Here is a 72,089-nt window from a genome sequence, read left to right as displayed (position 1 = left end):
TTTATTGTGTCAATTTCTGTTTTAATTTCCCTCTTCCATTCCTTTATTTCTTTGGTTCTTTTTTTGTCTCGTTCTTTGAGTTCTTTGAGTGTTTTTCTTGTTTCTTCTTTAAAAGCTTCTGAATCTTTTTGCTTTTCCTCCCTTTCTTGTTTAAGTAACTCTATCAGCGTCTTGAGGCATGATTTCAGGTCTGTGTCTTCTTTCTCTGGAGTGTTTGGAATTCCGATGTTTGCTACTATCAGAGAGCTGGGTTCTGGTGTTGCTAGATTGTCTTGGTTTCCTTGGGATATACTCTTTCTCTTTCCTCTTGCCATTTTGTTGTCAGTGATATGTTCTTGCCTTTCCCTTGTATCTGGTCTGTGTCCCTGGTACACTTTCCGTGTGCACTTCGCAGAGATATCTCTACTCCCCGGCAGCCCAGGTTCCGGGTGGCAGTTGGGCCAGGCTCCGCTCTGCGTCCTGAAGTCGTCTCCGGGTGGGAACAGAAGTTCCTAAGATCTGTTCCAGGTCGCAGTTGCTCAGCCTGTACCGTATCTTCTAATTTTAATTGAAGTTTTATTTTGTTAGGTATGATAATGTATTGCTTGTCTCTAGTGCAATTTGTTTGAATGACCTTTTGTCATCTTTCACCCTAAGACTGTAGCTCATGTTGTAGGTTCCTTTTTTAATCTAGTTTTCTAGTTTGTGTCCTTTTATGTATTTATTTTTATGACAGCGTCCCACTGGGTAGCCCTGTCTTATCTAGAACTTTAATATGTAGATCAATAAGGATCATCTTGTTCCTCTCTGTGCAGTACTGCTATTGAGGCCATGCACCTAAGCTGTGTCATTTGATCAGTAGTTAAGATCATTAATATTCAAGAAACAACTCACAGACCATATGAAACTCAAAAATAAGGAAAGCTAAAATGTGGAAAAGAAATAAATATGTATATAACACCCTCTCAGAGTGTGGTGCACCTAGACCTTAAATCATTAATAGTTCCAAGAGCTAAGAATGCAGCCTTGTGGCAGTCCTTGGTATTTAAAAATCATTATGTTTAATCTTTACACACCAAGAAAACTGACTGTTTCCATGTTACGTTGTGTTTTATATGTACTTTATGCTCACTGTAACTAGTAAGTTTTCAATACATACTATCAAACCTTTAAAAAAAAAAGGTACATTGAAACTATTAGAAGAGAAAGGAGGGAAAACCTTAGAACAAATAGGTGCAGAGGAAAATTTCCTGAACAGAACAACAATGGCTTGTTTTCTAAGGTCACAGATAAAGAAATGGGACTTAATGAGATTGCAAAGTTTCTGTAAGGTTAAGGACACTGTCAAGAAAACAAAAGAACAGCCAGCAGATTGGGAAAAATCTCTACCAACCCCACATCTAGTAGAGGTCTAATATCCAATGAATACAAAGAACTCAAGAAGATAGACTCCAGAGAATCAAACAATCCTATGAAAAATGGGGTACAGAGCTAAACAAAAAATTCTCAATTGAGGAATATCAAATGGCTGAGAAGCATCTAAGGAAGTGTTCGACATTCCTAGTCATCAGAGAAATGCAAATCAAAACAACCCTAAGATTCCACCTCACACCAGTCAGAATGGCTAAGATCAAAAACTCAGATGACAGAAGATGCATGTGAAGATGCAGAGAAAAGGGAACACTCCTCCACTGTTGGTGGAGTTGTAAACTGGTACAACCACTCTGGAAATCAGTCTGGCGGTTCCTCAGAAAACTGGACATTGTTCTACCTGAAGACCCAGTTATTCCACTTCTGGGCATATACCCCAGATAAGCTCTAACATACAATAAAGAAATATGAACCACAATGTTCATAGTAGCCCTATTTATAATAGCCAGAAGCTGGAAAGAACCCAGATGTCCTTCAGTAGATTAATGCAAAAATTCTGGTACATTTATACAATAGAGTACTACTCAGCTATCAGAAACAATGACTTTATGAAATTCCTAAGAAAATAGATGCATTTAGAGAATATCATCCTGAGTGAGGTAACCCAGTCACAAAAAAACAGACATAATATGCAGTCACTGATAATTGGATACTAACCCCAGAAACCTCTGAACACCTCAGAAACAACTCACAGGGTATATGAAGCTCAAGAAAAACAAAGGCCAAAAAATTAAAGCCTCAGTTTTTCTTTAGGAAAAAAATAAATGTATAGCACCCTCTCAGAGTATGGTACACCTGGACCTTAAATCATTAATAATCCAAGCGCTAAGATTATAGCCTTCTGGCAATTTTTGGTATTCACAGATCATTATGCTTAATCTATACTCACCAAGAAATCTGTTTCCATGTTATTTTCTGTCCTACATGTACATTCTGTTTATGATAACTAGTGGGATTTCAATGTATACTATCAAACCTCTAAAAGAATTAAGTACTGACAAAAATATTCATATAGTATTATGCCAAAGGGCGTTTAAAAATCTGTATATATACCCATCTTCTTTTAAATAAAGTTGTAAAAAAAAGAATCAAGTACTGACAAAAATATATTCATATAGTTTATGCAACAATGCTTTTAAAATCTGTACATTTATTTCTGTTTTTTAAAATAAAGTTGTTTAATTTTAAAATGATTACTGGTATTTAGAATATTATTAAACTATTTTTTCAGCTATTATTTTTTTATTTTATAATATTTAGTATTTCCTTATTTCTGGTTTGTTTAACTAGCATAGATTTTTAGATACCTCAGTCTTTTTCTTTATATGAAGGATTTTTTCAAGTATATTATATTGAGAAGCCTTATGGGTGATAAATTATTTCATCCTGTTTTATCATGAAGAGTTTTCACTCTCCTTCAATTATTGAAGCTTTTAATACATTTATTCTATATATTTGGTCAGTTACCTATAATATGATTAGAAAAGTTCTTTTCTGATCTGGTATAATTAGCTTGATGATATAAATGCCTATTATATTTGTATGATTATCTCTTTCCCTATAACTGGGGAGGTCTCTGCTTTGATTTTGTTGAAAATATTTTTATGTCTTAAACTTAAAATTCTTATTCTCCTTCTCCTCTTCATTCTCTTCCACCTCCTCCTCCACCTCCTTTTCCTTATTCTTCTATATCCATGATTCATAGATTTATTTTCTTACCATTACAGAGATCTAAAATGTGTTGTTCATACATATTTATTTTTGTTTCTCATGTTCTGAATTTTCCAATTCTTCTATCTTGCCTATGAACTCTGATAATCCCATAATCTCTTAGGTTTATGAACATTTCTTTAGAGCTTTTTATTTGATGTTTATGGCCCTCATATAATATACTCTTTCTTCCACAATGTGAATTCTGCCCAAGGAATGCCACAGGCAAATTGTATCTTTTCCCTAATTTATAACATTCATTTTTCAAACAGCCCTCACTTAACTGAGACTTTCTATCTCTGAGCACAAAGTCATGAGTCAACAGTATCAACCAACCAGACCCCCTGAGAACTCCCAGGGACTAAACCACCAACCAAAGAGTACAGTACTCTCCAGAACACAGTCCATCTTTGTGGTTCAGTCTCTACGCTAGCATTTCTTCCCAAGCTCTAGGATGCTCAGATAACACAAATGTTCATCAGCATTACAATGTCACTTACAAATGCACTGGAATAACCCTAAATCATAAAGGGAAACAACATAGAAAAAATTATAAAACCTCATCCCAGTATGATGAAAACAAGGCTGATGTATTCATTTCATACAGCATAAATATCAACTCTGTTTATTTTAGTGACTAAGTAGAGTTACTCTCAAATTTATGTGGTAAATAGAGAATGCACAATTAGCATATCAAAAGTAGTTAGGTTGAAACTCTTCAATACATTTTAAACTATAGGAGTTATTGGCAGTTGATATGTGCTGAGAGAACAATCAGTTTTGTTGTTGTCGTGTCTTTGTTGTTGCTACTGATGCTGATGTTGATGCTGTTGTTGTTTATTTATGAGAATATCTCTGGTAATGCTAATAGGCTCCAGTGGATGGCTACCTATCCCAAGAGTATGTGAGCAGTACAAGTAAGACTCAGTAGGTTTAATTTTTAAAAGAGATACAAAAATGGGTGAGTAGGGAAGAGAAGTTGGGTCTGCAAGGACTTGGAGAATGAAGGATAATTATGGTAAAAATTCATTCTATGAAATTCTCAAAAACTAATAAGCATGAGGGAAAAAGGGTTTTAAATGAACCTAAAGTTTCCTCTAAAAATTGTCTGACTTGGTGCTTGTGAGATAACTCAGCAGCTAAACGAACCTACTACAAATCTAACAGCCTAAGTTCAATTCCTGAGGCCAGTATAGTTGATACCAAAAATTGTCCTATGGCTCAACTCACTGAGGCACATGAGAGTGTATACACACACACAAACACACACACACACACACACACACACACACACACATAAATGTAATTTTTAACTGTCCTAATATAAATTATCCCTATTAACAAAAAAAACTTGTCTTTAAGTACAATAAAAGTATAAAATTTTAATAAAAAAGACATTTCTGTAAAATTAATTCTCTTTTTTTCTAAAATGGACTACACATTTGTCTAGAGCCTGATCTTATGTAGGCATTTTTAATATGTGTGAGTACACCCTTCAGACACACCAGAAGAAGGCACTGGATTCCATTACAAATGGTGGTGAGCCACATGTGTTTGCTGGTAATTGACTCAGGATCTCTGAAGAAGCATTCAGTGCTATTAACCACTGAGATGAAGAGGTGGTTCAGCCAATGAATTCATTTAATATAAGTGCAAGTAAAAAAATAATCCATATGATGTATTTCTTTACCTTTGCTAGTGCCCAATAACCACAAGAAAAAAAACAAGACTTATTTCAAGCTGTACTTCAAATAACAGGCAATTACTGATTCTTAATACTTTAAAACAATGTGGATACCTCCCAGCCATGATACTATAATCCTTAGATATTGTTGTTTATCTGACCCTTTGGGCTTCATATTTTTTTTCTCATGGAGTCTACTGAGACACTCTACTCCTCTTGAAAGACCTGAAATCTCCCCTCCGACTTCTCACTCCCTCCCTCCTCTCTATCTATCTATCTATCTATCTCTATCTCTATCTCTATTTCTCTCTGGTTAATAGAAGTTTATGCCAAATTGTTTCTTCTGCACACACATTGGGTGATCAGCAGCTATTAAGAAGGAAGAAAATAAATAGCTTACACAAATTTGACACAGGAAATTTTAGAATTGCACGTTACAATGTTGTGTCTGGATTTAAACAAGATACGAGGAAAGAGAAGTCAGCAACTAAATAACACAAGGAAAACATTATACAGTACACAAAACCTTAATCCTACACAATGGAAAAACACAATGCCATTTTGATATTAGGACAGTTTTAAGAAAATTCAATTCTTATTTTAGATGGTCTTCTGTGGTCTTTAGGTGTCAAAACCTGCAAAAAAAAAAAAAAAAAAAAAAAAAACTGAATGAAAAGTGTGAACTCAAAAATTAAGTTACATTCCTCAACGGTAAAACCAAAACTCAGATGAGCCAAGGTGTGCTCACCTTAGTTCACTTACTACATTAATAAAATCAGGAGTCAGATGACTGTGAAAGCCAAAACATATTAACTTCTGATGCAATTTTGAGTAAATCTATGCAAGACTTGAAAAAAAAAGACAAATACATTGGCAAATTTTGCCTGTGATTTTAGTTACAACAAAGTGTCCCAAGGTAAGGCTGTGAAGGACAGAACAATAGTAACATTGAGGATTCTCAACCCTCCAGGGAATCCACTGTTTACAGAAACCATAGAAATTCACCTAGAAATAGTTCCTCAAAGGAAAATAGATAGAAGCAAGACCTAGGAGACTTGGAGTTTGTATTTACTTAGTGAAGTAAAATATGAAGGCATAATTAGAATACTTCTAAGACTCTTATGATCAGTATGGGCTTTGAGACCATTTTTCAAGAAGCCAGTGCTAACTTTAAGTCTCTCCCTCATGCAAGATCCTAGGTTCCTTCATGAAGGACACCTCCAACACTGTTTCTGCTCCATGTCTGCACTGAGGTAATTGGGAGGAAGCTGCTAATAGGTCTCATCTGCATACTTATGTAGGGTTGACTAGAGATGGGGTGGAAGAAAGAGGATGTGTTATTGAGCCTCCTATTCATTCATAATTGTACTTATTAGGATGCCAGGACATTTTTTTCCATTCTTCTCCAAATCTCAGCCTGAAAACTGGAATCCAAACTTTCCCTTTAAGATGAGCACATCCTATAGGAATCACAAAGGCACTGAGGGCACAGAGACCATGCTTTTCAGTATTGCTCTCCCTTTGGAGTGGAAGGCTGCTCTGCCTGGCTCTCTCCTTGCTCATATCAGCCTTCAGCTTTTCATTGCTTCCTTAAATATGTATACATTCTACCATCTCCCTGATGAATGGGAAGGAGTTGCAAGAACACTAAGTATATTGGTTTGGGGAGCTCATTGGAAATGTGCTTCTTACTCCTAAGCATTGTTGTCTGTGTAGGAGTTATGAAAGAATCAACACTGCTGGTTCCAATCTCCTGATGACACTATGAAGAAGAGAGTCCAATTGCAACCAAGATGTCTGTCCTAGTGCAGAAGAGGTAACAACCCTGCTGCTTATGCATCACACTTGAACTTGATGTTTAAATATTCTTTTCATACACAACAGGCCTGACTAGTTGTTGCATGGCTCAACTTCGGTAAGTACTTACTCTGTTGTGATGAAAGAGTTGGCTGATGCTATATAATAGACTATGAGCTTCTTGTTTGAGTGCTGATATGTTGTAAGTGTGTGTGTGTGTGTGTGTGTGTGTGTGTGTGTGTGTGTGTGTGTGTTTGTGTGTGAGTGTGTGTGTGCAGAAGATTATAAACAAATTATACTGATGTGTGAGCATATGTATAGAGAACTCTCATGTGAGCAGCTGTGTGGCTATGTGAGAGTCATTAAGACACACATGTATGACCTTATCAAAGAGCAAACCAACCAGTAACAAAACAAAGATGTCTAGATCCAGGTATGGTGACATAAGACTATAATCCCATCACCAGGGAACAAAGGAGAGTCATGAGTTTGAGGCTGATCACATCTACTGAGTTATATGAGAAAAATTAAAGGACATGTGGAAAGAGGTTTTATGACAGAGTTACTAGGGCACAAAAGATATAATGACTTACTGCATTTCCCTTCAGAGGCAGCTTCCAGACTTGCAGAATACTCCGGGTTCTCTTTCTCCTGCCTTTTCTCTACATATCAGGATTCTTGTCATCTTTGGCCCTTCTCTATCTCTTATAGCTTTTCTTTTCCTTCTTCTGTTTTCCTTACTCCTACTGGTTCTTCTTCGGGTTCTTTCCACAACAGACAGAGATGTCATTGTTTATTCCTTCAGGAAAGTTGATAGCCCTGTAGATTCTTTAGCATGTGAGGAAACATATCTGTTCTTGCATAAAACATAAATGGCCCTGTCGTTCATACCCTGTCCTCTATCAATTATTTATTACTCTACTTTCCTCTTTTCTGTTTTGATATTAGACTGCATTTCTCCATATGTCTGTGTATATACAAATATTTATTTCTTCAGTAGCCTGCACTCCTAATGCAACAATCTCACCATATTCAGGATTTCACTATCCCTGATCTTAGTCACACGTTGTTAAGCACAATTGATAAATATATTAATTTTTGTCTTCAATGTTTCAAAAGAGAAGGATCATACGCATTTAATGTTCATCATACTTTGTTTTCATGACTGTTCTTATTCCTTTCTTTTTGTCAGTGTTGTGCTTAACATATAATCTTTTTATATTATGTATGTGTAGGAAATAATAGACTTAAAAGTTGATACCACAGCTTGAAGTATCTACTGGGGGCTTCAGAAAAACATTCCCAGGAGATAAAGGGGAGTTCTGTATGTACTGCAGGCTCTACTAGAATATTAAGTGCCTGTTCTGTGCTTGGCACTGAAGTCATCACTGTTATAGGGTATCATTATCACATGTGTACTATAGATACAAAATTAAAACTATATATGTTTATATAAATACCTCAGCATGCTTTTTATTCCAATATTTTTATTTAATTTGTTATTTGTGTAAATATATGTGTGTATGTGGTTGTCTTTGATGTGTGTATGGGTGTGGGTGTGGGTGTGTATGTGTCTCTGTGTAGGTGTGTAGGTGTGGGTGTGTATGTGTGCCAGCAGTCTTTCATGGAAAATACAATGTACTTAATAATTGGTTAATTTGTTTAATTAAGATCATCTTATCATCATTATCTTTATAACTATGGCCATTTCTACAACATAGTTTTCAAATAATTTTAATATTGTAATATACAATTTTATCCTTCCATTATCTTTCTGAAAACCTATTCATGTATAACTAACTACCACCTTGATATCTTCCAAATTCATGGCATCTTCTCTATCTATCTATCTATCTATCTATCTATCTATCTATCTATATCTATATCTATATATATATCTACCTACCTACCTATCTATCTGTCCATCTATCTATCTATCTATCTATCTATCTATCTATCTATCCATCTATCTATCTACCTATTTATCTACCTATCTATCTACCTATCTAGCTAGCCATCCATCTATCTATCTACCTATCTGTCTATCTATCCATCTATCTATGTATGTATCTAAATACCTATTTATCTATGCATATATCTATCAACCTATATATCCATATATCTATGTACCTATCTATCTATCCATGTATCTATGTATCTAATATATCTATCTCTCTGTGTGATCAGTCCATATAGTCTTACTTATAATATACATGTTTTAGAACTAATTTCGAGTTGGATAACTATTATATGTGCTCTTCCCTGGAGAAGACTAGTTCTCTCACTGGCAGCATTTCCTAATTAGCTATAGTTTATTAAATTAGAACTGAGGTCTCATGAGTTTTCCCCAACCATGATATCAGGACGATTAGTGATCCACCTTGTTCAGGTAATGTTTAGACATCCATGTTGTTCCTCTTGTTGAGCAGGTCTTACATCCGAGTAGAGAACTGATGATTACTGCTAAGCTATGTGGACCACAACTGCAGCCTTTGTATTACAGCACCATGCTGGCTGTTGTTGTAGGTCATTGTCATTACAGCTACCTAGGACTGTTGATTGTTTCTGTGATTTGAAGGCTTGAACAGCACCTCTGCAACCATGAAAGCTAGTCTTTGAGGGAAAGGCTCAAAGGTTGGATCTAATTCTAGGCTTCTGGGCCCTGTGTCCAAATAATAGAGTGTCTTTTGCAATTGGGATTTACCTACTATCTCCAGGAAATTTGGGGTAAGAGAGTAGGGCAACAACAATAGTTTTTTTTTTTTTTTTTTTTTTAAGAATTTTTTTTGGACAATCCTGATCAACAGCTCACATGTCTTGCTTGGAGTCTTTGTTAGGTGGTCTTGGTCTCTTAAGAGCATTGTCATTCAAGTAGGGATGCTTTTATTTCAAATGGGCATGTACATTTATACATTGACTTACATATGTTATATTTTAGGGAAATAGTAGTAGTATGAATGCTTAAGAAGTTTTTAGACATACTGTTATTTTACGCACCTTTTTCTGTATTAACACACAGCTCCTAATTAATTAGGGCTACACTGTTTTTCAAGTTTCCCTTCAGATCACTGGTGCTCTGCTATTATTTTGCTCTCTGTTGCTCCTACACCCATATCTGAAATGGTCCCTTTTTTCTTTTTGAGTTTCTGCAGTTATTGCAGGTTATGTGCTTACATCTAAACATGAAGTTGTAAGTTCAACTGAGAGAGAATATTCAACAGATGTCTTTCTAGTTCTGGATTACCTCACTCTATATAATCTTTACTAGAGGACCAAGTAGGGAAAATACACCAGCCAATAAAGTGCTTGCCATGGAAGCATAAAGTCTTGAGTTCAATCCCTAGAACACACTAAAATCCATGCCAGGAGTGGTGACACAGACTTGTTCTCCCAGCCCTGTGGAGGAAGAAACCAAAGAATCCCTGGTATATACTAGGTGGAACTGGCCAAGAAGTAGATAAGGCTGAGTGGCAAGTGAGTTCCACCAATCTGCCTTGTTCTGCAGCCAAAATGCTGGGGTCACAAGTGTGTGCCACCATGAACTATTTATGTGCACTCTGCAAATGTAACTCAGGCACTTGTAATTTAAAAGCAAACACTCTACTTACTGGACTTATTTTTCATTATGTCTAATGAAGAGCTCTTTTATTTTTAATTTTTCAAATCCCTTGAATATAATAACTAGATTTTCTATCTAGTCTTTAATCATTCACTGTTAGTTGCTATGTGGTACTACATAAAAATCTTAATTTAATGGTTGTGCTTTATAACACCCTAAAAAGCTTCTTTCATATTCAAACATTACAAAAAAATGTTTTTGATCAATTATAGGGTGTATTATTCTGCTTTATTTTACATCCATCTAAGTTTTGGAGAAGAGTCGATTTTGAGAAATTTTTGGTTTTAATCAAATAGATGTATTTAACATGTTGTTTTCCTATTGATTTAATTATCCCTTATTATTTGTTTATTGTATCACTATTCCCAAACAATTTTTTCCTGATAATTTATTATAATTCACTTTCCATCCCTCTTACACTCTTAAAAATTTCTTCCCCCCCCCCATTGCCTCCTCTCTTTCTTCTTTCAGAAGAGGAAGCCCCTCCATTTGGGTACCACCCCAACTTGGGACATCTAGTTCCTGCAGGACTAGGTACATTCTCTTCCACTGAGGCCCTACCAGGCAGTTTAGATAGGGATAAGGGTCTTGAATGGCAGGGAACAGAGACTGAGGCAGCCCTGCTCCACTTGTTATGGGTCCCAAATGAAGACCAAGCTTCTCATTTGCAACAAAAGTGTAGGGAGCCATTTGCATGCTCCTGCGTTGGTGGCCCAGCTTCTGTCAGCCCCCATGCTCCTAGGTTAGTTCACTCTGTGGATCTTCTTAAGGTGTGCTTGACCCATTTGGCTTGCTCAATTCTATTCCCCACCCTTAAAATAGAATCTCTACTCACCGCTTTTTATTTGGCTCTGGATCCCTGTATCTGCTTCCATCTGAAGCTTGATGTAGCCTATCAGGAGACAGATATACGAGGTTCCTATATGCAAGCATAGCAGAGAATCATTAGTAGTGTAAGGGGTTGTATCTCTCACATGGCATGGGTCTAAAGTTGGGGCAGTCATTAGTTAGCTGTTCCCTCAGTCTCTGCTTTGTCTTTATACCTATACATCTTGTAGGCAAGAACAATTTTGGGTTAAGGTGTTGTGGGTAAATTGATTTCTTCCTCCTGCCTCTGGAAGTCTTGTCTGCCTATAAGAGGTCACCATTTTCGTCTCTAGATCCTCCTATAGTATGAATCTTAACTAGGCTCATTCCCATAGTCTCATTATACAGAACCCCCAATCCCAGGCCTACAGATACTCCCAGAGATACCCACCACTGATTTCCATTCGTAATCTAAACCCTACATTCTACACCTGATCACATCCCCATTCCTCTCCTCACACCCTCTCCTACAATGTTCCCTCCATATATCTACCTCTGAGGACTATCTTATTTACACTTATGAAATTATTCTTCCTTATTGTTTATTTTCTTTGGGTCTGTAGATTGTACCATGGTTATCCTGCATTTTATTGGCTAATATCCACTTATCAGTAAGAACAGACCATGCAAGTCTTTTTGAGTCTGGGCTACCTCACTCAGGATGATATTTTCCAGTTATATCCATTTGCCGACAAATTTCATGATGACCTTATTTTCAATAGCTGGGTAGAATTTCATTGAATAAATAAATTACATTTTCTACTTTTGAGTGACATCTGGGTTCTTTCTGGTTTCTGTCTATTATGAATGTTACAAACAAAGTTGAGCAAGGGTCCCTGATTTATAACTAGAAATCTTTTGGGTATATACCCAAGAGCTGTATAGCTGAGTCTTGAGGTAAAAGAATTCCCAGGCTTTTGAGACGGCACCAAATGATTTTTCACAGTGTTTGTACAAGTTCAAAGTCCCCCCAGCAATGGAGTAGTGTTCCCCATGCTCCCCATTCTTGCCAGCATGTGCTGATGGGTGCAAGGTGGAATCTCAGAGTCAATTTGTCCTGCATTTTCCTTATGACTAATGATGCTGAATATTTCTTTAAGTGTTCAAGTTTTCCCTGTTGAGAATTCTGTTTAGCTCTGTACCCCATTTTTAATTGGGTTATTTGGTTTGTTGGTGTCAAACTTCTTGTGTTCTTTATGTTCCTTACACATCTTCATTTGCATGGGCTCCCATTTGTCAGTTATTGATCTTAGAGTCTGCGCCATTAAGAAGTTCAGAAATTTTTCTCCTGTATCAATGTCTTCAAGGCTGTTCCACACTTCCTTTTCTATTAAATAGTGTATACAGGTTTAGTTTGAGATCTTTGATTCTATTGGACTGAGTTTTGTGCAGGATGATGAATATGGATTTATTCACATTCTTCTAAATGGAGACATCTAGTTAAAACAGCACAATTTCTTGAAGATTTTTGTTCATTGTACGGTTTTGGCTTCCTTATCAAAAATAATCATACGTCCATATGTGTGTGAGTTTATTTCAGGATCTTCAATTCGATTCTACTAGAAAATATGTCTCTTTCTGTACCAATACCATACAGATTTTATTATTACTATTGCTTGTAACATCAGAGATAATGAATTCTCCAGAAGTTTTTTTATTGTATAAGATTGTTTTGATGATCCTAGGGTTTTTATTTTTATGAGGTTGAGAATTATTATTTCAATGTCTGTAAAAATTTGTGTTGGAATTTCATCAAATCAGTATATTACATTTGGCAAGATGGACATTTGCACTGTGTTAATCCTACATAACTATTATTCCCAGACTATTTTTTGTTTCACATGTAGTCCTAAAAATGCATTATAACAATTTAAATAGTTTCTTCTTTTGTTTTTATGTATGAATTATAACCCTTTTCTAAAAACTAGCTGTGGAGATTTAACGAATTTTTTTCTTAATATCTATGAATTGTTTTGTCTGCATTTATATCGATGTAACAGGTGTGTGCCTAATGCTTTCAAAGACGGAAATAGGACATCATATTATCTCAAAATACAGTTAACAGCCTTCACAAGCTGCCATGTTGGTGCTGAGAATTGATTCTGGATTTTCAAAGCCATATTTCCAAGAATCCCAGGGGGCTTTAAATTACATTTATATAGATAATTTTTTTAAAAAACAGTGGTCTTATTTTAAAACAAGAGCAGTTGTCAGAAGAAAATATTGACCAATGAGGGATAAGGTTATTATACAACTAAAACAAAATATAGAATAAAATAATTATATATATTAAATAGAACATATTAAAAAGAAAATATATAAAATCCAAGAACAACCCAAATACATAAAAATTTTAACATGAGCCTCTCCTATACTACTGTAGGTCATGACTTCAATTATATTGTATTGTTATTGTTTCTAACAAATAGTTAACTACAAAAACATTTCAATGGGAAGAGAAAACCAGACCATTGTAGATGAGTTTTTGTTGCTGGGCCTTTCACAAGATGCACAGACTCAGATCCTCCTGTTTGTTCTTTTCTTCATCATTTATGTGCTGACTGTACTTGGAAACCTGCTCATCATTATCCTTGTCTTCATGGATTCTCGACTCCACACCCCCATGTACTTTTTTCTTAGAAACCTCTCTTTTGCTGATCTCTGTCTCTCAAGCATCATTGTTCCTCAAGTGCTGTCCCACTTCCTGGCTAAAAGGAAATCCATTTCCTTTTGGGGCTGTGTGACACAGGTAATTGTCTCCCTTCAGATTGGGGGTACAGAGTGTGCACTATTAGCAGTGATGTCCTATGACCGGTACGTGGCTGTGTGCAAGCCACTGTACTACTCTACCATCATGACCCACCAACTATATCTACAGTTGGCCATAGGGTCCTGGGCCAGTGGACTAGTAGTATCTGTGGTAGATACTGCTGTTGCCTTCCATCTTCCCTACCAAGGGTCAAGCACACTCAGTCATTATTTTTGTGAACTCCCTGCCCTCCTGAAGGTGGCTTCAGCAGATACTTACAGCACAGAGATGGCCATCTTTGCAATGGGTGTGGTAATCCTCCTAGCACCTGTCTCCCTCATCCTCATCTCCTACTGGAACATCATCTCCACTGTGATCCAGATGCAGTCTGGAGAAGGGAGACTCAAGGTTTTCTCCACCTGTGGATCGCACCTCATTGTTGTTGTCCTCTTCTATGGGTGTGCAATTTTTAACTACATGCAGCCAAACACCAAAACCACGAAGAAACAGGATAAGATAATGTCTGTGTTCTATACAGTGGTGACTCCAATGTTAAACCCCATCATTTATAGTCTGAGGAACAAGGATGTCAAGAGTGCCTTCAGAAGACTAGCTGCTAGAGTGGCCTTTTTTAAGAAGCACTGATCTGTGGGTCTGGATTTTAGAACCATAGTAGCATCTATGAACATTGAATACAATTTTGAGGGAGTTATTAAGTCACTCTACAAAGAACTGTGAAATAGAAGAACACATTGTGACCACTCTAAGCCAGAGCACAAACAAAATTGACAAAGGTATAAAACTGGGTTTTCTGTTGGTTACAAGACTTGAGATTTACTATTTCGATGAGTGGATAGTTAATTAACCTACCTTCAACCCAGTTTATGCATGAGAATAGTCAAATCTGCTGGAACATGCCTCCAATTCCAGTGTGCTGGCTAGTTTCATGTTAACTTCAACATGGCATGGTCTTTTCATCTGCACGGAGAAGTAAACCTAATTGAGAAATTGCCTCTGTAAGAACCGGATGTAGGCAAACATATAGTGAATACTCTTAATTAGTAAAATGGATAGCCCGTCTCATTGTGTTAACACTTTTTAGGTTGGTGATCCTAGGATCTATAAAGAAGCAGGTTGAGCATGCCATAAAAAAAAAAGTCAGTAAGCAACACCCCTCCATATCTCTGCATCATCTTCTGCCTATTTCAAGATGCACAAAACTGGAATGTGAGTTCTTCTGTGCTCATTTACCTTCCACAGTTTATATATATATATAATTTCAAAGAACATTGAAACCACATGCAGTTGACACACAACTGAGAGGGCAGTATAGGCAAAAGGCAATATATACAATCTAACCTAATGACACTCTCTATCTGTGTCTATCAGAAATGACAGAAGGCCTGATCTTGAGGGTTGCTTGCAAGTAGTCAAAGCTACTTTACTGCAATTTACAATTTTCTATGACTATAATGCTGGAAATTGTCATTCTACAAATAAATAGAAAAGTAGATCTTTTGATAAAATGTTTTCTAAAAAATTTCAGTGTCTAGCCCAATTCCTGCTAAGAATTATAGTCTCAAAAAATGTGAATAAGTTTGAGGTCTGAGTAAAACTGTTCGTTTAAATCAAGTTCTTCTTTTCTATGAGTTTATCTAAATACATACTGACAGGTCAGTCCTGAAAAGATGAATTTCTTTTTTGCTTTAATTTCTTTTTTTAAAACAACTTTATTTTACAAAACAAAGATAAATGTACAGATTTTAAACATTTTTGCTTAAAATTATACATTTTTTGTCAGTACTTTGTTTTCAGATTTTAACATAATTTTTACATAATACTATATGAATATATTTTTTAGTCAGTACTTGATTTATTATAAGGTTTGATTCTATGCCTCGAAAACTTAATAGTTACAATGAGCTAAAGTACATGTAAAACAAAATGTAACATGGAAATAGTTAAAGTTATCTTGTTTTGTAAATATTTTTTGTTTTGTTTTGTTTTCTTTATTTCTTGGACTTCATACAGTCTGTGAGTTGTTTCTGGGGGAGTGCAAGCCTCTGGGGTTAGCATCCCACTATCAATGACTGCGTATTATGTCTGTTCTTTTGTGAGTGGGTTATCTCAATCAGGATGATATTCTCTAGATGCAGCCATTTTCTTGAGAATTTGGTTAAGTCATGGTTTCTGGTGGCTGAGTAGTATTTCATTGTGTATATGTACCACAATTTTTGTATCTATTCATCTTCTGAAGAACATCTGGGTTCCTTCCAGCTTCTGGCTATTATAAATAGAGCCTCTATGAACATTGTGGTGCATATATCTGTGCAGTGTATTAAAGTGTCTCTGGGGTATATGCCCAGAAATGGAATAGCTGGGTCTTCAGGTAGTACTATATCCAAATTTCTGAGGTATCGCCAGACAGCTTTCAAGAGTGGTTGTATTAGCTTGCAACCCCAGCAACAGTGGAGAAGTGTTCCTCTTTCTCTGCAGCCTTGCCAGCATCTGCTGTCATCTGAGATTTGGATCTTGGCCAATCTGACTGGTGTGAGGTGGAATCTCAGGGTTGTTTTGATTTGCATTTCCCTGATGGCTAAGGATGTCAAGCACTTCCTCAGATGTTTTTCGGCCATTCGGTGTTCCTCAACTGAAAACGTTTTGTTTAGCTCTGTACCCCATTTTTTAATAGGGTTATTTGATTCTCTGTGTCTAGCTTTTTGAGTTCCTTGTACATCTTGGATATTAGGCCTCTATCTGATGTGGTGTTGGTAAAGATCTTTTCCCATTCTGTTGGTTGCCGTTTTGTTTACTTGACGATGTCCTTAGCCTTACAGAAAATTTGAAATCTCATTAAGTCCCATTTGTTAATCTTTGACCTTAGAGCTTGAGCCATTGGTGTTTTGTTCAGGAAATTTTCTCCTGTGCCTATGTGTTCTAAGGCTTTCCCTACTTTATCATCTAATAGTTTCAGTGTATCTGGTTTAATGTGAAGATTTTTGATCCACTTACACTTGAGCTTTGTACAAGGAGATAAGAAAGGGTCTATTTTCATTCTTTTGCATGCTGAGTGCCAGTTGGACCAGAACCATTTGTTGAATAGGTTGTCCTTTTTCCATTGAATGTTTACTGCTTCTTTTGTCAAAAATCAGGTGGCCATATACATGAGGGCTCATTTCTGGATCTTCTATTCTATTCCATTGATCCACATGCCTATTTGTGTACCAGTACCATGCAGTTTTCAGCAAATTGCCTTGTAATAGAGCTTGGGGTCAGGGATAGTGATTCCCGCAGATGTTTTTTTGTTGTTGAGGATGGATTTCGCTATTCTAGGTCTTTTGTTATTCCATATGAAATTGCACATATATCTTTCCAATTCCATGAAGAACTGGGTTGGAATTTTGGTGGGGATTGCATTGAATCTGTATATTGCTTTTGGTAGGATGGTCATTTTTAAGATGTTGATTTTTCCAATCCATGAGCATGGGAGATCTTTCCATTTTCTGAGATCATCCTCAATTTCCTTCTTTAGAGGTTTGAAGTTCTTGTCGTACAGGTCCTTCACTTGCTTAGTTAGAGTCACACCAAGGTATTTCATAGTTTTTGTGACAATTGTGATGGGTACCTTTTCCCTAATTTCTTTCTCCACATGTTTGTCCTTTGAGTATAGGAAGGCTACTGATTTGTTTGAGTTAATTTTGTATTCAGCCACTTTACTGAACTTATTTATCAGCTGTAGGAGTTCTCTGGTGGAATTTTTGGGGTCACTCAAGTACACTATCATGTCATCGGCAAAGAGTGATGTTTTTATCTCTTCCTTTCTGATTTTTATCCCCTTGATCTCCTTTTGCTGTCTAATTGCTCTAGGCAGGACTTCCAGTACTATGCTGAATAGGTAGGGAGAGAGTGGGCAGCCTTGTCGAGTCCCTGATTTTAGTGGGATTGCTTCAAGTTTCTCGCCATTAAGTTTGATGTTGGCTGTTGGTTTGCTGTATATTGCTTTTATTATGTTTAAGTATGGGCCTGGGTTTCCTGTTCTTTCCAGGACTTTTAACATGAAGGGGTGATGGATTTTGTCGAATGCTTTCTCAGCGTCTAGTGAGATGACCATGTGATTTTGGTCTTTCAGTTTGTTTATATGGTGGATTATGTTGATGGATTTCCTTATGTTAAACCATCCCTGCATCCCAGTGAAGAAGCCTAATTGGTCATGATGAATGATCGTTTGGATGTGTTCTTAGATTCGGTTTGCAAGGATTTTGTGGAGTATTTTTGCATCAAAGTTCATAAGTGAGATTGGTCTGAAGTTCCCTTTCTTGTATGGTCTTTGTGTGGTTTAGGTACGAGGGTTATTGTAGCCTCAAAAAATGAGTTGGGTAATATTCCATCTGATTCTATCTTTTGGAATAGTTTGGCAAGTATTGGTGTTATATCCCCAATAAAAGTCTGATAAAATTCTGCACTGAACCCATCTGGACCTGGGCATTGTGGGTTGGGAGGCTTTTGATAACTTCTTTTATTTCTTTAGGTGTTATAGGGTTATTTAGATAGTTTACTTGGTCCAGGTTTAACTTTGGGACCTTGTATCTGTCTAGGAATTCGTCCATTTCCTTCAGATTTTCCAATTTTGTGGAGTATACGTTTTTGTAGTAGGATCTGATGATTTCTTGAATATCCTCAGAGTCAGTTGTTATGTCACCACTTTCCTTTCTGATTTTGTTAATTTGGATACTCTCTCTTTGCCCTCTAGTTAGTCTGGCTAGGGGTTTATCACTCTTCTTGATTTTCTCAAAGAACCAACTCTTTGTTATGTTGATTTTTTCAATGGTTGTTTTTGTTTCTATTTGCTCTATTTCTGCCTTAATTTTGATTATTTCCTGCCATCTACTCTTTTTGGGTATATCTGCCTCCTTTTGTTCTAGGGCTTTTAGCTGTACTGTCAGGTTGCTGATGTGAGCTCTCTCCAGTTTCTTTTTGGAAGCACTTAGGGCTATGAGTTTTCCTCTCAATACTGCTTTCATTGCATCCCCTAAGTTTGGGTATGTGTGTTTTCGTTTTCGTTGAATTCTAGAAAATCCTTAATTTCTTTCTTTATTTCTTCTTTGACCCTGCTATCCTTTAACAGAGCGTTTTTTACTTCCCATGTGTATGTGGGCTTTTTTTTGTCTTTGTTGTTGTTAAAGACCAGCCGTAGACCATGGTGATCTGAGAGGATGCATGGGAGTATTTCAATCTTCTTATATCGATGGAGGCTCGTTCTGTGTCCAATTATGTGGTCAATTTGTGAGAAGGTGCCATGGGGTGCTGAGAAGAAGGTGTATTCTTTAACTTTAGGATAGTATGTTCTGTATATATCTATTAATTCTAGTTGGTTCAAAGTCTCTGCTAGTTTTGCAGTGTCCTTGTTCAGTTTCTGTTTCCCTGATCTGTCCATTGGTGAGAGTAGGGTATTAAAGTCTCCCACTATTATTTTGTGGGGTGAAATGTATTTTTTGAGCTTTAGTAGGGTTTCTTTTATGAATGTGGGTGATTTTTTATTTGGAGCATATATGTTAAAAATTGAGAGTTCCTCCTGCCAGATTTCCCCGGTAATTAGTAAAAAGTGTCCTTCCTTATCTTTTTTGATAAGTTTTGGTTGGAAATTTACTTTATTCGATATTAGAATAGCCACTCCAGCTTGCTTCTTGGAGCTGTTTGCTTGGAAGTTTTTTTCTCACCCTTTTACTCTGAGATAGTGTCTGTCTCTGTCTCTGAGATGAGTTTCCTGTATGCAGCAAAAGGCTGGATTTTGTTTATGTATCCATTCTGATAGTCTATGTCTTTTTACTGGGGAGTTGAGACCATTTATGTTAATAGATATCAAGGAATAGTTGTTTTTGCTTCCTGCCATTATTGCTTTTGTGGGTTGAGTTGTGTCTGTGTTTTTTTCTTCTTTTAGTTTTCTTGTTTAGGAGTTTTCTTGTTTTTACTAGGCTGTATTTTTCCTCATTGTATTGGGTTTTCCACCTAAAATTCGCTGTAGTGCTGGGTTTGTGGTCAGATATTGTGTGAAATTTGATTTGTCTTGAAATACCTTCGTCTCTCCGTCGATGGTGACTGATAGTTTTGCTGGGTATAGCAACTTGGGCTAGCACTTGTGCTCTCTTAAGGAGTGCATGATGTCTGTCCAGGCTCTTCTAGCTTTCATAGTCTCTGTTGAGAAATCGGGTGTGAGTCTGATTGGTCTGCATTTATATGTTCCCTGACCTTTTTCCCTTACTCCTTTTAGTATTCTTTCTTTGCTTTGAGCACTTGATGTTTTTACTATTATGTGTCAGGAGGTATTTCTTTTCTGGTCCAACCTATTTGGAGTTCTGAAGGCTTCTTTTATGCTCCTGGTCATCTCATTTTTGAGGGTAGGGAAGTTTTTCTAAGATTTTGTTGAAGATATTTACTCTGCCCCTTAGTTGATACTCTTCTTCCTCTTCTATTCCTATCATCCTTAGGTTCGGTCTTCTCATTGTGTCTTGGATTTCCTGGACATTTTCGGTTAGGAGCTTTTTGTTTTTTGCATCTTCTCTGGCTGTTTTGTCTATGTTTGCAATGTTGTCTTCTGCCCCCGAGATTCTCTCTTTGATCTCTTGTAATCTATTGGAAATGCTTGCTTCTGTGACTCCTGATTTCTTTTTTTGGTGTTCTGACTCTAGGGTTATCTCTTTTAGCGTTTTCTTTATTGTGTCAATTTCTGTTTTAATTTCTCTCTTCCATTCCTTTATTTCTTTGGTTCTGTTTTCCTCTAGTTCTTTGAGTTCTTTGAGTGTTTTTCTTGTTTCTTCTTTAAAAGCTTCTGAATATTTTTGCTTTTCCTCCCTTTCTTGTTTAAGTATCTTTATCAGCATCTTGAGGTATGATTTCAGGTCTGTGTCTTTTTTTTCTGGAGTGTTTGGAATTCCGATGTTTGCTGTTATGGGAGAGCTGGGTTCTGGTGTTGCTAGATTGTCTTGGTTTCCTTGGGATATACTCTTTCTCTTTCCTCTTGCCATTTTGTTGTCAGTGATATGTTCTTGCCTTTCCCTTGTATCTGGTCTGTGTTCCTAGTTCTCCACTACTCCAGGTGTCAGATGGGCCGAGCCCTGTTTTATGCCTCAGAGTTGTCAGGTGTGAGCAGAAGTTCCAACATTCTTTTTTCTGAAGTTGCCTCCGGGTGGAAACAGAAGTTCTAATTTTCTGTTCCAAATCGCTAGATCGGGCAAGGCAGGGCAGGGCAAGGTAGGGTGTGCACTTTCCGTGTGCACTCCGCAGAGTTCTCTCTGCTCCCCAGCAGCCCAGGTCTCCTACCCACCTGTTGCTCAGCCTCTACGAGCCGCCGTTCCGGGTGGCAGATGGGCCAGGCTCCACTCTCGAAAAGATAAATTTTATGAAGATAGAAAGGAAAAGAATTTATAGTAAAGACTCCAATGCATCTTAACATCCCTCATCCTTTACCTTGACAATTAGAGTCTTTGTTTGAGAAAAACTTCATCAAGTTTCTCCCCTAACAGCTGGACCATGAGGTACTTGAAACCTGAAAATAAGCTTCACAAACACTGCCAGGCTATCAGAGAAGGTCTTAGGCTACCTGGTAAGAAACTTCACACACACACAAGGCCCAAACCTTTCCCCATATTGTGCATTTTAATGCACTACCCAAGACTGTTTACTTACAACAATAAATAGTTGGAATTTGTAATTTTCTCCAGCTTGTTAAATACAACATTTGTAAAGATGTTTCCACTCATGGACAATTGAAGTCACTAACCCCTAATTTTATAAAATATTATTACACATTCTTTGTGTATCTTGCTAATAATATGCTAAATCTTGAATCACTGAGCAGGTGATGAGCAAGCATGAAGGAAATGAACTTGAACTCTAACTTTTCCCATTTTGTTCTCTTAATCAATTTAGAAATGTTAATCTCAAGATGCACAGGCTCTTTTTGAACTGGAACAGCAGGGAACCTGGGGAACAGCCCTAGTGAGGTCACACCATGAGTACCCAGAGCACAGAGAGTGCTTGGCAGTAATTGTGGAAAGGGGTACTTTCCATCCCACAGTGAGGGCCTGGCCTCTGTCAGCTGGAATTGAGATCTGCCTGGAAAGGCTGTGCTTGTGGACCAGACACACAGGCTCTTTTCCACCTGAACCAGAAGAGAACCTGATGAACAGGCCTGGTGATGTCGTGCCTTGAGTACCCAGAATGCAGAGAGTGCTTGGCGGTACTGGTGGAAAAAGGGTCCTTTCTGGATTACAAGGAGGGCTGAGCTTCTGTCAGTGGAAATCAAGATCTGCCTCAAAAGGCTGTGCTTGTAGACTAGACACACAGGCTCTTTTCCTCCTGATCTAGCAGAGAGCCTGGGCACAGGCTGGGTGAGGTTGTGCCAGGAGTTCTCAGGATACAGAGAGTGCTGTGCTCTCAAAGAAAGGGTCCTTTCCAGCCCACAGTGAGGACATGGACTCTGTCATCAGGTCTCAGGATCTGCCCAGGAAAGGTGGTGCTCAAAAATCAGCTTCACTGGCACTTTAAAACCTAGACTGGAGGGGAGTCTAACATATAGTCACATGGAAAGCACATCAGGAGTCCTCAGAGAGCAAAAAGTACTGTGCTATCAGGAAAAGGGTCTGTTGTGGCCTAGAGAAAGAGCAGTATTCAGGACCTGTGGGCACAGGGCTGAACTACCAGAACAGCCTCACAAGAACTCCCACACCTGAGCCCACAAAGACAGAACTGAGTCACTCACTCATTGCCCACAAAAAAATCAAACATTCAGAAGCAATTTTCTTCCTGAACCCATGGGCCCTCAGATCCACAGGAGAGACAGGTGTCAGTCACTGACAATAAGATCACCTATAATCACAGATAAAAAGATGGCAAGAGAAAAGTAAAAGAACTTAAGGAATGAAAACCAAGAAAACCTGGCTACATCAGAACCCAACTTTCCCACCACAACACATAGTGAATTGCCAAACACTCCAGAAAAAGAATACTTGGACATGAAATTATACTTCACAATGACATGGAGATTTTAAAGAAGTGCGTGTATAACTCCCTTAAACAATTACAGGAGAAATCACTCAAAGAACTACAGAAAAACACAACTAAACAGATGGTGGGATTGAAAACAGGAACAGAATCAATGAGAAAAACACAAAAAGAGACAACCCTGGAGATAGAAAACCAAAAAAGAAAACAGGCGTCACAGAAGCAAACATCACCAACAGACTACAAGAGATGGAAGAGAGAATCCCAGGGGCCAAAGACAACATAGAAAACACAAACAAAACAGTCAGAGAAGATGCAAAAACCAAAAAACTCCTAACCCAAAATGTCCAGGACATCCAGGACACAATGAAAAGGATAAACCTAAAAATAATAGCAAAAGAAGAGGGTGAAGAATATCAACTAAAATGCATAGTAAATATCTTCAACAAAATCTTAGAAGAAAACATCTCTATCCTTAAGAACAAGATGACCATAATCATTTTAAAAAGGCTATAGAACTCCAATTAGATTGGACAAAAAAAGAAATTCTTCCAGACACATAATAATCAAAACACCAAATGTCCAAAACAAAGAAAGAATACTAAAAGCAGTAAGGGAAAAAATAAATGTAACATATAAAGACAGACCAATCAGAAATACACCTGACTTCTCAACAGAGACTAGGAAAGATAGAAGATCCTGGAAACAATCATACATACTCTAAGAGTACACAAACGTCAGCCCAGGAAAACTATATCCAGGAAAACTCTCAATTACCATAGATAAAAAGACAAAGATACTCCAGGTCAAAACTAAATTTACACAATATCTGTCCATAAATTTAGCCCTACAAAGGGTAATAGTTGGAAAATCCAACACAAGGAGGGAAACTACATCCTAGAAAAAACAAGAATATAACTAAGCAAACAAAAAAAAAAACAAAAAAAAAAGAAAGACACACAGACATAATTCTACATCTAACAACAAAAATGACAGGAAACAACAATCATAATTCTTTAATATCTGTTATCATAAATGGACTCAATTCTTCAATAAAGAGACATGGACTATCAGACTGAATACATAAACAAAATCCAATATTTTGCTGCATACAATAAGCGCATCTCAGGGACAAAGACAAACACTACCTCAGAGTAAAAGGCTGGGCAAAAACCTTTCAAGTAAATGGCCCCAAAAAACAAGCTGGAATAGACATTCTAATATTGAATAAAGTCGATTTTAGCCAAAAGTTACCAAAAAATGAGGAAGGAAACTGTTTACTCATTGCAGAAAAAAATATATCAAGATGAATTCTCAATCCTAAATGTAAATGCTCCAAAAACAAGAGCACCCATATTCATAAAAAAAAAAAAAACCCTACTAAAGCTCAAAGCATACATTGCACCACACCCCACTCTCATCAATGGACAGATCATGGGAGCAGAAAATGCACAGAGACACAGTGAAATTAGCATAGGTTATGAACCAACTGAAATTAAAAGACATCTACATAACATTTCATCTTAAAACATAAGAATACACCTTCTTCTTAGCACCTCATGGCACCTTCTCCAAAATTGACCATATAATCACTAACAAAACAAGCCTCAATAATAATAGAAGACTGAAATACTCTGATGCATCTTATCAGATCACCATGGAATGAGGCTGTTCTTTAATTAAAAACAAAGATAACAAAACCCACATACACATGGAAACTGAACAATGCAGTCCTCAACAATAACATGGCAAAGAAAAAATAAAGAAAGAAATTAAAGATTTTTTTAGAATTTATTGAAAATGAAATTACAACATACACAAACCTATGGGATGCAATAAAAGCAGAACTAAGAGGAAAACACATATCTCTGAGTGCCTTTAAAAAAAAAAACCCTGAAAAAGCATACACTGCAAAGTTGACAACACAACTGAAGCTCTAGAACAAAAACAACAACAAAAGAAGCAGATACACCAAAGTGGAGTAGAAGGCAAAATATAATCAAACTCAGAGCAGAAATCAAACAAGTAGGAACAAAAAGAACCATACAAAGAATCAACAAAACCAGAAACTGGTCCTTTGACAAAATAAACAAGATAGATAAACACTTAGACAGACTAAATATAGGGTACAGAGATAGTATCCAATTTAACAAAGTCAGAAATGAAAGGGGAGATATAATAAGAGAAACTGAGGAAATTCAAAAAATCATGAAATCCAACAAGAGCCTATACTAAACACAACTGGAAAATCTGGAGGAAATAGATAATCTAGACAGAAACCAGATACCAAAGTTAAATCAGGACCAGATAAACCATCTAAACAATCCCCTAACAGCTAAAAAAATAGAAGCAGTCAGAAACAGTCATCAAGAGCATCCCAACCAAAAAAAGTCCAGGACCAAATGGTTCAATGCAGAATTCTGTCAGACATTTGTGGACGACCTAATACCAATACTCTCTAAATTACTCCACAAAATAGAATCAAATGGAACACTACCCAAGTCATTCTTTGAAGCCACAATAACCCTCATTCCTAAACCACACAAAGATCCTACAAGAAAGTGAATTTTAGACCAATCTCCCTTATGAACACTGATACAAAACTACTCAACAAAATGCTTACAAAACGAATCTAAGAACATACCAAAATGACCATTCAGCATGATCAAGTAGGCTTCATCCTTGAGATGCTTGGATGGTTCAATATAAAGAAACCCATGAATGTAATCCACCAAATAAACAAACTCAAAAAAAATATGACTTGATCATCAGACTAGATGCTGAGAAAGCACTTGACAAAATTCAAAACCTAGTCATAGAAAGAGTAGGAATCCAAGACACATACCTAAACATAAGAAAAGCAATATTCAGTAAATCAATAGCAAACATCAAACTTAATGGTGAGAAACTTGAAGCAATCCCACTAAAATCAGGGACTAGACAAGGCTGCCCACTCTCCCCCTACTTATTCAACATAGTACTGGAAGTCCTGGCCAGAGCAATTAGACAGCAAAAGGAAATGTAAGGGATACATATCAGAAAGATAGAAGTAAAAATGGTAACTATTAGGTTTTCAATGCATACTGTCAAGCCTTGAAAAAATCAAGTACTGACTAAAAATATATTCACATAGTTTTATGTAAAAATTATTTTAATATCTGAAAAAACAGTACTGACAAAAATGTATAATTTTAAGCAAAAGAATGTTTAAAATCTGTACATTTATCTTTGTTTTGTAAAATAAAGTCGTTTAAAAAAATATATCACTATTTGCAGATGATATGATATTATACTTAAGTGACCCCAAAAATTCCACCAGAGAACTTTTACAGCTGATAAACAAGTTCAGCAAAGTGACTGGATATAAAATTGACTCAAACAAATCAGTAGCCTTCCTCTACTCAAAAGACAAACATGCAGAGAAAGAAATTAGGGAAAAAATACACTTCACAATAGTCACAAACGATATGAAATACCTTGGTGTGACTCTAATTAACCAAGTGAAGGACCTGTATGACAAGAACTTCAAATTTCTGAAGAAGGAAATTGAAGAAAATTCCAGAAGATAGAAAGATTTCCCATGTTCATGGATTGGAAGAATCAACGTTATAAAAATCGACATCTTAACAAAAGCAATCTACAGATTCAATGCAATCCCCATCAAATTTCCAACTCAATTCTTCATAGAGATGGAAAGACCAATTTGAAAATTCATCTTGAATAACAAAAAACCTAGGATATGAAAATATATTTTCAACAACAAGAAATTTTCTTTGGAAATCATCATCCCTGACCTCAAGCTATATTACAAAGCAATTGTGTTAAAAGCTGCATGGTACTGGTACAAAAATATGCAGGTAGATAAATGGAACAGAATAGAAGATCCAAAAATGAACTCACATACATATGGTCTGGTCACTTGATCTTTGACAAAGGAGCTGAAACCATGAAATGGGAAAAGGACAGCATTTTTTTTTCTTTTGGGGTTAGTATCCCATTATCAGTGACTGCATATTATGTCTGTTCTTTTGTGACTGGTATATCTCACTCAGGATGATATTCTCTAGATGCATCCATTTTCTTAAGAATCTCATTAAGTCATTGTTTCTGTTAGCTGAGTAGTACTCCATTGTGTAAATGTACCACAATTATTGCATCCATTCATCTACTGAAGGACATCTAGGTTCTTTCCAGCTTGTGGCTATTATAAAAGGAGCTGCTATGAACATTGTGGTGCATGTATCTTTGTTGTATGTTGGAGTGTCTCTGGGGTAAATGCCTTGAATTGGAATAACTGGGTCTTCAGGTAGTACTAATATCCATTTTTTCTGAGGAACAACCAGACTGATTTCCAGAGTGGTTGTATCAGTTTACAACACCACCAGCAGTGGAGAAGTGTTCCTCTTTCTCCACATCCTCGCCAACATCTGTTGTCATCTGAGTTTTGGATCTTGGCGAATCTGACTGGTGTGAGGTGGAATCTCAGGGTTGTTTTGATTTGCATTTCCCTGATGGCTAAGGATGTTGAGCACTTCCTTAGATGTTTCTCAGCCATTCAATATTCCTTGATTGAGAACTTTTTATTTAAATCTGTACCCCATTTTTAATGGAATTGTTTAATTCTCTGGTGTCTATCTTTTTGAGTTCTTTGTATACCTTGGATATTCGGCCTCGATCTGATGTGGGGTTGGTAAAGATCTTTTCCCACTCTGTTGGCTGTCATTTTGTATCCTTGACAGTGTCTTTTGGCTTACAGAAACTATACATCCTCATTAAGTCCCATTTGTCAATCTTTGACCTTAGAGCTTGAGCCATTGGAAATTACAATTCATATAGATGTTATTTTAAGATAGTAAGGTTTAAACACTCACCCAAGTTTTTAATGTAATCATCTTTGTCCATCCATACTTCCTTCTCTACTTCCCTCCTTTGCTCCTTTTCTTCCTCCGGGCTTGCAAGGGAAGTACTTACTCTACCACAGAGACATATTCCAAGAGCTCTGAAAAAAAAAAACAAAAACAACCAAAAGTTCTAAATGAGTTTCCCAGGCAGACTAAACTTGAGATACCCTTGCCTGGGCCTCTCAGGTAGCTGGTAAATTGGGTTTCTGATATCTGTAATGAAACACTGTGACCTAAAGCAATTTTGGTAGGAATAATTTATTTGAATAAAAGATACTGAATCACAGTCCACTGGAAAAAGCCAAGACAGGAACTCCAAAAAGGCAGAAACCAGGAGACTGGAGTTGATGCAGAAACCATGAAGGGGTGCTGCTTACTAGCTTCCTCCCCATGACTTACTGAGTCTGCTTTCTGGCAGAACCCAGACCACCAGCCATGGTTGTCCCCACTCACAGTGGCATGGTCAATCTCATATTACTAATTCAGTGATTCCATACAGGTATGCCTACAGCCAGGCTTTACAGAGGAAATTTCTCAATCAAGGTCCCCTTCCTGCAGATGACCACAGCTCCTTCCAAATTGACATAAAACTATCCAGCACACTGAGAACTGAGGCCTATGCCAGGAAATGTGACTGTGCTTATGCCTAAAACAGGTCCATAGCAAAGTAATTAAAATTACCCCCACTTTTTTTTCTGATTTTCAGGAAATTAATTTCTCAATTTCCTCACCTGTGACTGACTTGATTACATCAACTTCCCTGTTCAAAGAAATAACTATTTACATTAAACAACTTTTCAATTTTCTCTAGTCATAAAATCCATCCAATTTCTGTCAGCTGGTTTCTGTCTGCTGGTGCTGGTTGCATTTATATAGCCAAATTCCTGCTACCTGAACTTCCCTGATTCTTCTCAGTCAAAAGCACTAACTTAACTGAACTTTTTTTTTTTTTTTTTTTTTTTTTTTTTTGAGGGTGATAGCTTCTAGTCCATCAATTTGCCTAGGAATTTCATGAAGTCATTGTTTTTGTTGTTGCAACTTATTTGGTTTTTTTATTGTTTCTGTTTTCATTTCATTTGCTTTTCTCTTTATTTACATTTCAATTATTATCCCCTTCCTCCCTGCTCCCCTCAACTAACCTCTATGAAGGTGCACCCTCTCCCAATAACCCTCTCAACCTCAGTGCCTTGGCACTCCCCTACACTGGGTAAATGGGCCTTAACTGGACCAAAGGCCTCTTCTCTCATTGTGCCAGACTGTGCTATCCTCTGCTACATGTGCAACTGGAGCCATGGGTCTCTCCATGTGTGCTCATGTGTTGGTGCTTTAGTCCATAGGAGTTCTGGAGTTTGGATGGTTGAAAATGTAGAACTTCCCATGGGTTTGCAAATACTTTCAGTTCCTTAAGTCCTCTCTCTACCTCTTACATTGGGGACCCTGTGTTCAGTCTAAAGATTAGCTGCAAACATCCTCAACTGTATCTGGATAGCTCTGACAGAGCCTATAAGGAGGATGCTATATTTGGCTCCTGGCAGTAAGCACTACTTGGCATCAGCTATAGTGCTTGGGCGGTGGCTGCCAATGGGGTCGATTCCATGATGAGGCAGTCTCTGAATGATCTTTTCCTCAATCTCTGCTCCTCTATTTGTCCCTGTATTTCCTCCCATGAGTGATTTTTTGCTCCCTTCTAAGGACTGAAGCATCAACATTCTGGCCTTCCTTCCTTTTTAGCTTCATAAGGTATGTGAATTGCTTATGGGGATTTAGAGCTATTTGGGGCTAGTATCTACTTAGCAGTGATGCATAACATGTGTGTTCTTTTGTGACTGGGTTATCTCACTTAGGATGATAGCTTCTACTTCCATTCATTTTCCTAGGAATTTCATAAAGTCATTGCTTTAATAGATGAGTAGTACTCCATTATGCATCTGGACCACAATTTCTGAATTCATTACTCTGTTGAAGAAACTCTGGGCTCTTTCCAGCTTGTGACTATTATAAAGAAAAGAGTGCTTTGAACATGTTGGAGCATGTGTCCTTGTTAAATGTTGGAGCGTCTTTTGAGTCAATGCCCAGATGTCGTATAGCTGGGTCCTCAAGTAGTACTATGTCTGATTTTCTGAGCAATAGCCACACTTATTTTCATAATGGTTGTACCAGCTTGCCATCTCACCAACATGGGAGGAGTATTTTCCTTTTCTCATAACCTCACTATATTTGATGTCATCTGAGTTTTTCATCTTAGTCACTCTGGATGGTGTGAGGTGCAGTGTCAGGGTTGTTTTGGTTTGCATTTCCATGATAGTCAAGAATGCTGGGCATTTCTTTAGGTGCTTCTCAGCCATTTGATATCTCTCAGTTGAGAATTCTTTGTTTAGCTCTGTCTCTCACTTTGAACAGGATTATTTTATTCTCTGGAGTCTAACTTCCTGAGTTCTTTGTATATATTGGTTATTAGCCCTCTATCATATGTAAGATTAGTAAGATCTCTTTCCAATCTGTTGACTGCTATTTTGAACTATTGAAAAAGTCCCTTGCCTTACAGAAGCTTTGCTATTTTATAAGGTCCCATTTGTCATTTCTTGATCTTAGAGCATAAGCCATTGGTGTTCTGTTCAGGAAATTTTTCCCTGTGTCTGTGTATTCTAAGCTCTTCCCCACTTTTTTTTATTAGTTTCAGTGTACCTGGTTTTATGTGGAGGTCTTTCATCCATTTGGATTTCAAATTTGTACAAGGAGATAAGAATGGGTCAGTACACATTCTTCTGCATGCTGACTGCCACTTGAACCTGCATCATTTCTTGAAGATTTAGCTGGAGTCTTACCTCAAGTCTCACCACCATAATGATGTCAGTTTACCTTTTCAGTTTTCATAATAAAAAAGAAAAGACAACCATTTTAGAGAACCTGAGCTATGTTTGAACTCAGGTAAACTAACAGGCTGGCACATAGCATTAGCTTCCAATTTACACACACACACACACACACACACACACATACACACACACACACACCCCAATAAAAACAGAGCCTAGCTCAAGTCTCTATGCTATTACCCAATCTGAGTCTCCAGGTTACTAAGATAGCTGGTAAAATGGAGCATGCTACCTATGTCCTGCATGTGATTAATTTCTCTGTTAAGGTTTTTGGAAGTTCCTTAGTCTTCCATCTCTGCTGCACCATTGTTGATTTTCTTTCTTGCTCAGAGTGCTATACATGTGTTTCAGATGTGTCATTTGACATGTTTAATGACAACTATATTTTATTAGGAGGTACCCTCTTTGTCACTTAGTTCCCACTGTCTAAATTAATCAGTTTGTAATTTTCATTAATTCTGTATCCTGGTTCACCTGTGTCTTTCTTGTTATCCTTTCTTTCCTATTGTTATTTTTTTATGGTTCTATTATTTTCAACATTGGGAGTGCATTTCATTTTCTGTCTCTTTAGTATGCATCTGTCCTTAAATTTTGATCTAATTTACAATAGAAAATACATTTCTGTTTTTTCTATGTTCTAAAAAAATGTATGCTATAATTTTGTTTTTGTTTTTAATATATAAATATAGGGCTTTTGTTCTTTTTTAATGTTAGTTTAAAAATATTTAGGGCCATTATTTATTTTTCTGGTATTGATTACACCTGTTTTAGGCCTCTGCACCTGTAGAATTTTAAACTCATGGATCAGATACTGTTTCATGATGCTTCTTTTTCCAATCTATTAAACTCGCTTGTAAACTGGCTTATTTTAAACATAGATCATTCCGTGAATTAATATGGCAGATGGATTTCTTCTATTTGATAGTTCCTCAATAACCACACAGAGAGTCTAAGATGTATTAAAATTTCCTAAAGACAATCACTGAGCCACATTTACTCCATTCAGTCTTTCCACCTAGCCATGCTTCCTCCAAGACAATATCCCCATGTTGCTTACACTTTTGGTTGGGTTTTTTTTTTTTTTTTTTTTTGTTTTGTTTTGTTTTTGTGTGGGGGGGGGGTTGTTTTTGTTTTGGTTTTGGTGTTTGAATTTTTTTGTCATTTATTGTTTAAGTTTTCTTCTCTTGATCTTCCTGGACCTCAACAGGTAAACTTACATACTGCAAACCCTAGAAGACTGAATTCAGTTCCAGAAAACAATATAGCACATTCCCACAAATTCTCCTCTGGCTTCACATGCTGTGGCACATAAGTACTCATACACACACACACACACACACACACACACACACACACACAAATAAATGTAATTTTTAATTGTCCTAATATAAATTATCCAATGAACAAAAGACTTTTATTTCAGTCCCATAGAAGTATAAAAGTTTAATAAAGAAGACATTGATATAAAGTGGTTTCTTTTTTCTAAAATGCTCTACATGTTTGCTTACCCCCTATCTTATGAAGACATTCTTTGACAGTCTGAAGCTTTTATTCAGTGGATCTCTGAGTCTAGAAGAAGATGTCGGGCCTCTTGGTGGGGAAGCGTGGCTTGTAATGGCGCTGCAACACGCTGTGGGGCTATGGGAATTTAATCTTGGAGTCGTGGAACTGCTTGACAGCTGGCCGGCGACACTTGCAGCTGCAATCTCTTCTTCATGATTTGGATGGAGTGCACATGGGCACGGTGGCGAGCGCCCATATCCCAGAAGCACTGTGTGACTGCGCCAGCGGTGGTCAGGTCTCTGTACTCTCTGTACACATTGTGAGTGTCACTTCGGGAGTCATATCGCAGCCAGATGCCAAAGTCTATTACACTCAGGAGTGACTTCTCAAACACCTGCCCGCAGCACACAATCACCCTACTGACTTCTTCATCTTCTTCAGCTGCGACACAAAGTACCAGAAGCGGGACTTGTCAAATACATGATTATATGCAGAGATTCACATTCGGTACAGTGGTGGTGGGTGACATTTTGGGGATGACAAGGAGCCCCAGCACCTTGGACTCCCGAAGCGTGCCCGACACTTTCATGGCACAGCGTTCTGGTTCTCCGGCACTCACAAAAGGAAGAAGGCATGTTTTAATGTATGTGTCTACACACTTCAGACAAACCAGGAAAGGGCATCAAGTACAATTGTAGATGGTTATAAGCCACAATTCAGTCGCTGAGACTTGAACTCGGGACCTCTGAAAGAGCACTCAGTGCTAATAACCACTGAGTTGGAGAGATGGCTCAGACCATGAGTTCATTTAATATTAAGTCTAAGTAGCAAATTAATGAATGGGATGTACTTTTTACCTTTGCTAATCCCAATAACCACAGAGAGAAACCAAGATATATTTCAAGCTGTAATTCAATATCTGGGATATTATTGATCCTTAATCCTTTAAAACAATGTGGATACCTCCCAGTCACAATCCTATGATTCTTTTTTTTAACAACTTTATTTTACAAAACGAAGAGAAATGTACAGATTTTAAGCATTTTTGCATAAAATTATACAATACATATTTGTCAGTACTTGTTTTTTTTTTAAAGGTTTGATAGTGTGATAATGATCCCACCAGTAACAATGAGCATAAAGTACATGTAAAACAATATGCAACCTGGAAATAGTCAAAGTTTTCATGGTGTGTAAAGATTTTTTTTTTTTTACAATGAGCAGACAGTACATGTAATACAGGGTACAACCCGGAATTTGTCAATGTGTTCTTCGTATGTAAGGATTGAGCATGACGATTTTTTTTGTTGTTGTTTTGTTTTGTTTTGTTTTGTTTTTTGGACTTCATACATTCTGTGAGTTGTTTCTGAGGCAGTGTGAGCCTCTGGGGTTAGCATCCCACTATCAATGACTGCATATTATGTCTGTTCTTTTGTGAGTGGGTTACCTCACTCAGGATGATAATCTCTAGATGCTGCCATTTTCTTAAGAATTTGGTTAAGTCATTGTTTCTGGTGGCTGAGTAGTATTCCATTGTGTAAATGTACCACAATTTTTGTATCCATTCATTTACTGAAGAATATCTGGGTTCTTTCCAGCTTCTGGCTATTATAAATAGAGCCGCTATGAACATTGTGGTGCATATATCTTTGTTGTGTACTAAAGTGTCTCTGGGGTATATGCCCAGAAGTGGAATAGCTGGGTCTTCAGGTAGTACTATGTCCAATTTTCTGAGGTATCGTCAGACTGATTTCCAGAGTGGTTGTATTAGTTTGCAACCCCACCAACAGTGGAGAAGTGTTCCTCTTTCTCCGCAACCTCACCAGCATCTGTTGTCATCTGAGTTTTGGATCTTGGCGAATCTGACTGGTGTGAGGTTGAATCTCAGGGTTGTTTTGATTTGCATTTCCCTGATGGCTAAGGATGTCAAGCATTTCCTCAGATATTTCTCAGCCATTCGATATTCCTTAACTGAGAACGTTTTCTTTAGCTCTATGCCCCATTTTTAATAGGGTTATTTGATTCTCTAATGTCTAGCTTTTTGAGTTCTTTGTATACCTTGGATATTAGGCCTCTATCTGATGTGGAGTTGGTAAAGATCTTTTCCCATTCTGTTGGCTGCCGTTTTGTTTTCTTGACAATGTCCTTAGCCTTACAGAAACTTTGCAATCTCATTAAGTCCCACTTGTTAATCTTTGACCTTAGATCTTGAGCCAGTGGTGTTTTGTTCAGAAAATTTTCTCCTGTGCCTATGTGTTCTAAGGTTTTCCCTACTTTCTCATCTAATAGTTTCAGTGTATCTGATTTAATGTGGAGATCTTTGATCCACTTAAACTTGAGCTTTGTACAAGGAGACAAGAAAGGGTCAATTTTCATTCTTTTGCATGCTGAGTGCCAGTTGAACCAGCACTATTTGTTGAATAGGCTGTGCTTTTTCCATTGAATATTTATGGCTCCTTTGTCAAAAAATCAGGTGAACATATACATGAGGGCTGATTTCTGGATCTTCTATTCTATTCCATTGATCCACATGCCTATTTCTGTACCAGTACCATGCACTTTTCAGCACAATTGCCTTGTAATAGAGCTTAAGGTCAGGGATAGTGATTCCCACAGATGTTTTCTTATTGTTGAGGATGGATTTTGCTATTCTAGGTCTTTTGTTATTCCATATGAAATTGCACATTGATCTTTCCAGTTCCATGAAGAACTGGGTTGGAATTTTGATGGGGATTGCATTGAATCTGTATATTGCTTTTGGTAGGATGGCCATTTTTAAAATGTTGATCTTTCCAATCCATGAGTATGGGAGATCTTTCCATTTTCTGAGATCATCCTCAATTTCCTTCTTTAGAGGTTTGAAGTTCTTGTCATACAGGTCCTTCACTTGCTTAGTTAGAATCACACCAAGGTATTTCATAGTTTTTGGGACTTTTGTGAAGGGTATCCTTTCCCTAATTTCTTTCTCCACATGTTTGTCCTTTGAGTATAGGAAGGCTACTGATTTGTTTGAGTTAATTTTGTATCCGGCCACTTTGCTGAACTTGTTTATCAGGTGTAGGAGATCTCTGGTGGAATTTTTGGGGTCACTTAAGTACACCATCATGTCATTGGCAAAGAGTGATGTTTTTATCTCATCCTTTCCAATTTGTATCCCTTTGATCTCCTTTTGCTGTCTAATTGCTCCAGCCAGGACTTCCAGTCATATGTTGAAGAGGTAGGGGGAGAGTGGGCAGCCTTGTCGGGTCCCTGATTTTAGTGGGATTGCTTCAAGATTCTCGCCATTAAGTTTGATGTTGGCTGTTGGTTTGCTGTATATTGCTTTTATTATGTTTAAGTATGGACCTTGGATTCCTGTTCTTTCCAGGACTTTTAACATGAAGGGGTGTTGAATTTTGTCAAATGCTTTCTCAGCATCTAGTGAGATGACCATGTGATTTTGTTCTTTGAGTTTGTTTATATGGTGGATTACATTGATGGATTTCCTTATATTAAACCATCCCTGCATCCCAGGAATGAAGCCTACTTGGTCATGATGAATGATCGTTTTGATGTGTTTTTGGATTCGGTTTGCAAGGATTTTGTTGAGTATTTTTGCATCAATATTCATAAGTGAGATTGGTCTGAAGTTCTCTTTGCTTGTATGGTCTTTGTGTGGTTTAGGTACAAGGGTTATTGTAGCCTCAAAAAATGAGTTAGGTAGTATTCCATCTGATTCTATATTTTGGAATAGTTTGGAGAGTATTGGTGTTATATCCCCAATAAATGTCTGATAAAATTCTGCATTGAACCCGTCTGGATCTGGGCTTTTTTTGGTTGGGAGGATTTTGATGACTTCTTCCATGTCTTTAGGTGTTATAGGATTATATAGATGGTTTACTTGGTCCTGGTTTAATTTTAGTATCTTGTATATGTCTAGGAATTCGTCCATTTCCTCCAGATTTTCCAATTTTGTGGAGTATAAGTTTTTGTAGTAGGATCTGATGATTTCTTGAATTTCCTCAGTTTCAGTTGTTATGCCTCTACTTTCCTTTCTGATTTTGTTAATTTGGATACTCACTCTTTGCCCTCTAGTTAGTCTGGATAGGGGTTTATCAATCTTGTTGATTTTCTCAAAGGACCAAATCTTGGTTTTGTTGATTTTTTCAATGGTTCTTTTTGTTTCTATTTGGTCTATTTCTGCCCTAATTTTGATTATAGCTTGTCGTCTACTATTCTTGGGTATATCTGCTTCATTTTGTTCTAGGGCTTTTAGCTGTGCTGTCAGGTTGCTGATGTAAGCTCTCTCCAGTTTCTTTTTGGAGGCACTTAGGGCTATGAGTTTTCCACTCAGTACTGCTTTCATTGCATCCCATAGGTTTGAGTATGTTGTGTTTTCGTTTTCATTGAATTCTAAAAAACCTTAATTTCTTTCCTTATTTCTTCTTTGACCCTGCTATCATTTAACAGAGTGTTGTTTAGTTTCCATGTGTATGTGAGCTTTTTGTTGTCTTTGTTGTTGTTAAAGACCAGCCGTAGACCATGATGATCTGAGAAGATGCATGGGAGTATTTCAATCTTCTTCTATCGATTGAGGCTTGTTCTGTGTTCAATTATGTGGTCAATTTTCGAGAAGGTGCCATGGGGTGCTGAGAAGAAGGTGTATTCTTTTACTTTATGATGATATGTTCTGTATATATCTATTAATTCTAGTTGGTTCAAAGTCTCTGCTAGTTTTGCAGTGTTCTTATTCAGTTTCTGTTTCCATGATCTGTCCATTGGTGAGAGTGGGTTATTAAAGTCTCCCACTATTATTGTGTGGGGTAAAATGTATTTTTTGAGCTTTAGTAGGGTTTCTTTTATGAATGTGGGTGCTTTTTTATTTGGAGCATATATGTTAAGGATTGAGAGTTTCTCCTGACAGATTTCCCCGGTAATGAGTAAAAAGTGTCCTTCCTTATCTTTTTTGATAACTTTTGGTTGTACATTATTCAATATTAGAATAACCACTCCAGCTTGCTTCTGGGGGCTGTTTGCTTGGAAGTTTTTTTCCCATCCTTTTACTCTGAGATAGTGTCTGTCTTTGTCTCTGAGATGAGTTTCCTGTATGCAGCAAAAGGCTGGATTTTGTTCATGTATCCAGTCTGATAGCCTATGTCTCTTTATTGGGGAGTTGAGTCCATTTATGTTAATAGATATCAAGGATTAGTTGTTTCTGTTTCCTGCTATTATTGCTTTTGTGTGTTAAGTTGTGTCTGTGTCTTTTTCTTCTTTTGGTTTTCTTGTTTAGGAGTTTTCTTGTTTTCACTAGGCTGTATTTTCCCTCATTGTATTGGGTTTTCCACCTAAAATTCGCTGTAGTGCTGGGTTTGTTTTCAGATGTTGTGTAAATTTTGATTTGACTTGAAATATCTTCATCTCTTCATCTATGGTGATTGAGAGTTTTTCTGGGTATAGCAGCTTGGGCTGGCACTTGTGCTCTCTTAGGGTGTGCATGATGTCTGTCCAGGCTCTTCTAGCTTTCATAGTCTCTGTTGAGAAATTGGGTGTGATTCTGATTGGTCTGCCTTTATATGTTACCTGACATTTTTCCCTTATGCTTTTAGTATTCTTTCTTTGCTTTGGGCACTTGGTGTTTTTACTATTATGTGTCAGGAGGTATTTCTTTTCTGGTCCAACCTATTTGGAGTTCTGAAGGCTTCTTTTATGCTCGTGGTCATCTCATTCTTGAGGGTAGGGAAGTTTTTCTATGATTTTGTTGAAGATATTTACTGTGCCTCTTAGTTGATAATCTTCTCCCTCTTCTATTTCTATGATCCTTAGGTTCGGTCTTCTCATTGTTTCCTGGATTTTCTGGACATTTTCGGTTAGGAGCTTTTTGTTTTTTGCATCTTCTATGGCTGTTTTGTCTATGTTTATAATGTTGTCTTCTGCCCCCGAGATTCTCTCTTCCATCTCTTGCAATCTATTGGAAATGCTTGCTTCTGTGACTCCTGATTTCTTTTTTTGGTGTTCTACGTCTAGGGTTATCTCTTTTAGTGTTTTCTTTATTGTGTCAATTTCCGTTTTAAATTCCCTCTTCCATTCCTTCATCACTTTGGTTCTGTTTTCCTCTAGTTCTTTGAGTTCTTTGAGTGTTTTTCTTGTTTCCTCTTTAAAAGCTTCTGAATCTTTTTGCTTTTCCTCCCATTCTTGTTTAAGTATCTCTATCAGCATCTTGAGGTATGATTTCAGGTCTGCGTCTTCTTTTTCTGGAGTGTTTGGAATTCCGATGTTTGCTGTTATGGGAGAGCTGGGTTCTGGTGTTGCCAGGTTGTCTTGGTTTTCTTGGGATATACATTTTCGCTTTCCTCTTGCCATTTTGTTGTCAGTGATATGTTCTCGCCTTTCCCTTGTATCTACCTGGTCTGTGTCCCTGGATCTTCACTGGTCCAGATGGCAGATGGGCCAAGCCCTGTTCTGTGCCTAAGAGTCGCCAGGTGGAAACAGAAGTTCCAATGTTCTGTCCCTGGTCCCAGGATCAGGCAGGCGCGGGGGGGGGGGTGCGCTTTCTGTGCGCACTCCGCAGAGATCTCTCTGCTCCCTGGCTGCCTAGATCTCCTACTCACGAGTTTTTAAACCTTTAGGACCTCCTTATGATTCTTAAACATTATCATTTATCTGTCTCTTTGGACTTCATAATCCTTCCTCCCCGCTTTCTGTCTCTCTCTCTCTCTCTCCTTCTCTCTCTCTCTCTCTCTCTCTCTCTCTCTCTCTCTCTCTCTCTCTCTCTCTCTCTTTCCTCCTTCTGGTTAGTAGAAGTTTATGCCACACTCTCTCTTCTGCCCATGCATTGGGTGATCAGCACCCATTGACAAGGCAGAGAAGAAATAGGATTTACACAAACTTGAGACAGGAGATTTTACACATGAACATTACAATGCCGTGTCTAGATTTAAACAAGATATGAGGGCAGAAAAATCAGCAAGTAAATAACACAAGGTTAAATTTACACAGTGTACAAAACCTTAATACTACAAAATGGCAAAACTCATTGCCATGTTGATATTAGGGCAGTGATAAGAAAATTCAGTTCTTCTTATTTTAGGTCATCTTCTGTGTTCTTTAGGTGTCAAACTCCAGTCACATTCCTCAACTGTAAAGCCAAAACCCAGGTGAGCCAAGGCTTGCTCACCTTAGTTCAGTTACTATATTAACAAACTCAGGAGTCAGATGGCTGTGAAAGCCAAAACATATCCTCTACTGATGATATTTTGAGCATCATGTATACAAAACTAGAAAAAGAGACAGATACATGTGGTTTGGCAAATTTAGCCTGTGGTTTTAATTACAACACAAAGTGTCCCAGGGTGTTTCTGTGAAGGACAGAACAATAGTAACATTGAGGATTCTCAACCCTCCAGGGAATCCACTGTTTACACAACCCTTAGGAAGTCACCTAGAAATAGTTCCTCAAAGGAAAATAGTTAGAAGCAAGACCTAGGAGACTTGGAGTTTGTACTTACTTAGTGAAGTAAAATATGAAGGCATAATTAGAATACCGCTAAGACTCTTATGATCAGTATGGGCTTTGAGACCATTTTCCAAGAAGCCAGTGCTGACTTTAAGTCTCTCCCTCATGCAAGATCCTAGGTTCCTTCATGGAGGACACCTCCAACACAGTTTCTGCTCCATGTCTGCACTGAGGTAATTGGGAGGAAGCTGCTAATAGGTCTCATCTGCAGACTTATGTAGGGTTGACTGGAGATGGGGTGGAAGAAAGAGGATATGTTATTAGCCCTCCTATTTGTTCATACTTTTACTTATTGGGATGCTAGGACAATATTTTTTCATTCTTCTCCAAAATCTCAGCCTGAAAACTGGAATCCAAACTTTCCCTTTGAGATGAGCTCATCCTTTAAGAATCACATAGGCACTGAGGGCACAGAGACCATGCTTTCCAGTATTGCTCTCCCTTTGGTGTGGAAGGCTGATCTGCCTGGCTCTCTCCTTGCTCATATCAGCCTTCAGCTTTTCATTGCTTCCTTAAATTTGTTTACATTCCACTATCTCTCTGATGAATGGGAAGGAGTTGCAAGAACACTAAGTATATTGGTTTGGGGAGTTCATTGGGAATGTGCTTCTTACTCCTAAGCATTGTTGTCTGTGTAGGAGTTATGAATGAATCAACACAGCTGGTTCCAATCTCCTGATGACACTATGAAGAAGAGAGTCCAATTGCAACGATGATGTCTGTCCTAGTGCAGAAGAGGTAACAACCCTACTGCTTATGCATCACACTTTGATTTGATGTTTAAATATTCTTTTCATACACAACAGGCCTGACTAGCTGTTTCATGGCTCAACTTTGTTCAGTACTTACTCTGTTGTGGTGAAAATGTTGGCTGATATCCAGATGCTACATAAAAAACTATGAGCTTCCTGTTTGAATGTATATTGAATGCTGATATGTTGTAAGTGTGAGAGAGAGAGAGTGTGTGTGTGTGTGTGTTTTAATTGTTTGTGTGTGAGTGCGTGTGCAGAAGATTGTAAATAAATGATACTGATGTGTGTTCCTGTGTATGGAGAACTCTCATGTGAGCAGCTTTGTGGCTATGTGAGAGTCATTAAGACACACATGTATGACCTTATCAAAGAACAAATCAGTAACAAAACAGAGATGTCTAGATCCAGGTATGGTGACATAGACCTATAATCCCATCACCAGGGAAGGAAGGAGAGTCATGAGTTTGAGGATGATCATATCTACTGAGTTATATAAAAAAAATTAAAGGACATGTGGAAAGAGCTTTTATGGCAGTGTTACTAGGGCACAAAAGATATAATGACTTACTGCATTTCCCTTCAGAGGCAGCTTCCAGACTTGCAGAATTCTCTGGGTTTTCTTCCTCCTGCCTTTTCTCTACATATCAGGATTCTTGTCATCTCAGGCCCTTCTCCATCCCTTTAGCTTTTCTTTTCCTTCTTCTGTTTTCCTTACTCCTACTGGTTTTTCTTCAGGTTCTTTCCACAACAGACAGAGATGTCATTGTTGATTCCCTCAGGAAAGTTGATAGCCCTGTAGAATTTTTAGCATGTGAGGAAACATATACCTGGCCTTCTATGAAACATAAATGGCCCTGTCCTTCATAACCTGTCCTTTTTTCCTTATTACTCCACTGTCCTCTTTCCTGGTTTGATATTAGACCACATTTCCCCATATGTATGTCTATATACAAATTCTTCATTTCTTCAGGAGCCCACATGCTTAATGCAACAATTCCACTTTATTCAAGATTATACTATCCATGATCTTAGTCAACCACTGTTGAGCGCAATTGATGAATAGATCCATTTTGTCTTCAATGTTCAAAAGAGAAAGGTTATATTCACTTAATGTTCATTATACTCTGTTTTCATGACTCTTCTAATTCGTTAGTATTGTCAATGTTCTGCTTTACTTAACAAATAAGTTAATCTTTTCATATGTATGACTGTGTAGGAAATAACAGTTATAATAGTTAAAACTTACCACAGCCTGAAGCATTCACTGGGGGTTGGGGGTCTTAGAAAACATTCCCAGGAGATAAAGTAGTTCTGTGTGTACTGCAGTCTCTACTAGAATATCAAGTACCTGATCCTTGCTTGGTGTTGAAGTCATCACTGTGGTAGGACATCATATCTGCATCTGTACCATAGATACAAAATTAAATCTATATATGTATCATATATATATATATATATATATATATATATATATATATATATATCAGCTTGCTTTTTATTACAATGTTTGAATATGCGTATATGTGTTTGGGATTGGAGTGTTTGTGGGTGTGTGTGTTTGTGTGTGTGTGCTTGTGTGTGTGTGTGTATGTCAAAAATCTATTCCTGTGAAACACAGATGTATTAAACAATTTAATTAAGATAGTTGTAACATTATTATCTTTTCTATAATATAGTTTTCAGAAAAAATGCAAATTCCTATTAAGTTTTCATTTAATCTTTACATCTGTGTCATAGTTTTAGTATAATATAGATTTTATAAATTGACAAAAAAGAAATATCCAGGGCCATAAAAGTAAGGAACCAATTCACGTATATGAAACTCAGATGTCGGTACTCTTACTAATCATTTTTATACTATATAGATTCTATTTTATAAGAAAACTATGACTTATTTAACCTAATTATAAATTATAGTTTAGTTGATTCATAGTTACTTATGAGATACAAAATGCCAAACATTGATATTTTCAGGAGACAAAGGAACATTTGCTTTTATTGTTGTTTTTATTATTTTTTATTTAATCTTTTTTACAATCCAGATGTTATCCCCTTCCCAGTCCTCTGACAATTCCGCATCTCATTCCTCCTCACCTCCCTCATCTCCAAAAGAATGTCCTCAGTCCCCTAACCCTACCAGACCTCCCATATCACTGGGGCCTTACATTACTAGAGGATTAGTTGCTTCTTCTCTCCCTGAAAGATGCTCAGGACTTAGAGGGAGAAACCTAGATGAAATTCCCTCCAGTAAGAAGGGGAAACTTATAGAATCTACCTACAGTAGAAAGACGTGGCATCAAGTGGAGAAATGGGGTTGCCATCCCACAGTCAAATTCTCTAACCCAAAATTGTTCCTGTCTAAAAGAACTACAGGGACAATAATGAAAAGAGACTGAGGAAAAGAAAGTCTAATGACCAGTCCGAATTGAGAACCAGCTGAAGGGCAGGCCCCATGGCCTGACACTATTACTGAAGCTATGATGTGCTTACAGAGAGGAGACTAGCATGGCTGCCGTCTGAGAAGCCCAACAAGCACAGGAAAGAGACAGATGCAGATATTTATGACTAAGCAATAGACAGCAGTAGGGAATGCCTGTGTTTTAATTATTGTTATTTTTAATTTTTTTACAGTTCTCTGTCTCTTCCTCTCGCTTTCTCTCTCTCTCTCTCTCTCTCTCTCTCTCTCTCTCTCTCTCTCTGTGTGTGTGTGTGTGTGTGTGTATGTGTTTGTGTGCATGTCAGAAATCTTTTTTGTGTTTAAAAAACACAAATATACTTAATAATTGATTACTTCATTTTATTAAAATCATTCTATTGTTATCTTTATCACTGTGGGATTTCTATAATATAGTTTTCAGAAATAATACAAAATCTCTATTAAGTTTTTATATCATCTACATCTGTATCATAGTCTTATATAATATTGATTTTATAGACTGACAACAAAAGAAGTATCCAGGGCCATAAAAGAAGCCAATTCATGTATGTGAAAGACAGATATCTGTGTTCTTGCTAATTATTTATTATACTGCATAGATTCTGTTATATAGAAAAACTATAACTTATTTAACCTATGTCTAAACTATAGTTAGTTGATACATAGTTACTCAAAAGATACAGAGTGCAAAACGTTGACTTTTGAGAAGAAAAATGAACATTTGCTTTTATTGCTATTTTTAAATTTTTTAGACATTTTAATATACTATCTTACCCTTCGGTTTTCTCCTTACAACACTCTTCATGTATAACTACTACCTTGATATCTTCCAAATTTTGGCATCTTATCTATCTATCTATCTATCTTTCTGTCTGTCTGTCTGTCTGTCTGTCTGTCTACCTTTGTCTATATATCTATTTATCTATATATCTATCTATGTATATATGTATCTATGTATCCATCTATCTGATGGGTGCAAGATGAAATCTCAGAGTCAAATTGATCTGCATTTTCCTTATGACTAATGATTCTGAAGATTTCTTTAAGTGTTTCTTGGCCATTAAAGATTCCTCTCTTGAGAATTCTGTTTAGCTCTGTACCCCATTTTTAATTGGGTTATTTGGTTTGTTGGTATCTAACTTCTTGTGTTCTTTATATATTTTGATATTAGCCCTCTATTAGATGTAGGGTTGGTGAAAATCTTTTCCCAATTCATAGGCTGAATTTTGTCCTATTGACTGTATGCATTCCCTTACACATCTTCAGTTTCATGAGTTCCCATTTGTCAGTTCTTGATCTTAGAGTCTGAGCCACTAAAAAGTTCAGGGATTTTTCTCCTGTACCAGTGCATTCAAGGATGTTCCACACTCTTTTCCAATTAGTTTTCTATCTAGTTTTAGTTTGAGGTCTTGGATCCACGTGGACTTGAGTTTTGTGCAGGATAATGAATACAGATTTACTCACATTCTTCTAAATGGAGACATCTAGTTACACCAGCACCATTTGTTGAAGATGATTTTTTTTCATTGTATGACTTTGGATTTTATTTCTATAAATTTTTTTCCCATACATGTGTGGGTTTATTTCAGGATCCTCAATTCGATTCCATTGGAAAACATGTTTCTTTCTGTACCAATACCACAGGTTTTATTATTACTATTGCTCTGTAGTAGAACTAGAGGTCAGGGATGGTGATACCTACCAAAGTTCTTTTATTGTACAAGATTGTTTTGAGTATCCTGGGGTTTTATTTTTCCATATGAAGCTGAGAATTATTCTTTCCATGTCTGTAAAATTTTGTGCTGTAAATTTAATGAGAATTTTATCAAATCAGTAGATTATATTTGGTAAGATGGCCATTTTTCTATGTTAATTTTACCTAACTCATGAGTTTGATTGTGAATTCTCTATTAAACTCTATATTAATTTCACCAAGGTGATATTACCTGAACTATTATGACAGAAGTAACTTTCCTTAACCTTATAATGCCTTAATATTTGACATGCTAAATCTGTACACATTGTACACAACAATTTCTTCATCATAGTCTGTATATTATCTTTGTAATACAAATCTTGGACTTATTTTATGTTGTCTTCCATAAATGGAGAATGTCATAGGTAACTTTTATCTAGCATCTTTAGTGTTCTCTTCCAATACAGTCATAATCTCCTTATTTCACAGACATATTAGACATATGTCACAAGAGTCATTCAATTTTTTCCATTGTTTCACAAGTCGTCATAAAAGGACATCATAAAAACTTAAATTGTTTATTCTTCTATTTTCATGTATGAATTATGGCCCTCCTATAAAACTAGCTGGGGAAAAATTAATGTGTTTTTTTCTTGATATCTATAATTAGTTTTCTCTACATTTATGTCTATGTAACATGTGTGTGCCTACTGCTTTCAAAGAAAAAGAGGACATCATATTATTTGAAACTAAAGTGAACAGCATCTACAAGCTGCCATGCTGATGCTGAGAATTCACTCTGGGTGTTCTGAGCTGTATTTCCAAGACTTTCAGAAGATTTTAAACTATATTTATATTATCTAATATAAAAATACCAGTGATCTTTTTAAAAAGCAGCAGTGGTTATAAGAAATTTTTGAGCAATGAGGGATGAGGTTATTGTGCACTAAAATAAAACAATTAGAATAAAAATAATCATATGTATTAAATAGAACATGTTAAAGAGAAAATATAAAATTCAAGAACTACTGAAATACATGTTAATTTTAACACAAGTCTCTTCTATTATATTGTAATGCATGAATTTAATCATACTGTTATTATTGCTTCTGACAAACAGGTAAATAAACACATTTCAATGGGAAGAGAAAACCAGACCTTTGTAGATGAGTTTTTGTTGCTGGGCCTTTCACAAGATGCACAGACTCAGATCCTCCTGTTTGTTCTTTTCTTCATCATTTATGTGCTGACTGTACTTGGAAACCTGCTCATCATAATCCTCATCTTCATGGATTCTCGACTCCACACCCCCATGTACTTTTTTCTTAGAAACCTCTCTTTTGCAGATCTGTGTTTCTCAAATAGCATTGTTCCTCAAGTGCTGTCCCACTTCCTGGCTAAAAGGAAATCCATTTCCTTTTGGGGCTGTGTGACACAGGTAATTGTCTCCCTTCAGATTGGGTGTACAGAGTGTGCACTATTAGCAGTGATGTCCTATGACCGGTACGTGGCTGTGTGCAAGCCACTGCACTACTCTACCATCATGACCCACCAACTATATCTGCAGTTGGCCATAGGGTCCTGGGCCAGTGGACTAGTAGTATCTGTGGTAGATACTTCTGTTGCCTTCCATCTTCCCTATAGAGGGCCGAACACACTCAGTCATTACTTTTGTGAACTCCCTGCCCTCCTGAAGGTGGCTTCAGCAGATACTTACAGCACAGAAATGGCCATCTTTGCAATGGGTGTGGTAATCCTCCTAGCACCTGTCTCCCTCATCCTCATCTCCTACTGGAACATCATCTCCACTGTGATCCAGATGCAGTCTGGAGAGGGGAGACTCAAGGTTTTCTCCACCTGTGGATCTCACCTCATTGTTGTTGTCCTCTTCTATGGGTGTGCAATTTTTAACTACATGCAGCCAAACACCAAAACCACAAAGAAACAGGATAAGATAATGTCTGTGTTCTATACAGTGGTGACTCCAATGTTAAACCCCATCATTTATAGTCTGAGGAACAAGGATGTCAAGAGTGCCTTCAGAAGACTAGCTGCTAGAATGGCCTTTTTTAAGAAGCAGTGATCTGTGGGTCTGGTTTTTAGAACCGCGGTCGCAGTTATAAATATTGAGTAAGATTTTGAGGCATTATTAAGTCATTCTAGGAATAACTGTGAAACAGGAGAACACATTGTGACCACTCCAAGCCAGAGCACAAACAAAATTGACAAAGGTATAAAACTGGGTTGTCTGTTGGTTGCAAGAGTTGAGATTTACAATTTCAATGAGTGGATAGTTAATTAACCTACCTTGAAGCAAATTTAGGCATAATCATAACTAAATCTGCTGGCACATGCATTATTAAATGCCATTGTACTACTGGCTAGTTTTATGTCAACATCAACTTGGCATGGTTTTCATCATCTGAGGGGGAAACTCAATAGAGTGATTTCCTCTGTAAAGATTGGATGTAGACAGATCTGGAAAGAATACTCTTGATTGTTAATATTGACAGCACATCATTTTTGAGGACACTTTTTAGGTTGGTGGTCCTAGGATCTATAAACAAGCAGTTCGAGCAAGGAATAAAGAGAAAGTCAATAAGCAACACCCCTCCACATCTTCTGCATCATCTTCTGCCCATTTCAAAATCTATAAAACTGTAACATGAGTTATTTGCTCATTTACAGACATGTAAGAAGCATTACTTTGGGTGTCCCCCATACTATAACATCACTAAAACATGTGACCTAGCATGTATTATTTCTCATAGCTGCACAGACTGGAGTCCAAAGCAAAACACTTCACTTTACCTTCTGCATTATGTATGTATGATCTTATCGCCTTGCACGACCATTGAAACCCCATACAGTTTACACACAACTGAGAGGAGAGAATAGGCAAGAGTGGCTGGCGACTCCCGTCTAACTTAATGACCCTTTCTACCTGCTTCTATCATGTATGACAACAGGCCTGATCTTGAGAGCTGCTTGCAAGTAGACAAAACTGCTCTTCTGCTCTGCTGCAATTTTCTATTGATGTAATGCTGAGAAAATGTCATCCTACAAATAAATGATGAAGCATATCTTTTGTTGATGGGATCACTAATGAATTTCCAATGTCCAGCCCAGAATTTGTCACAAATTACAGTCTCAACAAATATATGAATAACTTGGAGCTCTGAGCAAAACTGTTGGTTTGAACCATGTTTTTTTTTCTGTGTTTTTATCTACATAAATACAGTCTGGTTAGTTCAGAAGAGATGGATTTCAAGACATATGGAATGGAATAGAACTTATACTAAAGATTCCAAAGCATCTTAATATCCCTTGGACTTCAGGGTCCTTTAATTTGACAATGTCAGTCTTTTGTTGAGAGAAACGTCATCAAGTTTCTCCCCTAATAGCTGGACTATGAGGAACTTGAAACCTGAAAATAAGCCTCAAGGACACTGCCAGGCTGTCAAAGAAGGTCTTAGGCTACCTGATAAGAAACTTCACACCCAGACTAGACCCGTAACTTTTTTCATTTTGTGTATTTATTCACTCCACAAAACTGTTGACTTACAATAATAACAAGTTGGAATTTTTAATTTTCTTCAGCTTGTTAAATACAACATTTATAAAGACTTTTCCCCTCAAGAACAAATGACATTCCCTACCACATTCCTAATTTTATAAAATATCATTTGTATTTTGCTAATAATATTCTAAATCTTGGTACACTGAGAAGGCGCTGAGCAAGCATGAAAGAAGTGAACTTCAACTCTAACATTCCCATTTTTTTTTCTCTTAATTTAGGAATAGTAATCTCTAACTTCAGTGTTTAGGTGGTGATGAGATGAGATGGAAATGTCTGCAATTATAAAGAAAGTAATACACACACACACACACACACACACACACACACACACACACTTATCATCTTTTACCTAGTGGACTCCTGGCTTAAATCTAAAGATGCCTGTGGAAAAAATTTTCCAACTTATTAACCACTTTTCTTTGCTCTTGAAGCAATGTGTCTGTCCATCTGTCCAAGTACCAATCACATCAGCAGATCATAAGGACTCCTGAACATTCTCTCGCAAACTTCCTGTCTGTATGTCCCCACACCTATTACATGTCCTGTTATCTCAAGTCACAGGCTAACCTTCCCCGTCTTACGTCATAATATTTCTCTGAGGGGACTCAGTTCTGCTGCACAGCCATCCTGTAAAGACATGATCAGGACAATGCAGGCACTGGGAGGGGTAATAGGTGTAATACTGTGGTTGGATTTGATGACCACAGAGTGACATTTTGACTATGAGATAATAAACATTACAAAATTTAAGACATTTTATACATTCATTTTTTTTTGAGCTGTAGAAGAGGACATCATGAACCAGCTTTGTTCCCACTCACATACTGACAAGTTCTTGGATTAAGTGACTCCAATTTTTAAGTCTCTATTGGATAATTTGATTATTTTAATCATTGTTCATTGCAATGCTTTTATTTCCCAGACATCCAATTTTTCTAATGTGTTTGGTGTGAGAATCACTCATACAATTCATATTAAGATGTTATTTTAGGATAGTAAGGTTTAAACACACACTCAAGGCTTGAATGTAATCATCTTTGTCCATCCATACTTCCTTCTCTACCTCCCTCCTTGGCTTGTTTCCTCCCTTTGGGCTTGCAAGGGAAGTACTATACCACAGAGCCATATTCCAAGAGCTCTGAAAAAAAAAAAACAAAAACAACCAAAAGTTCTCAATGAGTTTCCCAGGCAGACTGAACTTGAGATCCCCTTGCCTGGGCCTCTCAGGTAGCTAGTGAATTGGGTTTCTGATGGCTGTAATGAAACACTGTGACCTCAAGCAATTTTTGTAGGAACAATTTATTTGAACAAAATATACTGAATCACAGTTCACTGGAAAAAGCCAAGACAGGAACTCCAAAAAGGCAGAACCCAGGAGACTGGAGTTGATGCAGAAACCATGAAGGGGTGCTGCTTACTAGCTTCCTCCCCATGACTTACTGAGTCTGCTTTCTGGCAGAACCCAGACCACCAGCCATGGTTGTCCCCACTCACAGTGGAATGGTCCATCTCATATTACTACTTCAGAGATTTCATACAGGTTTGCCTACAGCCGGGCCTTTCAGAGGCAATTTCTTCATCAAGTTTCCCTTCCCTCTGATGATCACAGCTCCTTCCAAGTTGACATAAAACCAGCGACCACACTGAGAACTGAGGCCTGTGCCAGAAAATGTGGCTGTGCTTGTATCTAAAACAGATCCATAGCAAAATAATTAAAATTACCCCCACTCTTTTTTCTATTTTTTAGGAGACTAATTTCTCCATTTCCCTCCTGTGACCCACTTGATTACATCAACTTCCCTGTTCAAAGATATAACTATTTACATTAAACAACTTTTCAATTTTCTCTAGGTCAGATAATTTATCCAATTTCTGTTGGCTGGTAGAATTTATATAGCCAAATTCCTGTCAACTGAACTGCCCTGATTCTTCTCAGTCAGAACCATTGTAGAACTGAACTCTTTTTCTTTTCCTTTTTTTTTTTTTTTTTTTTTTTTTTTAGTTAGGATGATAGTTTTTTGTTCTATCCTAGAAACGTCATGAAGTTATTCGGGTTTTGGGGGGGTTTTTTGTTTTGTTTTGTTTTGTTTTTTGTTTGTTTTTGCTGTCCATTTGGGTTTTTTGTTTATTTTTGTCTGTTTTAATTGGGAATTCACTGTATTTACATTTCAAATGTTATATCATCCCTCACAACCCCTTCCTCATCCCTTCCACTTCCTTCCAAGAAGATTCTTCCTCACCCAACCATTTTCTCCAACACCATGACTTAGCATTTCCCTACACTGGGTAAATGAGCCTTCATTGGACCAAAGGCCCCTTCTCCCATTGATCCAAGACAATGCTGTCCTCTGCTACATGTGCAACTGAAGCCACTGGTCTCTCCATGTGTGCTCATTTGTTGGTACTTTGGTCCATAGAAGTTCTTGAGAATTTGGATGGTTGATAATATTGTTCTTCCCATGGGGTTGCATACCCTTTCAGCTCCTTCAGTCCTCTCTCTAGCTCTTTCATTGGGGACCCTGTATTCAGTCTGAAGATTAGCTGCAAGAATCCTCAAGTGAATCTGGATGACTCTGGTAGAGTCTCTAAGGAGGTAGGCATATCTGGTTCCTGGCAGGAAACACTTCTCGTCATCAGCAATAGTGCTTGGGTTTGATGGCTGCCTATGGGGTGGATTCCATGGGGAGGTGCCCTCTGAATGATCTTTTCTTCAATCTCTGCTCCTCTATTTGTCCCTGTATTTTCTCCCATGAGTGACTTGCTCTCACTTCTAAAGACTGAGGCATCCACATTCTGGCCTTTTTTCTTTTTGAGCTTCATAAGATCTGTGAATTGTTTCTTAAAGATTCAGAGCTATTTTGGGTTAGTATCTACTTATCAGTGAATTTATAATATGTGTGTTCTTTTGTGACTGGGTTACCTCACTCAGGATGATAGCCTTTAGTTCCATCCATTTGCCTAGGAATTTCATAAAGTCATTGTTTCTAATAGCTGAGTAGTACTCCATTGCGTAAATGTACCACAATTTCTATATCCATTCCTCTGTTGAATGAACTCTGGGCTTTTTCCGGCATCTGGCTATTATAAATAAGGCCGCTATGAACATGATGGAGCATGTGTCCTAGTTAAATGTTAGAGCGTCTTTTGGCTATATGCCCAGGAGTAGTATACCTGTATTCTCAAGAGGTACTATGTCTAATTTTCAAAGGAGCAGGCTGACTGATTTCCATGATGGTTGTACCAGCTTGCCATCCCACCAACAATAGAGGAGTATTTCTCGTTTTCCATATCCTCACCAGCATCTGCTATCATCTGAGTTTTTGCTCTTAGCCACTCTGAGTGGTGTGAGGTGAAGTCTCGAGGTGGTTTTGATTTGCATTTCCTTGATGACTAGGGATGTTGCACATTTCTCTAAGTGCTTCTCAGCCATTTGATATTCCTCAGTTGAGAATTCTTTCTTTAGCTCTGTCCCTCATTTTGAATAGGATTATTTGATTCTCTGGAGTCTAACTTTCTGAGTTCTTTGTATAAATTGTTTATTAGCCCTCTCTCAGATTAAGATTGGTAAAGACATTTTCCCAATCTGTTGGTTGCCATTTTGTCATATTGACAAAGTCCTTTGCCTTATAGTAGCTTTGCAATTTTATGAGGTCCCGTTTGTCAATTCTTGATCTTAGAGCCTAAACCATTGGTGTTCTGTTAAAGAAATTTACCCCTGTGTCTGTGTACTCTAAGCTCTTCTCCACTTTCTATTGTATTAGTTTCAGTGTTCCCGGTTTTATATGGAGGTCTTTGATCCACTTGGACTTGAGCTTTGTACAGGAGATAAGAATGGGTCAGTACGAGTTGCATTGGGTTGGGCAAACAGCCTGCACACAGGTCCCTGGAAACTCAAAAGAGCTGCAGGAACGCTCTTTATCCTAAGCAGAAGAGTGACTCAACTTCTACTGTCCAAGTTCTACCCTGGAGAGGCTGCACAGAACTCTCATGGTTCAAGCAGCAGAACTGCCTCGGAGTGCACACTTCCAGCCCAATACCAGAACTGGCCAAGCTGCATCTGGAAGGACAGCTCACCTGCCTACAGGTCCCTGGGTGCTCAGGTGAGCTGCAGGAATGCCTTCTATCCTAAGTGGAAGAATTTTGTATATTTTAAAACCTGATACAGAAGACTCATTACCGCCTGCACACGGTTGAGCCCAAAGAGAAGCCTTGGCACTCTCCCATCTAAGCTCACTGTAAGCCCTAAGCCTGCCACATACCCTCACCAGATGTCCAGGGAGGGAACATCTGGTGATCTTCTGAGCAGATAGAGAGGTAAACTGGGGGATCGGGTCCTCTCTGGCCCAACAAGAGAGTCAGGTGACTGCCATCAAGTCTCAGGACCCACCCACAGACAGATGAGACCCCAGAACTGCCTTGAAATTGTTCTTCTGACTGAGAAGGACAAAGAGCCCACAGAGAGCTTGCCACACACCCTTCAAGCAGTTCCAAGAGGGATAGCCTGGAGTCTCTAAAGGCCAGCCGTGGTTGCACGCTCAGATCAAGTCCCTTCCTGAACAGCAAGAGGGCAGGGTGACCACCATCAAGACCCAAGACCCACCTGCACAAGGCTGAGCTCCAGAATAGCCTCACAAGAGCTTTCCTACCTGAGCCCACAGAGACAGAACAGAGTCTGCAATCAGAGCTCACTGTCTGCCTACAAATAACCGAACACCCAGAAGCAATTTCCTTCCTTAGCCCATAGGCCCTCAGATCTACAGGAGAGACAGGCTCCAATCAGAGACAACAACATTACCTATAAGAGGAAATCGAAAGAACCTAAGCAATGGAAACCAAGACAGAATGGACACATGAGAACCCAGCTCTCCCTCCACAGCAAGTAGTGGATTGATAAACACACCAGAAAAGCTCTTGCTTTTAGACTTGAAATCATACTTCATGATAATGATGGAGATCTTGGAGAAGCACATGAATAACTTAAACAATTACAAGTGAACCAGAAAAAAAACACTCAAAGAACTGCAGGAAAACACAAGTAAAACATCCAGTATATCTAGAACACAATGAAACCAAAATGTAAGGATAATAGGTGTAGATGAGGGCAAAGACTTCCAACTAAAAGGCACAGTAAATATCTTCAACAAAATCATAGAAGAAAACTTCCCTGCCCTTAAGACCAACATGACCATAAACATTCAGGAAGCCTACAGAACTCCAAATAAATTGGACCAGAAAAGAAACTCCTGCCAACACATAATAGTCAAAACACCAAATAGTCAAAACAAAGAAAGAAACCTAAAAGCTATAGGGGAAAAGGGACAAGTAACATATGAAGACAGACCAATCAGAATAACACCTGACTTTTCAACAGAGACTATGAAAGCTAGAAGATTCTGGACAGACGTCATACAGACCCTAAGAGAACACAAATGCCAGCCCAGTTTATTATATTCAGCAAAATTCTCAATGACCACAGATGGAGAAACCAAGATATTCCAGCGCAAAAACAAATTTACACAATATCTGTCCATAAATCCAACCCTACAAATAATGATAAATGGAAAAGTCCAACACAAAGAAGGAAACTACACCCAAAGAAAAGAAAAAAAAATAATCACACAGGGAAAGCCCGTGGATGAGGACCAAATGCTCAGACCATTTGCCACCTGGAACAGCAGAGGTCCGGGGACACAAGCCTAGTGATACTCCACTGTGAGTAACCAAAGCAGAGACAGAGCAGCTAGGTGGAGCACGCAGAAGACATGTCCCTGTGGGCCACGTTGTGGCCTGACCTCTGGCATTGGGACTCGGTTTCCAACCAGAAAGCCCTTGGGCATGGACCAAACGCTTGGGACCTTTGCCACCTGGAGCAGCAGAGATCTAGGGACACAGGCCTGGTGATACTGCACAGTGAGTAACCAAAGCACAGAGGGCTAGGAAGAACACTCGGAAAACATGCCCCTGCGGCCCATGGTGGGGATGGACCTCTGCAATAGGGACTTGGGATCTGCCCGGAAAGCCCAGGCTCACAGACTAGACAAACAAACCCAAACTAGTAAGGCACTGGGCCTTGTCAGTGGGATCTGGGATCGGCCCAGAAAAAGCAGTGCTTGAAGTTCAACTTTAGAGACCCTCATACACCTGGACCAGAGGGGAGCCTGGCGCATAGGCACAGGGAGAGCACATCAGGAGTTCTCAGTACTGTGAAAGTTCTGTGCTATCAGTAAAAGGGTCCATTTTGGCCTAGAGAAAAAGCCAGGTCCCTTCCAGTAGGACTCAAGACCTGTGGCCACAGGGCTAAGCTACCAGAACAGCCTCACAAGAGATCTCACACCTGAGCCCACAAAGACAGAGCTGAGTCACTGATACCAGAACTCACTGCTTACCCACTAAAAGCTGAACACTCAGAAGCAGTTTTCTTCCTGAGCCCACAGACCCTCAGGTCCATGGGAGAGTCTGGTACCAATCACTGACAACAAGACCACCTATAATTACAGAAAAAAATAAAATGGCGGGAGCTTCTGTTTCCACCCGGCGGCGACTTCACGGTGCAGAGCAGAGCCCAGCCCGTCTGCCACATGAATCGACAGCTCCTAAGGGTTTAAAAACTGGTGAGTAGGAGATCTGGGCAGCCAGGGAGCAGACAGAGCTCTGCAGAGTGCGCACAGAAACCCAACCCCTGCCCTGCCCTCCCTAATCCAGGAACGAGGAAGAGAACTTTGGAACTTCTGTTACCACCTGGCAACTCTGAGGCATAGAACCAGATCTGCAACCTGGACCAGTGGAGATCCAGGGACACAGACCAGATACAAGGGAAAGGCGAGAACACATCACTGACAACAAAATGGCAAGAGGAAAGTGAAAGAGTATATCCCAAGAAAACCAAGACAACCTGGCAACACCAGCACCCAGCACTCCCATAACAGCAAACATCGGAATGCCAAACACTCCAGAAAAAGAAGACGCAGACCTGAAATCATACCTCAAGATGCTGATAGAGATACTTAAACAAGAATGGGAGGAAAAGCAAAAAGATTCAAAAGCTTTTAAAGAGGAAACAAGAAAAACACTCAAAGAACTAGAGGAAAACAGAACCAAAGAAATGAAGGAATGAAAGAGGGAAATTAAAACGAAAATTGACGCAATAAAGAAAACACTAAGAGAGATAACCCTAGAGGCAGAACACCAAAAAAAGATATCAGGAGTCACAGAAGCAAGCATTTCCTATAGATTACAAAAGATCGAAGAGAGAATCTCGGGGGCAGAGGACAACATTGTAAACATAGACAAAACAGCCAGAGAAGATGCAAAACACATAAAGCTCCTCACCCAAAATGTCCAGGAAATCAAAGACACAATGAGAAGACCAAACCTAAGGATGATAGGAATAGAAGAGGGAGAAGAGTATCAACTAAGAGGCACAGGAAATATCTTCAACAAAATCGTAAAAGAAAACTTCCCTACCCTCAAGAATGAGATGACCACGAGCATAAAAGAAGCCTTCAGAACTCCAAATAGATTGGACCAGAAAAGAAATACCTCCCGATACATAAAAGTCAAAACACCAAGTGCCCAAAGCAAAGAAAGAATACTAAAAGCAGTAAGGGAAAAAGGTCAAGTAACATATAAAGGCAGACCAATCAGAATCACACCCGATTTCTCAACAGAGACTATGAAAGCTGGAAGAGCCTGGACAGACATCATGCACACCCTAAGAGAGCACAAGTGCCAACCCAAGCTGCTATACCCAGCAAAACTATCAATCACCATAGATGGAGAGACGAAGATATTTCAAGACAAATCAAAAGTTACACAATATCTGAACACAAACCCAGCACTACAACGAATTTTAGGTGGAAAACCCAATACAATGAGGGAAAATACAGCCTAGTAAAAACAAGAAAACTCCTAAACAAGAAAACTAAAAGAAAAAAAAGACACAGACACAACTCAACCCACAAAAGCAATAATGGCAGGAAACAGAAACAACTATTCCTTGATATCTATTAACATAAATGGACTCAACTCCCCAATAAAGAGACATAGGCTATCAGACTGGATATATAAACAAAATCCAGCCTTTTGCTGCATACAGGAAACTCATTTCAGAGACAAAGACAGACACTATCTCAGAGTAAAAGGGTGGGAAAAAAAACTTCCAAGAAAACAGCTCCAAGAAGCAAGCTGGAGTGGCTATTCTTGTTGGGATTCTGTAAACCCCACCCCTCAGTTACTTAGCAACAGCCAGGTATACCCCACCTCTCAATTACCCAGCAGTGGCCAGGTATGCTCCGCCCCAGTGACCTGACACTATAAAGGAGCTGCTTGACCCCTCCTCTCTCTCTTGGCCTCTCCTGCCCTTGTGCTCTTGCAGCCTTGCTCTCCCATTTCCCTTCCCCTCTCTCTCCCATGTGCTCATGGCCGGCCTCTACTCCTACTTCTCTCTCTCTCTGCCTCTACCACCCTCTTAACTCTCCCATGACCTGAATAAACTCTATTCCGTACTATATTGTTGTGTGGCTGGTCCCTCAGGGAAGGGATTGCCAACATGGACCCCCCCCCCAGAGGAATCTCCCTTGCCCTCAGGCCTCGCCGCACCTCCATGGGCCATATGCCCCCCACTCTCTTCATCCTTCCCCTAACATTGGTGCCGTGACTCGGATCGTTATTCTCTCACAACATTGGTGCCCTATAACTCTTCCTTTCAGTGACTTTTCCTTTCATTGGTGCCCCGTCATCTTTTCCTTACAATTCTAATATCGAATAAAGTAAATTTCCAACCAAAAGATATCAAAAAAGATAAGGAAGGACACTTTTTACTCATTACCAGAGAAATCTGTCAGGAGGAACTCTCAATCCTTAACATATATGCTCCAAATAAAAAAGCACCCACATTCATAAAAGAAACCCTACTAAAGCTCAAAAAATACATTTCACCCCATACAATAATAGTGGGAGACTTTAATACCCCACTCTCACCAATGGACAGATCATGGAAACAGAAACTGAACAAGGACACTGCAAAACTAGCAGAGACTTTGAACCAACTAGAATTAATAGATATATACAGAACATATCATCCTAAAGTAAAAAAATACACCTTCTTCTCAGCACCCCATGGCACCTTCTCAAAAATTGACCACATAATTGGACACAGAACGAGCATCAATCGATATAAGAAGATTGAAATACTCCCAAGCATCCCCTCAGATCACCATGGTCTACGGCTGGTCTTTAACAACAACAAAGACAACAAAAAGCCCACATACACATGGAAACTAAACAACGCTCTGTTAAATGATAGCAGGGTCAAAGAAGAAATAAAGAAAGAAATTAAGGATTTTCTAGAATTCAACGCAAACGAAAACACAACATACCCAAACCTATGGGATGCAATGAAAGCAGTACTGAGAGGAAAACTCATAGCCCTAACTGCTTCCAAAAAGAAACTGGAGAGAGCTTACATCAGCAACCTGACAGCACAGCTAAAAGCCCTAGAACAAAATGAAGCAGATATACCCAAGAAGAGTAGACGGCAAGAAATAATCAAAATTAGGGGAGAACTAGACCAAATAGAAACAAAAAGAACCATTGAAAAAATCAACAAAACAAAGAGTTGGTTCTTTGAGAAAATCAACAAGATTGATAAACCCCTATCCAGACTAACTAGAGGGCAAAGAGAGAGTATACAAATTAACAAAATCAAAAAGGAAAGTGGAGACATAACAACTGAAACTGGGGAAATTTAAGAAATCATCAGATCCTACTACAAAAACTTATACTCCACAAAATTGAAAAATCTGGAGGAAATGGACTAATTCCTACACAGACACAAGATCCTAAAGTTAAACCAGGACCAAGTAAACCATCTAAATAACCCTATAACACCTAAATAAATAGAAGAAGTCATCAAAAGCCTCCCAACCAAAAAAAGCCCAGGTCCAGACTGGTTCAGTGCAGAATTTTATCAGACATTTATTGCGGATATAACACCAATACTCTCCAAACTGTTCCAAAAGATAGAATCAGATGGAATACTACCTAACTCATTTTTTGAGGCTACAATAACCCTAGTATCTAAACCACACAAAGACCCTACAAGAAAAGAGAACTTCAGACCAATCTCACTTATGAACATTGATGCAAAAATACTCAACAAAATCCTTGCAAAACAAACAAAAACAAAAACAAAAAAAAACCATTATGCTCAATCCTTACACACCAAGAAAACGTTGACTAATTCCAGGTTACATCCTGTTTTACATGAACTTTTTGCTCACTGTAACTAGTAAGACATTAATGCAGAGTATCAAACCTTAAAAAAAAGAAAAAAAAAAGCCAAGCACTGACAAAAATGTATTTGTATACATTTATGTAAAAATGTTTAAAATTTTTTTCTTTTATCTTTGTTTTTTAAAATAAAGTTTTAAAAAAAACATTTATTTCCCAAACACACAAAAAAATAAATTATCCTATAAACAAAAGACTTTTATTTCAGTCCCATAGAAGTATAAAAGTTTAATAAAGAAGACATTGGTGTAAAGTGATTTCTTTTTTCTAAAATGCTGTGTATGTTTGCTTCTGAATACATTTTTTTGACAGTCTGAAGCTTTTATTCAGTGGATCTCTGAGTCTAGAAGAAGATGTCGGGCCTCTTGGTGGGGAAGCGTGGCTTGTAATGGCGCTGCAACACGTGGTGGGGCGATGGGAGTTTAATCTTGGAGTCGTGGAACTGCTTGACAGCTGGCCGGCGACACTTGCAGCTGCAATCTCTTCTTCATGATTTGGATGGAGAGCACACGAGCACGGTGACGGGCGCCCATGTCCCAGAAGCACTGTGTGACTGCGCCAGCGGTGGTCAGGTCTCTGTACTCTCTGTACACATTGTGAGTGTCACTTCGGGAGTCATAGCGCAGCCAGATGCCAAAGTCTATTACACTCAGGAGTGACTTCTCAAACACCTGCCCGCAGCACACAATCACCCTAATGACTTCTTCATCTTCTTCAGCTGCGACACAAAGTACCAGAAGCGGGACTTGGCCACCACATGGTTAGGTGCAAAGATCCGCATCCAGTACAGTGGCGGTGTGTGGCATTTTGGGGATGTCAAGCAGCCCCAGCACCTTGTACTCTGAAGCGTGCCCGACGCCTTCTCGGCACTGCGTGCTCGTTCACCGCCACTCACAAATGAATGAAGGCATTTTTTAATGTATGTGACTACACCTTTCACACACACCAAGAAAGGATGTCGGGTCCCATTACAGATGGTATGAGCCAAATGCAGTTGCTGGGACTTGAACTCGGGAACTCTGAAAGAGCACTCAGTGCAATTAACCACTGAGCTGGAGAGATAGCTCAGACCATAAATTCATTTACTGTAAGTGTAAGTAGCAAATTAATCCATGGGAAAATCAAGATTTATTTCAAGCTGTACTTAAATATCTGGGCAATTATTTTTTATTTAATTTTTTTTAACCTGTATGGGAGTTTTGTCTTCATGTTAGTCTATGCACCACACACATGTCTGGTGCTCAGAGGCCAGGAGAGGGCATCGACTTCCGGGGACTGCAGTTACAGCTGTTGTGACCTACCACCTGGGCGCTGGGAATTGAATCAAGGTCCCTTGAAAGAGAGCCAGTGGTATTAATCACATAACCAGAGCTCTTTACTCAATGCTCTTAAACATCTCTCTAGCTCCCAAAAAAATGGTTCCTAAAGATCCTGCTCTTGAGATATCCATGTGTTCCATCAAAAACAGGCTGGTTTCAGAGACAACCATCACACAGTTTCTAGCATAATTCCCTTCTGAAATCCCTATCTGGGCAATGATTGATTACTTAATACTTTAAAACAATCTGGATATCTCTCAGCCATGATGCTAGGATGCTCACATATTATTATTTATCTATCTCTTATGGCTTCATATTTTTTTCTCCTGGAGTCTTCTCAGAACCTCTACTCCTCCTGAAAGACCTGAACTCCCTCTCCCTCTGTCTCTGCCTTTCTCTTTCCCTCTCCCCCTCCCCTCCCCCTCCTTCTCTCTCTCCCTCCCTCCCTCCCTCCCCCCGACCTCTCTCTCTATCTCTCTCTCTCCCCCCTCTCTCTGATTAATAAAAGTTTATGACACATTATGACACATTTTCTCTTTTGCCCACCCACTGGGTGATCAGCACCTATTGACAAAGCAGAGAATAAATAGAAAGACTAGTTTACACAAATTTGAGACATGAGATTTTACACATGAACATTACAGTGCTTGGTCTGGATTAAAACAAGATATGAGGGCAGAAAAATCAGCAAGTAAATAATAGAAGGTTAACTTTACACAGTGCACGAAACCCTAATCCTACACAATGGAAAAACACATTGACATGTTGATATTAGGGCAGTGATAAGAAAATTCAGTTCTTCTTATTTTAGGTGATCTTCTGTGTTCTTTAGGTGTCAAACTCCAGTCACATTCCTCAACTGTAAAGCCAAAACGCAGGTGAGCCAAGGCTTGCTCACCTTAGTTCAGTTACTATATTAACAAACTCAGGAGTCAGATGGCTGTGAAAGCCAAACCATATCCTCTACTGATGATATTTTGAGCATCATGTATACAAGACTTGAATGAAAGACAGATACATGTGGTTTGGCAAATTTAGCATGTGATTTTAATTACAACACAAAGTGTCCCAGGGTGTTGCTGTGAAGGACAGAACCATAGTAACACTGAAGATTCTCAACCCTCCAGGGAATCCACTGTTTACACAACCCTTAGGAAGTCACCTAGAAATAGTTCCTCAAAGGAAATAGTTAGAAGCAAGACCTAGGAGACTTGGAGCTTGTACTTACTTAGTGAAGTAAAATATGAAGGCATAATTAGAATACCGCTAAGACTCTTATGAACAGTATGGGTTATGAGAACATTTTCCCAGAAGTCAGTGCTGACTTTAAGTCTCTTCCTCATGCAAGATCCTGGGCTCCTTCATAGATAACACCTTCAATATGGTTTCTACTTCGTGTCTGCACTGAGGTAAGAGAGGGGAAGCTGCTAATAGGTCTCATCTGCATACTTATGTAGGGTTGACTGGAGATTGTGGAGGAAGAAAGAGGATGTGTGATTAGACCTCCTACTTGTTCATACTTTTTCTTATTATGCCCCCAGATCAAAATATTTTTCCATTCTTCTCCAAACTCTCAGTCTGAAAACTGGAATCTAAACTTTTCCTATCAGGGATGAACCTCATCCTTCAGGAACCACAAAGGCACTGAGGGCACAGAGACCATGCTTTCCAGAATTGCTCTCCCTTTGGTGTGGAAGGCTGCTCTGCCTGGCTCTCTCCTTGCTCATATCAGCCTTCAGATTTTCATTGATTCCTTGAGTTTGTATACGTTCCACCATCTCCCTGATGAATGGGAAGGAGTTGCAAGAACACTAAGTATATTGGTTTGGGGAGCTCATTGGGAATGTGCTTCTTACTCCTAAGCATTGTTGTCTCTGTAGGAGTTACGAATGAATCAACACTGCTGGTTCCAATCTCCTGATGACACTATGAAGAAGAGAGTCCAATTGCAACAATGATGTCTGTCCTAGTGCAGAAGAGGTAACAACCCTACTGCTTATGCATGACACTTTGATTTGATGTTTAAATATTCTTTTCATACACAACAGGCCTGACTATCTGTTTCATGGCTCAACTTTGGTCAGTACTTACTCTGTTGTGGTAAAAGAGTTGACTGATATCCAGATGCTACATAAAAGACTGTGAGCTTCCTGTTTGAGTGCTGATATGTTGTAAGTGCGTGTGTGTGTGTGTGTGTGTGTGTGTGTGTGTGTGTGTGTGTGTTGTTTGTTTGTGTGTGTGTGTCTGTGTGTGTGTGCAGCAGATTGTAAACAAATAATACTGATGTGTGAGTGTGTTTATGGAAAACACTCATGTGGTGAGCTGTGTGGCTGTGTGAGAGTCATTAAGATAAAAAATGTATGACTTACCAAAGAACAAATCAACCAGTAACAAAATAAATATGTCTAGAGGCAGGTATAGTGACATATACCTATAATCCCATCACCATGGAAGGAAGCAGAATCATGAGTTTGAGGCTGATCATGTCTAGTGAGTTAGATGAGAAATATTAAAGGACATGTGGAAAGAGCTTTGTGTTGCAGTGTTACTAGGGCATAAAAGATATAATGACTTACTGCATTTCCCTTCAGAGGCAGCTTCCAGACTTTCAGAATTCCCTGGGTTCTCTTTCTCCTGCCTTTTCTCTACATATCAGGATTCTTGTCATCTTTGGCCCTTCTCCATCTTTTATAGCTTTTATTTTCCTTGTTGTTTTCCTTACTCCTACTAGTTCTTCTTTATGTTCTTTCCACAACAGACAGAGATGTCATTGTTGATTCCTTCAGGAAAGTTGATAGCCCTGTAGCATCTTTAGCATGTGAGGAAACATGTACCTGCCCTTCTATTAAACATAAATGGCCCTGTGCTTCATAACCTGTCCTTTCTCCTTTTTTATTATATCAGTGTCCTCTTTCCTGATTTGATATTAGACCACATTTCCTCATATTTATGTGTATATACAAATTCTTCACTTCTTTAAGAGCCCTACATGCTTAGTGCTACAATTCTACCTTATTCAGAATTTCACTATCCCTGATCTTAATCACACATTGTTGAGCACAATTTGTGAATATATTAATTTTTGTCTTCAAAGATCATACTCACTTAATGTTCATCATACTCTGTTTCCATAACTGTTCTAATTTGTTACTTTTGTCACTGCTCTGCTGTACTTAACATATAAGTTAATCTTTTCACATTATGTTTCTGTAGGAAGTAATAAATATAAGAGTTGATAACATAGCTTGAAGCACCTATGGGTTTCTTAGAAAACATTCTCTGGAGATGAAGCAGAGTTCTGTATATACAGCAGATTCTACCAGAATATTAAGTGCCTGTTCTTTGATAGTGTACCATTTCTGGATATATACCATAAATACAAAATTATATCTATATTTCTTTATATATATTTCAGCATGCTTGTTATTGCAATATATGTATTTAATTAGTTATTTGTCTAAATATGTCTCTGTATATGTGCTTGCCTTTGATATTTGTGTGTGCTTATGTGGGGGGGGCATGTGTGAGTGTGTCTGTGTGTGTGTGTGTGTGTTGGAAATCTTTCCTGGAAACACAAATGAACTTAATAATTAATTAATTCATTTATTTAAAATCATCTTATCATCATCTTCATCACTGTGGCCATTTCTATAATATAGTCTTCAAAATAATGCAAAATTCCTACTAAGTTTTTATTTAATCTTCACATCTGTGTTATAGTTTTTGTATAATATTCATAAATTGGCAACAAAACAAGTATCCAGAGCCATTAGAGTAAGACACCAATTTATGGATGTGAAACTCAGATATCTGTACTCTCACTAATTATTTATTATACTGCATAAAATATGTTATATAGATAATATAACTTATTTAACCTATGTCTAAACTGTACTTTAGAGTATGAATATTTACTTATAAAATACAAAGTACAAAACATTTATTTTTAAGAAAATGAAACATTTGTTTTAATTGTTATTTTTTAATTTTTTAGAGATTTTAATATACTCTTTTACCTTTCCACTTTCTCCTTGCAACACTCTTCATCTATAACTATCACATTTATATCTTTCAAATTTGTGGCATCTTTTATAGCTATATGTGTGTGTGTGTGTGTGTGTGTGTGTGTGTGTGTGTGTGTCTATCTAACTTTCCATGTATCTATCTATGTTTGTATCTATCTATGTACCTATGTATCTATGTGACTATCTATGTGTCTATCTACCTATTTACCTATCTATGTATTTCTATTTATCTATGTATTTATCTATATATGTATGTATCTATCTATGTAGCTATATATCTATTTCTCTGTGTATCTATCTATATCTCTCTGCATGTGATCAATTCATATAGTGTTGCTTATGACATACACATTTTAAGGCTAATTTGGAGTTGGATAACTATTATATGTGCTCTTCCCTGGGGAAGACTATTTCTCTCACTCTGCATGCCCTAATTGGCTGTAGTTTGTTAAATTAGAGCTGAGGTCACCTGAGTTTTTCCCGACCATGTTAGCAGACCGACTGGTGACCTGCCTTGGTTCAGGTTATGTTTAGACAGCCATGTTGGTCCTTTTGTTGAGCAAATTTTAAGTCCAAGTAGAGAACTGATGGTTACTGCTAAGCTATATGGACCACAAAGGCAGCCTATGTATTATAGCACCATGCTGGCTGTAGTTGTAGGTCATTGTCATTACATTATGAGTTTCTGCAGTTACTGCAGGTTATGTACTAACATCTATGGAGTTGGAACCTCAGCTGAGGGAGAATATAAAACAGTTGTCTTTCTAGGTTACCTCACTCTATACAATATTTTCTAGAGGAACATTCATTTTATTATTTACATGTTCAAGCTTCTTTGAGAAACATTTTATTAACACTCATGCTTAGGTAGCTTTATTCTACTTCACCTCTGCCAATATGGTAAAACAGAAAAAAAAGCTAATCACTGCTTCATTATATATGTTTATGGTTCTACACAAGGATGAATTGATTCTTTACATGATCAGTTCTTTTGCTTTTGTATTTCTTCAGTCACTTGCTTCTTAAAAGTCGTTTTTTCAAGTATGGAAAATACATTAGTCAGTAAAGTGTTTGCCTTGGAATCAAAAAGTCTTGAGTTCAATCCCTAGAACACATCAAAATTTATGCCAGGTATGCTGACATGGACTTGTGATTCCAGCCCCGTGGTGGGAGAAAACAAAGAATCCTTGGTATATACTAGCTAGAACTGGCCTAGTAGATAAGGCTGAGTGGCCAGTGAGCCCCACCAATCTGCCTTGTTCTGTAGCCAAAATGCTGGGATTACAAGTGTGTGCCACCATGCCTGAACTATTTATGTGCACTCTGCAAATGTAACTCAGGCACTTGTACTTCAAAAGCAAGCACTCTAAATGTGCCACTAGAGCCAGAGATGACACTCAGATCCTTTGAGCCTCTCACCTGTGTCCTAATCAGGATCATCTCTCTAAAGACCCATCAAAATAGAGTTGGAAACCCCACCCACACTCCTGCAGCTGGCTGCACAGAGCATGGTGAGGAAGGAGGTACTGACCATCTCTGCTCTGCAGGACCCACCAAGGGAGCTCTCCCCACCACTGTTCAAGGAGGCTGACACTCAGAGAAAAGCAAAGATGATTAAGATCCTGGTAGAATACTGGCCCTTCCCTTGCCTTCTTAAGTTGCTGATAGATAAGCCCAGCTTGGAGACCTTCCAGGCTGTACTGGATGGAGATGACACATGGCTGAAATGGATGTATGGCCCTAGGATGGGGAAACCTCAAGTGGTTGATTTGAGGGATGGATACCATGACTCCTGGAATATGCAGGCTGGAAGAGAGGGTAGAAACCAATAAACAGAGACTATGCTTGAGAAGCAAATAACGAAGGTCTGCTCAAGGAGGCAGCGTTTGAGGGTGTTCAGTGACCTTTCCTTCAAGTCTTCTCGGCATGAAGATAGACACCAAACACGTTTGTTGCAGTGGGACAAGAACAGAGAGGGTTTCCTGCATTTATGCTGTAAGAAGCTGGAGATCAGAGCGTTAGAAGTGTCCAAGGTTAGGAAGGTGTTAAAATTTTTACAGCTAGAGTTCATCAAGAAGTTGCAACTGAATACAGTGAAGAATCTGTCCAAATTGGCAAAACTTGTACCTTGCATTGGCAAGATGAGAAATTTTCACAAACTCATGCTAGTACGGATCTTCAGAAGAAGTACTTACACATACACAGAGAGGAGTAATGTCTCAAAGATCATTTCTCTGTTCTCCAAACTCAGCTGTCTCCAGCATCTCACCCTTGATGATGTCTATTTTCTCAAAGACCACATGGATGAGTTGCTCAGATGTCTGGAGGCTCCCTTGGTGTCCCTGACCATCACTCTGTGCCAGATCTCTCAGTCAGACTTGGAGTCATTTGCCCAGCACTGGAACTACAGTCAAGTTAAACAACTGTGCTTGAAAGGTGTCTCTTTAACTTCACTGAATGTCATGCCTCTCAGAGTTTTCTTAGTGAGTGTTGCAGGTACTCTGCAGACTCTAGAGTTAGAAGACTGTAGGATGAATGACTCTGGCCTCAGAATCATTCTGCCTGCCCTGACCCAATGTTCCCAGTTCACTAGCATCAATTTTTATGACATTAACATCTCCATGGATGCTCTGAAGAACCTTCTGTACCACACAACCAACATGAGCCAGCTGACCATTGAACCCTGCTCCAGTAGAGGTCTGTAATGAGTGGAGTTATGTTCAAGTAGAGATATTTTCCCAGCTTTTTGAGGAGCTCACAAACACACTCATAGCTATAAGGCAGCCCAAGTCAATCTGCTTTGGTACCTATTCCTACTATGACTGTGATACATATTGTATCTATGAAAAGAAGGCCACATTTTGTAGATGCTTGGAATAACAACAGGAATATTCCTTCTGGGTAATATGAATGCCTGGGGACTGGTTTTGCATTCAGAGGACTCAAGACAAATGGTTTTGGACATTTCTTCGTGTGATGCAAACAATGGTCCAAACTCCTGTAAGGACTGACTTCTTTACTGGCTTTCTCCTACGAGTGGAAGCCATGGTCAGATTCTGAGAACCTGATATTCTCTCTGTGGTGTGCTTCTTGTTTAATTGGTTCTTAAGATTATAGTCAGAACAGTTCTTTTTTTTTTTTTCCTCTCTTACAACTTTATTTTTCTTAAAAAAGGAGGAATACATATACAAATTTTAAGGGCATTTTGGCGTAACACTATATGAATATTTTTTGTCAGTACTTAATTCTTTTAGAGGTTTGATAGCATGCATTGAAACCCTACTAGTTACCATAAGCATGAAGTACATGTAGGACAGAACGTAACATGGAAACATTTTTCTTGGTGAGTATAGATTAAGCATAATGATCTTTGAATACCAAAAATTGCCACAAGGCTATATTTTTAGCTCTTGGATTATTAATGATTTAAGGTCCAGGTGTACCACACTCTGAGATGGTGCTATACATTTTTTTTCCTAAGAAGGACTGAGGGTTTCTTTCTCTCTCTCTTTCTTTCTTTCTTTCTTTCTTTCTTTTTTTTTTTTTTTTTTTGTTTTGTTTTTGTTTTTCTTGAGCTTCATATGGCCTGTGAGTTGTTTCTGGGGTGTTCAGAGATTTCTGAGCCTAGTGTCCAATTGTCAGTGACTGCATATTATGTCTGGTTTTTTGTGACTGGGTTACCTTACTCAGGATGATATTCTCTAGATGCATCCATTTTCTTAGGAATTTCATAAAGTCATTGTTTCTAATAGCTGAGTAGGTTAGTTCTTTGACTGTACACAGGGATGGAGGGATACTATGTTGTCTAAGTTTTTGTTCCATAAGGCCTCTCAACATGCAATGAAGCTATTCTGACATTTCCACTTTTGCTTCTGCCCAGTGGGTCCTATATGTAAAGCCGTGAAGGCAGCAATGCAAAGCCAAAGCTTGAGGAAGGGAGTTCTGGTGAATGAACAGCAGATTGCAATTCAGGGTAGTCAAGCTAGTAGGAGCTGTTGGGGCATCAAAAAATAGCTGAATCAGACAAAAACAAGAGCAAGGGGATGGAAGCTCAGCCATATTTTTAATCCTTTTTTATTTCTAATAGTGCATTTGTAGCTTAGGCTGGCCTCGAACTCCTCTTACTTAACCCCACTTACAGATTCATGAGGTCACTAACAGAAACCTCCAAGGATGGCTTGTAGACCACCTGACTTTGAGGCCCTGTTCTTTAGCGCTCCCCACATCTGGTCAGTCTCTTCACATTAATGGTTCCATGAAATGGACAGAAGTCCCTTTCCTCTCTAAAAGTATTGCCATTCCCTAGGAACTACATAATAGATGTGCCTGAGTATAGCCATCGTGTTTCCTCGTATCTGTATAATCAGGTATCAATAAAGAATGTTGCAAAACTTTAAAAAAAAAAAAGCAAGCACTCTAGATACTGGACTTACTTTCCATTGTTTCTTTTTTTTTTTTTTTAAACGACTTTATTTTGCAAAACAAAGATAAATGTAAAGATTTTAAACATTTTTTGCTTAAAATTATACATTTTTGTCAGTACTGTTTTTTCAGACATTAAAATAAATTTTACATAAAACCATGTGAATATGTTTTTTAGTCAGTACTTGATTTTTTTCAAGGGCTTGACAGTATGCATTGAAAACGTACTAGTTGCAATAAGCGTAAAGTACATGCAAAACAAAACGCAACATGGAAATAGTCAAAGTCATCTTGTTTTGTGAATATATGTATATTTTTTGTTTTCTTTATTTCTTGGACTTCATACAGTCTGTGAGTTGTTTCTGGGGGAGTGCAAGCCTCTGGGGTTAGCATCCCACTATCAGTGACTGCATATTATGTCTGTTCTTTTGTGACTGGGTTATCTCACTCAGGATGATATTCTCTAGATGCAGCCATTTTCTTAAGAATTTGGTTAAGTCATTGTTTCTGGTGGCTGAGTAGTATTCCATTGTGTATATGTACCACAATTTTTGTATCCATTCGTCTTCTGAAGGACATCTGGGTTCCTTCCAGCTTCTGGCTATTATAAATAGAGCCGCTATGAACATTGTGGTGCATAATTCTTTGTTGTGTATTAAAGTGTCTCTGGGGTATATGCCCAGAAGTGGAATAGCTGGGTCTTCATGTAGTACTATATCCAATTTTCTGAGGTATCGCCAGACTGATTTCCAGAGTGGTTGTATTAGCTTGCAACCCCACCAACAGTGGAGAAGTGTTCCCTTTCCATTGTTTCAAATGAAGAGCTCTTTTATTTTTGATTTTTCAAATCTCTTGAATATAATAACTAGATTTTCTATATAATCTTTCATCATTCACTGTTAGCTGCTATGTGGTACAACATAGAAATCTTAATTTAATGATAATGCTTTTCAACACTCTAAAAAGCTGTTTTCAAATTCAAAAATTACAAAAAAAATATTTTTGGTCAATTATAGGGTGTTTTATTCTGCTTTTTTTTACATCCATATACATTTTAGAGAAGAGTAGATTTTGGAGAACTGTTCTTTCTAATCAAATAAATGCTTTTAATATGTTGTTTTCCTATTGATTTAATTATCCCTTATCATTTGTTTATTGTATCACTATTCCCAAATACTTTTTTCTGATAAATTATTTTTATTCACTTTACTTCCCAGTCACACCCTTACAAATCCCCCCCCCCATTGCCTCCTCCTTTTCTTCTTTCAGAAGAGGAAGCCGATCCATTTGGGTACCACCCCAACTTGGAACATCTAGTTACTACAGGACTAGGCACATCCTCTTCCACTGAGGCCCTACCAGGCAGTTTAGATAGGGATAAGGGGATTGAATGGCAGGAAACAGAGACTGAGGCAGCCCTGCTCCACTTGTTATGGGTCCCACATGAAGACCAAGCTTCTCATTTGCAACAAAAGTGTAGGGAGCCATTTGCATGCTCCTGCGTTGGTGGCCCAGCCTCTGTCAGACCCCATGCTCCTAGGTTAGTTGACTCTGTGGGTCTTCTTAAGGTGTCCCTTGACCCATTTGGCTTGCTCAGTTCTATTCTGCACCCTTAAAATAGAATCTTTACTCACCGTTTTTATTTGGCTCTGGATCCCTGTATCTGCCTCCATCTGAAGTTTGAGGTAATCATTTTGCTGAAGTTGTTTATCAGCTGTAAGAGTTCTCTGGTGGAATTTTTGGAGTCACTGAAGTAAGTATACTATCATGTCATATGCAAATAGTGATATTTTGACTTCTTCCTTTTTCAGTGTGTATCTCTTTGATTTCCTTTTGCTGTTTAATTGCTCTAACCAAAAATTCAAGTACTATATTGAATAGGTAGGGGGAGATTGGGCAGCCTTGTCTAGTCCCTGATTTTAGTGGGATTTCTTCAAGTTTCTCACTGTTTAGTTTGATGTTGGCTACTGGTTTGCTGTACATTGCTTTTAGGTATGGGCCTTGGATTCCTGCTTTCTCCAAGACTTTTAACATGAAGGGGTGTTGAATTTTGTCAAATGCTTTCTCAGTATCTACTGAAATGATCATTTGTTTTTTTTTCCTTTGAGATTGGTTATATGGTGGATTACATTGATGGATTTCCATATATTGAAACATCTCTTTATCCTAGGGATGAAGCTTACTTGATCATGGTGAAAGATGGTTTTGATGTGTTCATGGATTTAGTTTGCAAAATTTATATTGAGTATTTTTGCATCAATGTTCATGAGGAAGATTGGTCTGAAGTTCTCTTTCCTTGTAGGGTCTTTGTGTGGTTTAGGAATGAGTGTAATTGTGACTTGGAAAAATGAGTTGGGTTGTGTTCCATCTGACTCTATTTTATGCAACATTTTGTATAATATTGGTATTAGGTCATCAGTGAATGTCTGATAGAATTCTGCACTGAACCCATTTGGTCCTGGACTTTTTTTTGGTTGGAAGGCTTTTTATGACTGCTTCTATTTCTTTAGGTGTTATGGGACTGTTTAGATGGTTTATCTAATCCTGATTTAACTTTGTTATCTGGTAACTGTCTAGGAATTTCCTCCAGATTTTCCAGTTTTGCTGAGTATAGACTTTTGTAGTACAATCTGATGATTTCATCAATTACCTCAATTTCTGTTGTTATGTCTCCCCTTTCATTTCTAATTTTGTTTATTCGGATATTCTCTCTTTGCCCTCTAACTAGTCTAGATAAGGGTTTATCAATCTTGTTACCTTTCTAAAAAACTAGCTCCTGGTTTTGTTGATTCTTTGTATGGTTCTTTTTGTTTCTTCTTGGTTGATTTCTGCTCTAAGTTTGATTATTTCCTGCTGCCTTCTCTTCTTGGGTGTATCTGCTTCTTTTTGTTTAGAGCTTTCAATTGTTCTATCAAGTTGCTAGTGTATGTTCTCTCCAGTTTCTTTTTGGAGACACTCAGAGCTTTGAGTTTTCCTCTTAGTACTGCTTTCATTACATCCCATAGGTTGGGTTATGTTGTGTTTTTATTTTCACTAAATTCTAGAAAATCATTCATTTCTTTCTTTATTTCTTCTTTGACCGTGCTATCATTTAGTAGAACATTGTTCAGCTTCCATGTGTATGTGGGCTTTTTCTTGTCTTTGTTGTTATTAAAAACAAGCCTTAATTCATGGTGATCTGACAGGATAATTGGGAGTATTTCAATCTTCTTATATCTATTGAGGCTTGTTTTGTGACTGACTGACTGTACAGTCAATTTTGGAAATTGTGTCATGAATTGCTGAGAAGAAGGTATATTGCTTTTTCTTAGGAGGAAATATTCTCTAGATGTCTGTTAAATGAACTTGATTCATAACATGTGCTAGTTTTGCTGTGTCTGTGTTCAGTTTCTGCTTCCATGATCTGTCCATTGATGAGAGTGGGGTGTTGAAGTCTCCCACTATTATTGTGTGTGGAATAGTATATGCTTTGAGTTTTAGTCAGGTTTCTTTTATGAATGTGGGTACTCTGGTATTTGGAGCATAAATGTTTAGGTTGAGAATTCATTTTGATAGATTTTTTTCTGGTAATGAGTAAAAAGTGTCCTTCTTTACCTTTTTTGATAACTTTTGGTTGAAAATCTATTTTATTTGATATTAGAATAGCTACTCCAGCTTGTTTTGGGGGGCCATTTGCTTGGAAGGTTTTTTCCCAGCCTTTTATTCTGAGGTAGTGTCTGTCTTTGTCTCTCAGATGAGTTTCCTGTATGCAGCAAAATGCTAGATTTGGATCCTGTTTACGAATCCAGTCTGATAGTCTATGTCTCTTTATTTCAGCATTGAGTCCATTGATGCTAACATATATTAAGGAATAGTGATTATTGTTTTCTGTTAGTTTTGTTGCTAGAGGTAGAATTATGTTTGTGTGTTTTTCTTCATTTGGTTTTCTTGCATAATTATTTTCTTGTTTTCAGAGGGTGT

The 72,089-nt window shown here is 38.1% G+C and overlaps 1 protein-coding gene and 4 pseudogenes across 5 annotated transcripts; 3 read left to right on the top strand and 2 right to left on the bottom strand.

Annotated features, from left to right (window-relative positions):
* The first annotated feature begins 13,536 nt into the window (after positions 1–13,536).
* LOC308416677 (olfactory receptor 2D3-like) lies at positions 13,537–14,408 on the top strand (annotated as a pseudogene). Its single transcript has one exon. The product of its transcript is annotated as an olfactory receptor 2D3-like (transcript).
* A 17,774-nt stretch (positions 14,409–32,182) lies between these two features.
* Positions 32,183–32,705, bottom strand: LOC308417106 (large ribosomal subunit protein eL20-like; annotated as a pseudogene). Its single transcript has one exon. The product of its transcript is annotated as a large ribosomal subunit protein eL20-like (transcript).
* Positions 32,706–45,631: 12,926 nt separating this feature from the next.
* LOC308417253 (olfactory receptor 2D3-like) lies at positions 45,632–46,576 on the top strand (the record flags this gene model as incomplete). Its single annotated transcript, XM_080912420.1, has 1 exon — positions 45,632–46,576. The coding sequence occupies one exon, from the start codon at positions 45,632–45,634 to the stop codon at positions 46,574–46,576; it is 945 nt and encodes a 314-aa protein (XP_080768546.1).
* Positions 46,577–58,706: 12,130 nt separating this feature from the next.
* Positions 58,707–64,195, bottom strand: LOC308417705 (large ribosomal subunit protein eL20-like; annotated as a pseudogene). Its single transcript has 2 exons — positions 64,128–64,195; positions 58,707–59,253 (listed from the first exon to the last, which is right to left on the bottom strand). The product of its transcript is annotated as a large ribosomal subunit protein eL20-like (transcript).
* LOC308417704 (preferentially expressed antigen in melanoma-like protein 7) lies at positions 64,194–66,587 on the top strand (annotated as a pseudogene). Its single transcript has 2 exons — positions 64,194–64,230; positions 65,172–66,587. The product of its transcript is annotated as a preferentially expressed antigen in melanoma-like protein 7 (transcript).
* The last annotated feature ends 5,502 nt before the right edge of the window (positions 66,588–72,089 follow it).

The sequence above is a fragment of the Micromys minutus genome (genome assembly GCF_963924665.1).
Source record: "Micromys minutus genome assembly, chromosome: 2".
NCBI classification, from domain to species: domain Eukaryota; kingdom Metazoa; phylum Chordata; class Mammalia; order Rodentia; family Muridae; genus Micromys; species Micromys minutus.
Note: the sequence above shows the minus strand (reverse complement) of the source record. Positions and strands in the feature narration are given on the sequence as shown.